The sequence below is a fragment of the Bufo gargarizans genome, chromosome 1, assembly GCF_014858855.1.
Source record: "Bufo gargarizans isolate SCDJY-AF-19 chromosome 1, ASM1485885v1, whole genome shotgun sequence".
Classification (NCBI taxonomy): Eukaryota; Metazoa; Chordata; class Amphibia; order Anura; family Bufonidae; genus Bufo; species Bufo gargarizans.
The window spans coordinates 741,713,882-741,785,970 of NC_058080.1; the positions used below are offsets into that span (position 1 = coordinate 741,713,882).

A 72,089-nucleotide genomic window follows, 5' to 3' on the forward strand; every position below is an offset into this window, starting at 1 on the left:
CTGGTGTGCATGGGGTAAAGGTGTGAGCTTAGTGGAGCTGGGTGTGGTCTCTTGACTCTTTATATATCTTTGCTTTGAGACTGAGATCAGTTGGATACCTGCCTTTGTTGGGGTAGGAGCTTGCTCCTATCTCTGTTATCTGAAGGCCATCCTAGTTGTCATCTATGTCATCTGCAATGTCATTTCCTTATGTTCCCTATCCTCATTTGTTGTCTGAGAGTTTGGCGTGTTATGTTCAGGGTGATTGTTGTATGTCATTTGGTGTTCCATGTCTGGTCTATATTGTGTTGGTAGTCCAGCATGGTTGTTTGACATTTCCCCTGTTTGTCTGTCTCCTATAAAGGAGGTCTCAGGGTTCCCCGGAGGTGGAATCACATTTCAAGTATGTGCAGTTGCTGGAGTGCTGGTTCCTGTGTGTCAGTACGTACTCCGTCCGGATAGTGTTTGGATTGCAATGCGTTTGTATGGGTTCCAGTTTATTTTGGTGTTTTCTTCCTTGGTGCCTTCCAGCTGCTGCAGCAGGTAAGATACCAAGTATTCTGTTGCTCTTGGTTCAGTGGTTTCTTGCCACTGGTTACTTACCTGCCGTTGCACTTGGCTTCCTCTCCTTGCTATTAGGCCTGCAGAGACACCTGCTCTTCCATGTCTTAGAAGAGCAAGTCATCTCTGGCCCTGACCTTACTCTTCCAGAGATCGCTAGGGTCAGTAGGGCCCAGGTTCTGGAGTATGAGCCCTCCTACCACAGAGGCCGGCTCATACAGTTAGGAGGTCAGGGATAGGATGAGGGATGTGCTAGGAGGTTTCCCGCTCCCTTATACATGGTTTCTGGCCTGGTGGTATCCTTGACATTGCATGGTGGGGGGTTTCCCCCACTCCCCACCGTGGGAGTATGACAACTAAGGCTCCTCTGTTTCCTAACCTTCGTAAGAGGGTGCAGCATGTATCGCCATCCGTTTCGGCGTACATGCTTGTCCTCCGGAGGTAGGGCGAGAGAGGCATCACCGTTTATGGCGCGGTTTGTGGGTTTTTGTGTAGCCATTTGTTGAACCGTGGCTTGTGCTGGTGCATCCCCTTGTCCTTCTCTGTGGTTCCTATCTCTGGTCGTGCTGCTGGCAGCATTCCTTTGGTGTACTGGCTGTGTGCTGGTTGGGAATGTTTGCTGGCATCGGTCTGGAGTGGGAACCGTGTCTGAGATGGACGCAGTGTTCGGTTTGGTCTCTCCTGACTGTTTGTTTGCTAGCTGCCTTGTTGGTGGTCTGGGCGTGCTGGCGGCAGTTTTGAAGGACGTGCTGACACCTATCCTGCACTTTATATTTTTTTACACATTATTTTTAGGGAGGGAATGTCACGGAATGGAGTTGTTGCCGTGACACTGTCTTCGCGTATTCTGGTTGCCGATGACGTGTTGTTGTATTGCATGCGTGTGTGTTTTCCCTTTAAGACTGTTTTCCTTCCCTCCTGGTGTGCACAGGGTTAAGGTGTGAGCTTGGTGGAGCTGGGTGTGGTCTCTTGTCTCTTTATATATCGTTGCTGTGAGACTGAGATCAGTTGGATGCCTGACTTTGTTGGAGTAGAGGCTTGTTCCTATCTCTGTTATCTGAGTGCCATCCTAGTTGTCATCTGCGATGTCATTCCCTTGTCTTCTTTGTCTTTATGCCTATCCTCACTTGCTGTCTGAGAGTTTGGTGTGTTATGTTCAGGGTGATTGTTGTATGTCATTTGGTGTTCCACGTCTGGTCTATATCGTATTGGTAGTCCAGCATGGTTGTTTGACGTTTCTCCTGTCTGTCTGTCTCCTCCGAAAGGAGGTCTCAAGGCTCCCCAAAGGGGGGATCACATTTTAAATATGTGCAGTTGCTGGAGTGCTGGTTCCCGTGTGTCAATACGTCCAGAGTCCGGATGGTGTTTGGATTGCAATGCGTTTGTATGGGTTCCAGTTTATTTTGGTGTTTTCTTCTTTGGTGCCTTCCAGCTGCTGCAGCAGGTAAGATACCAAGTATTCTGTTGCTCTTGATTCAGTGGTTTCTTGCCACTGGTTACTTACCTGCCGTTCCACTTGGCTTCCTCTCCTTGCTATTAGGCCTGCAGAGACACCTGCTCTTCCATGTCTTAGAAAAGCAAGTCATCTCTGGCCCTGACCTTACTCTTCCAGAGATCGCTAGGGTCAGTAGGGCCCAGGTTCTGGAGTATGAGCCCCCCTACCACAGAGGCCGGCTCATACAGTTAGGAGGTCAGGGATAGGATGAGGGATGTGCTAGGAGGTTTCCCGCTCCCTTATACATGGTTTCTGGCCTGGTGGTATCCTTGACATTGCATGGTGGGGGGTTTCCCCCACTCCCCACCGTGGCAGTATGACAACTAAGGCTCCTCGGTTTCCTAACCTTCGTAAGAGGGTGCAGCATGTATCGCCATCCGTTTCGGCGTACATGCTTGTCCTCCGGAGGTAGGGCGAGAGAGGCATCACCGTTTATGTTGCGGTTTGTGGGTTTTTGTGTAGCCATTTGTTGAACCGTGGCTTGTGCTGGTGCGTCCCCTTGTCCTTCTCTGTGGTTCCTATCTCTGGTCGTGCTGCTGGCAGCATTCCTTTGGTGTACTGGCTGTGTGCTGGTTGGGAATGTTTGCTGGCATCGGTCTGGAGTGGGAACCGTGTCTGAGATGGACGCAGTGTTCGGTTTGGTCTCTCCTGACTGTTTGCTAGCTGCCTTGTTGGTGGTCTGGGCATGCTGGCGGCAGTTTTGAAGGACGTGCTGACACCTATCCTGCACTTTATATTTTTTTACACATTATTTTTAGGGAGGGAATGTCACGGAATGGAGTTGTTGCCGTGACACTGTCTTCGCGTATTCTTTATATATATCGTTGCTGTGAGACTGAGATCAGTTGGGTGCCTGACTTTGTTGGAGTAGAAGCTTGCTCCTATCTCTGTTATCTGAGTGCCATCCTAGTTGTCATCTGCGATGTCATTCCCTTGTCTTCTTTGTCTTTATGCCTATCCTCACTTGCTGTCTGAGAGTTTGGTGTGTTATGTTCAGGGTGATTGTTGTATGTCATTTGGTGTTCCATGTCTGGTCTATATCGTATTGGTAGTCCAGCATGGTTGTTTGACGTTTCTCCTGTTTGTCTGTCTCCTCCGAAAGGAGGTCTCAGGGCTCCCCAAAGGGGGAATCACATTTTAAATATGTGCTGTTGCAGGAGTGCTGGTTCCTGTGTGTCAATACGTCTGGAGTCCGGATGGTGTTTGGATTGCAGTGCGTTTGTATGGGTTCCAGTTTATTTTGGTGTTTTATTCTTAGGTGCCTTCCAGCTGCTGCGGCAGGTAAGTTACCAAGTATTCAGTTGAACTTGGTTCAGTGGTTTCTTGCCACTGGTTACTTACCTGCCATTCCACTTGGCTTCCTCTCCTTGCTATTAGGTCTGCAGAGACTCCTGCTCTTCCATGTCTTAGTAGAGCAGGTTTTCTCTGGCCCTGACCTTACTCTTACAGGGATCGCTAGGGTCAGTAGTGCGCAGGTTACGGAGTATGATCCCCCTACCATTGATGCCGGCTCATACAGTTAGGAGGTCAGGGATAGGATGAGGGATGTGCTAGGAGGTTTCCCACTCCTTTATCCATGGTATCTGGCCTAGTGGTATCCTATTTATCCTTGACATTGCACGGTTTCCCCCACTCCCCACCATGACACCTGGCTTCTGAGCCCAGCTGCCTATTTAAGGACACCCAGATGCTGCCAAAACCCGGACCGGCATTTAAAATCCAGTACGGTATTTGACCTCACCTGGCTGTAAATCAGCCCGGCAGCACATGCTGGGAGTAAAATACCTGTTTTCCCAGACCAAACCTCTCACTGTGTCACATAACTTACATTCATTATTTAACAGATCAAAAGATGTTGGTGGACTCACTAGAAGAATCCATGTCATAATACATAACCTCCTCATGACCGTGCACCTCCTCCCCTGCTGCTGCTGCTGCTGAGATCTCACACTGCTCAGTACAGGCTGCAGTCTCGCTGGCTCTTTGGTGAGAGAGCGCCCGTCTCCAGGAGCAGTTTCAGTGCGGACTTCCATCTACTGCTTTATTTTACTGCACATTGTACTGAGCATGTGTGAGATATCAGCAGCAGCAGGAGAGGAGGTGCACTGAAAGGAGCTTGTCAGTTAGGCCATAGATGGTCAGAGAATGAGGAGAGGTCATGAATACAGGACTCAGGAGCGCTCTTACTTTCTAGATGGGGTCATAAATGCTCATTTTAAGATCAGCCATTCTGACACAGAATTTCAAAGTAAGTAAGTACACCGGCCTCATCAGGTCTAAGAGATCTCTTTAAAGGTAACCTGTCACCGGGATTTTGTGTATAGAGCTGAGGACATGGGTTGCTAGATGGCCACTAGCACATCCGCAATACCCAGTCCCCATAGCTCTGTGTGCTTTTATTGTGTAAAAAAACCTGATTTGATACATATGCAAATTAACCTGAGATAAGTCCTGTCCCTGAGATGAGTCAGGGACAGGACTCATCTCAGGTTAATTTGCATTTATGGTCAGGGCTAGGACAACGTCGGCGCACGCAGAGACACCTGCCCTGAACATAGTGGCTGAATTGTGCCGGGAGCCACGGCGCGGGTACACCAGTGAAAAAAGGGGGCATACCTGAAGGGAGTTTAGAGAAAAAGGGAGGGAGGGGCGTGAGGCTCGGGAGCCTGGCTGAGCGGCAGGTAGGGGAATAAATAGCCAGACGCCCCTCCCACAAATGCAGGCTGTTAACAGCCTTATTATTTATGGTCAGGGCTAGGACAACGTCGGCGCACGCAGAGACACCTGCCCTGAACATAGTGGCTGAATTGTGCCGGGAGCCACGGCGCGGGTACACCAGTGAAAAAAGGGGGCAAAAAACATCAGTTAGGTACAACACTTTTGCAAACTACAAAGCCAGTGATCGAAAGGCACGAGATATCTCTACTCGAGGATTGTGTATATACCTAGTGAAGCAGGAGGGCCGCCACCGCCCCATGGCCCGGATGACATGAGCTGGCACCTGATGCCGAGAAGCAGCGGAGACTGCCCCTAGCGACATGAGTGGCCCGAATTTACCTTGGGGTCCTAGCCTAGACCCTGGGCGAGGGCACGGATGAAAGATATTAACTGAGGGTGCTGAGAAGCTTGCCTGCGTGTGGCAGGAGCGGGCTATCTGGTGATGAACCTTGGATGCGGGCTAGCAGTTGATGCAGCACCTGAACTGGGCACCAATCATTCAGCGTGGGATGGAATTTACCTCAGAAGGGGGTCCCGTCTGAATGGTTTTGGTGGAAGGTAGCAGGGCAGTGTAATGGCCCTGGCCCCATAACAGATGCTGCTTCAGAGGGATGGTTATGGCGATTTGAACCCGCCAGAACCTCACCGGGCCGGGGGAATCCATGAAAGGTGAGATACATGGCCGCTTTCAAAATCAGGTTAGTGAAGGGCCCAAAAGGATTACCATCCAATGACGAAAAAAAGATCCCTGAACAATTTACCGGACACGGTTGCCTATGGCTCACGGACCCCTTCCCCTCCTTTTGAATACCCCGAAGGGTGGCTTTAGAAAACGAAAACAGAACCTGGGCGATCCGGGAACGCTGACCGCCTGGGCGATCCGGGAACGCTGACCACCTGGCCGATCCAGGGACGCTGACCACCTGGGCGATCCAGGGACGCTGACCACCTGGGCGATCCAGAGACGCTGACCACCTGGGCGATCCGGGAACGCTGACCACCTGGGCGATCCAGGGACGCTGACCACCTGGGCGATCCAGGGACGCTGACCACCTGGGCGATCCAGGGATGCTGACAACTTGGCCGATCCAGGGACACTGACAACCTGGGCGATCCAGGGACGCTGACCACCTGGGCGATCCAGGGACGCTGACAACCTGGGCGATCCAGGGACGCTGACAACCTGGGCGATCCAGGGACACTGACATTTAAACGAAGACAGAACCTGGGCGATCCAGGGACGCTGACCACCTGGGCTATCCAGGGACGCTGACAACCTGGGCAATCCAGGGACGCTGACAACCTGGGCGATCCAGGGACACTGACAACCTGGGCGATCCAGGGACACTGACAACCTGGGCGATCCAGGGACACTGACAACCTGGGCGATCCAGGGACACTGACATTTAAACGAAGACAGAACCTGGGCGATCCAGGGATGCTAACCACCTGGGCAACCCAGGGACGCTGACCACCCGGGCGATCCAGGGACCCTGACAACCTGGGCGATCCAGGGACCCTGACAACCCGGGCGATCCAGGGACGCTGACAACCCGGGCGATCCAGGGACACCGACCACCTGGGCGATCCAGGGACCCTGACAACCCGGGCGATCCAGGGACCCTGACAACCTGGGCGATCCAGGGACACTGACAACCTGGGCGATCCAGGGACACTGACAACCTGGGCGATCCAGGGACACTGACAACCTGGGCGATCCAGGGACACTGACAACCTGGGCGATCCAGGGACACTGACAACCTGGGCGATCCAGGGACACTGACAACCTGGGCGATCCAGAGACACTGACAACCTGGGCGATCCAGGGACACTGACAACCTGGGCGATCCAGAGACACTGACAACCTGGGCGATCCAGGGACACTGACAACCTGGGCGATCCAGGGACACTGACAACCTGGGCGATCCAGGGACACTGACAACCTGGGCGATCCAGGGACACTGACATTTAACCGAAGACAGAACCTGGGCGATCCAGGGATGCTAACCACCTGGGCAACCCAGGGACGCTGACCACCTGGGCGATCCAGGGACCCTGACAACCTGGGCGATCCAGGGACCCTGACAACCTGGGCGAACCAGGGACCCTGACAACCCGGGCGATCCATGGACCCTGACAACCTGGGCGAACCAGGGACCCTGACAACCCGGGCGATCCATGGACCCTGACAACCTGGGCGATCCAGGGACGCTGACAACCTGGGCGATCCAGGGACACTGACAACCTGGGCGATCCAGGGACACTGACAACCTGGGCGATCCAGGGACACTGACATTTAAACGAAGACAGAACCTGGGCGATCCAGGGATGCTAACTACCTGGGCGATCCAGGGACGCTGACCACCTGGGCGATCCAGGGACACTGACAACCTGGGCGATCCAGGGACACTGACATTTAACCGAAGACAGAACCTGGGCGATCCAGGGATGCTAACCACCTGGGCAACCCAGGGACGCTGACCACCTGGGCGATCCAGGGACGCTGACCACCTGGGCGATCCAGGGACCCTGACAACCTGGGCGATCCAGGGACCCTGACAACCTGGGCGATCCAGGGACGCTGACAACCTGGGCGATCCAGGGACCCTGACAACCTGGGCGATCCAGGGACCCTGACAACCTGGGTGACCCAGGGGCGCTGACCACCTGGGCGATCCAGAGAAGCTGACAACCTGGGCGATCCAGGGACCCTGACAACCTGGGCGATCCAGGGACCCCGACAACCTGAGCGATCCAGGGCCACTGATAACCTGAGCGATCCAGGGAACCTGACAACCCGGGCGAACCAGGGACCCCGACAACCTGGGTGATCCAGGAACATTGACAACCTGGGCGATCCGGGAGGTACTGAGATCCCGGGGGGGCCAGGGGACCCCGGCCATACGTAAAGACCAGGAGACAGAAGCAGATTTGAACCAGAAAACGATAAACCACTGATTTCTGAGACCGTAAAGTGAAAACACGTAAATCGCTAATTCTGGTATTGTGATGCAAGGCAGATAAACTTAAAATTAAACGTACAGAGCCCCAACTAATTTGGCAGGGGACCCAAAAACTGCGCCCCCCCCCCTGACAGCGGGAGGGCAACCTGCATCCCAAAACCAGAATTAATAGATATGCCAAGATAGCATGGTTATAAGTGAAATCAACCTATGACACCCTTTTTTTTTTTTTTTTTACAATAGGCTCTCCAGCCGAGCCGGCATGTGACCGGCAGTTCCCTGACTAGAACGCCGCTCCCCCAACCCCGCCGCCCGCACTCGTGCGAGCGCAACATGCTGGGGGGAGCGGCAATCAAGCGTGCACCAGCCGGGGGCAGGGAACCAGGTCGGGTGCGAGACGCAGCTAGCACGGAGCCAGCTGAGCCCCGATCACCCGGCAGGCTGGCGTGCTGCGATCCGGATGTCGGCGGAGCGTGAGGCCAATAAAGGTGAGTAAAATGCCCATCGGACCAACAACCTACCTGGTAGGACGCGAATGGATTTGGAAGCACGGCTCCAAAACCCCAAATGCTAAAGTTGGAGCTAATGAAAGGAAAATGACCCTGAGTAGAACCGAAGTTTGCCGCCCTGCCTTGCTAATCAACTATAAACTGACTTACCAGAGAGCGCCTCGGAATTGCCTGGCCGAAAACGTAGAGAACGTACAACTAAAAGCCAATCTAAAGGGAAGAACAACACAACGTCAGGATTAAAAGAATATATACGAACCCCCTGAAGAACCGGGAGACACAGACAACCTGGGCGAACCAGGGACGAAGAAAACCTGGGCGATCCAGGGACAGAGACAACCTGGGCGATCCAGGGACAGAGACAACCTGGGCGATCCAGGGACATTGACAACCTGGGCGATCCAGGGACATTGACAACCTGGGCGATCCAGGGACATTGACAACCTGGGCGATCCAGGGACATTGACAACCTGGGCGATCCAGGGACATTGACAACCTGGGCGATCCAGGGACATTGACAACCTGGGCGATCCAGGGACATTGACAACCTGGGCGATCCAGGGACATTGACAACCTGGGCGATCCAGGGACATTGACAACCTGGGCGATCCAGGGACATTGACACCCTGGGCGATCCAGGGACATAGACAACCGAGACAGACGCACAATGCGACTGAAACAAAACCGCTGACTCGAAACAGTAAAGTGAAAACTTGCCCTCAACTAGACCGCAAATTCTGGCATTATGATGCTGTAGGGTTTGAAAACTGTTAAATATGCAAGAATATTTATATGTATTTATATATTTATATATATTTTTTTTTTTTTATATTTAAACTCCCCCTCTCTTCTTCTTTTTTTTTTTTTTTTTAAAATAGCCAGCCTGCATCGCTGCTCTGAAAACGGGCACACGCATGGTGTGTTAAACCCGCCGGTAACCTGCTGGAGGGGTTTAGGGAGCATGAATGAAGCAATGCCCCCCCTGAACGCAGGAGTACCCCTGCACCATAACACCGGAATTTGACAACCCTTGCTGTGCTGGAAGCACTGCTTCAACAATCTCAAATATAGCCTCGGCCTGACTCTACCGCTGGCCCTTTAAATCCTTCATGACCCTTATCCGATAACTCTGAAGGATTTAAATGCAGCCTTATGGAAAAAAACAGATGACATACGGTGATACCACGGGATACTCATCACCGCTACATCTAGCTGGGTTAGGCACTCTCCAGAACCATCTACCTCCCCTGTACTCCCATCATATGCTTTCTCCCCTGGTAATCTGGTGTGGTAGCAGAGTGGCCCCCCTCCGGACCTGACTCCTGGACACCGATGAGACGGAAGAGCACAAGCTAGGACACCGCTCCCCCGACCCAGCCGCCTGTAACTGCGTGGGCGGAACGTACTGGGGGAGAGCGGCATCCCGACCGCGCCACCCCCGGAGCCAGATACCAGGCCGGACGTGGAGTAAAGCTGGAGCGGGGACGCTGTACCCCGATCACCTGACAGGCTGGCCGCGAAGCTGACGTCGGCGGCACGTGACCACGGTAACCCGGAAGTGACGACACTGAAGGAGGGAGCGTGAAGCCGTAGTGATGCGTGAGGCTCGGGCGCCTGGCTGAGCGGCAGGTAGGGGAATAAATAGCCAGATGCCCCTCCCACAAATGCAGGCTGTTAACAGCCTTATTATATGTATCAAATCATTGTTTTTTTTACACAATAAAAGCACACAGAGCTATGGGGACTGGATGTTGCGGATGTGCTAATGGCCATCTAGAAACCCATGTGCTCAGCTCTATACCCAAAATCCAGGTGACAGTTTCCCTTTAATACTACATGTCCCCTGCATTGAGAATTTAGTGAGAGATTCTCTATTGATAGAATTTTTTTTACATTACTTTTTTTAATTAAAGTTTTACATCCAACAAATATGTAGCAGCTTCACATTTGTTACAGCAGTAATAAGTAATAAAGATATAAGATCTTCCATTATCACCTGATTACATTTATATTACACATGTAAACTGCCTGATAGAGACATATAGGAAAAGAAACAAAAATAAAACAAAATGAAAGTAATAAACCTTTCAAGTATCGGATCTGGTCCGAGTCTGTAGGGAGAGTCTTATATCTCACCTAATTCCGACAACAGTCCGAGATCGAGAGTCAGAGGGAGTGTCTGAGATTTCCCCAAACCAAGACTGCTCTTCTATCTTCATCGTCCTCGTCCCTTTGGCAGAAATCCGTCTAGATATGCTGGAGCGGTTTTTGGGGGGTGCTTCCTCCATAGGTCCCACAAGGTCTTAAATGCCTCATATCTGTTTAGTCTGATTGCAGCCATTTCCTCCACAGAGATCCTCTATAATATTATGGACAATCTGGTCCTGACCACACAATCCTACATTTACTAAGATCATGCACCATGAGGTGAAGCGCACGTCTCAGGGAGAATCCACGGACATGACAATGCGGTCTGTAAGGTCTAATGGCCGCACAGTCACCAGATCTCAGCTTCATAGACATCTTTTGAGTTTTTTATCTCATGACTTGTATTTCTTGATGGCACCATTTTGGGGCCCATGTAATCGGTTTAGGTTTTATTTATTTTATTTGAAGGAACACATAAAGCCCCGCTATTCCTCCAATGTTCCTTGTGGGTTTTTTGCAGTTTATTGCGAAGAAATGCAACATGTAACCGTTACTCAATGGGACGGCACGAATGAAGTGACACCAGAGATGGAGATTATTTCTGATGTTTTGCTCAATACAAATATATTTTATGAACAAAAAAAGTGCTGTTTTGTTTTTTTTCCTTACAAGACACAACTATTTCCTGTTCCCGTCCATGGGCCGGTACGAGGCTCTCATTGTTTTACTGAGTTGTCATTTTTAATGGTTCCATTTTGGGGAACTTATAATGTATTGACTAATAAAAATAATTTTGAGGGGTGGAGAATGGAAAAATTTGTGAATCCAGCTTTTTGTTTTTTCACACACTGCTCTGTTCTATATGAATACGTTCTTTTTATTCTAGGGGTCGTTATAAATGTGTCTGAACCAAATATATAGAACAATTCTAAGGACGTTATTTTATAAAAGTTTTTCTTTTTGTTTTATTTGTGCGGAGGGGGAAGAATCCTACATGTCTTTCTTCCTAGGGCACTTGAAGCTGTGATCCTTTTATCACTTGTATAATGCTTTACAGTTCATAGTTTTCCATAGCATTACTGGCGGTAGTACACTGACCGGCGATCTATTAGGCTGCACCGCTGGGGTCTCCTATTACACAGCAGGTCTGGGGTCTTTGTGAGGCCTCTGGGCGCCATTGTACCTGATTGGAACCTAACAATGACATTTTGGGGTGTCTATGGCCAGACAGATGGAGACCCAGCCTCGTCTCAACCACTTAGATGTTGCTACACGTATGATGGACATTTCCTTTATGAGTCCAGTGTATTCATCAGATAAGAACTGATCAGTTTTATCCCCATGCATTCTGAATGGAGAGAAATCCGTTCAGGATGCATCAGGATGTCTTCAGTTCAGTCACTGAACGGCGTTTTGGACGGAGAAAATACCGTAGCATCTCCATCCAAAATTCCGGATCAGTTGCCGGATCAATTTACATCGAAATATATTAGTGCCGGATCCGTGTGATGACATCCGGAGAGACGGATCCATCTACAAATGCTGTTCGTTTGCATGCAGATTGCCTGATCACTCTGCCACAAGTGTGAAAGTAGCAGATTCCTTGTGTGTAATGGAGGAGAATCTCCAGAGGTGACATGTCTGAGCTCTCCACCACACTGTCTCCTCACAGCTCATCTTACCTGCAGGCTGGAGGAATGGCTGATACCAGAGAGAACAAGAGCCCTGACTACCGACCAGGACCTGCCCAGTATCTGCTGCACTGCCAGAGCTGAAGGACCTGCGGTGACGTCACTGTCATGTGATCAGTGCAAGGGGCGGGGCTCAGCAGTAGTGAGGAGAAGTGGTGGTGAAGGATCTGGAATGACGTCACCGTCATGTGATCAGTGGAGGGGGCGGGGCTAAATGTTTAAAAAAAAAAAAAGATCACATGATGATGACATCCCACCAGGTCCTAGAAATACCTGAAGCCTCCAGCTCCTCCAGTTCTCTCCTTTTCTCCTGAATGACCACCAAGGATGGACAGGAAGGAGATCAGAAGAAGAATATTAGACCTCACCTTGGAGATCATCTCCCTGCTGAGCGGAGAGGTAAACTTTTCTAGATTTCTCTCCTCTTTATTGTATTCTGTAACAAGTCAGACATCGGGAAGGAGAATCCATCATAGGAAGTGATAGGAAGAGTCCAGGGTCCTGGAGAACGGCCTCCAGACCTTCCAAGTGATGCAGAACCTGAAGATCAGCCCCCAATATGGTGAGTGATGTGTCATGTAACCAATAGTCATGTTGTAGGAGCCATGAGAAGGTAAGTAGGCACGTTGTACCAGGAGGAGAGGGCCGGAGGAGAGCACATGGCCCCTGAAGGGTTTATTCCCTAAGTGTCTCTCTCCATCCGCAGGAGTACACAATAGTGAAGAAGACATCGGGGGACTGTGTGACTCCCATCATCCATCTCCAGGAGTCAGGAGGGCGGAGCAGGACCCCTCACCCCATCACAGAGCCTCCCCCTCACCCCCTGATACATGAGCAGAAGATCCTAGAGCTCACCCACAAGATGATGGAGCTGCTGACTGGAGAGGTGACACTGCTGGGAATGCTGGGAAATTCTCCAGTAACAGCACTGGAGGGGTCTGGGTGATGACGGTGTCATTGTGTTGTCAGGTTCCTCTAAGGTGTCAGGACGTCACTGTCTATTTCTCCATGGAGGAGTGGGAGTATATAGAAGGACACAAGGACCTGTACAAGGAGGCCATGATGGAGGAGCACCAGCCTCTTATATCACAGGGTAAGAGCCGTCATGTGCAGTGTATACACGTGTGTGCAGTGACATGTAATGGAGGAGCACCAGCCTCTTATATCACAAGGTAAGAGCCGTCATGTGCAGTGTATACACGTGTGTGCAGTGACATGTAATGGAGGAGCACCAGCCTCTTATAGCACAGGGTAAGAGCCGTCATGTGCAGTGTATACACGTGTGTGCAGTGACATGTAATGGAGGAGCACCAGCCTCTTATATCACAGGGTAAGAGCCGTCATGTGCAGTGTATACACGTGTGTGCAGTGACATGTAATGGAGGAGCACCAGCCTCTTATATCACAAGGTAAGAGCCGTCATGTTCAGTGTATACACGTGTGTGCAGTGACATGTAATGGAGGAGCACCAGCCTCTTATATCACAAGGTAAGAGCCGTCATGTGCAGTGTATACACGTGTGTGCAGTGACATGTAATGGAGGAGCGCCAGCCTCTTATATCACAGGGTAAGACCCGTCATGTGCAGTGTATACACGTGTGTGCAGTGACATGTAATGGAGGAGCACCAGCCTCTTATATCACAAGGTAAGAGCCGTCATGTGCAGTGTATACACGTGTGTGCAGTGACATGTAATGGAGGAGCACCAGCCTCTTATATCACAGGGTAAGAGCCGTCATGTGCAGTGTATACACGTGTGTGCAGTGACATGTAATGGAGGAGCACCAGCCTCTTATATCACAGGGTAAGACCCGTCATGTGCAGTGTATACACGTGTGTGCAGTGACATGTAATGGAGGAGCACCAGCCTCTTATATCATAAGGTAAGAGCCGTCATGTGCAGTGTATACACGTGTGTGCAGTGACATGTAATGGAGGAGCACCAGCCTCTTATATCACAGGGTAAGACCCGTCATGTGCAGTGTATACACGTGTGTGCAGTGACATGTAATGGAGGAGCACCAGCCTCTTATATCATAAGGTAAGAGCCGTCATGTGCAGTGTATACACGTGTGTGCAGTGACATGTAATGGAGGAGCACCAGCCTCTTATATCACAGGGTAAGACCCGTCATGTGCAGTGTATACACGTGTGTGCAGTGACATGTAATAGAGGACCACCTGCCTCTTATATCACAAGGTAAGAGCCGTCATGTGCAGTGTATTCACGTGTGTGCAGTGACATGTAATGGAGGAGCACCAGCCTCTTATATCACAAGGTAAGACCCGTCATGTTCAGTGTATACACGTGTGTGCAGTGACATGTAATGGAGGATCACCAGCCTCTTATATCACAGGGTAAGACCCGTCATGTGCAGCGTATACACGTGTGTGCAGTGACATGTAATGGAGGAGCACCAGACTCTTATATCACAGGGTAAGAGCCGTCATGTGCAGTGTGTACACGTGTGTGCAGTGACATGTAATGGAGGAGCACCAGCCTCTTGTATCACAAGGTAAGAGCCGTCATGTGCAGTGTATACACATGTGTGCAGTGACATGTAATGGAGGAGCACCACAGTTTCTTCTCACATTACATCGGGCCGGTATAGGAGACTACACTGCTCTTTCACTTTGCAGCTTGTCTTCCTCACTTCCTCTCTTCTGAATAACCAACTCTTATTATGGGTGATTTTAATATCCCCATTGATGATCCCATCCCCCCATCAGCCGCTCACTTTCTTTCTGTAACCTCCTCTCTTGGCCTATCACTGACTTCCTCTGCCACGCATGAACAGGACAATACACTCGATCTAGTCTTCTTCCGTCACTGCTTAGTCTCAGACTTTAGTAACTTATCCTTCCCACTTTCTGACCACAATCTTCTTTCATTTCCTCCGACCTCTCACTCTTCTCATGACAATCCTACTTTTCACACTTACAGAAACCTTCACACCATTAACCCCCAGCAACTTATCAACCCCCTACAATTAACTTTTACCCCAATCTCTTCTCTCTCTTGTCCAGACTTGGCTGCCAATCATTACAACCAGACCCTCAAATCCACCCTAGATGAAGTTGCTCCAATATCGATCCGACCCTCTAGACACATAACACGACAACCCTGGCACACATCTGAAACACGTTTTCTCCAGCGCTGCTCCAGATGTGCAGAACGCTTGAGGAGAAAATCGCGAATATCAGCAGACTTCCTCCATTATAAATTTATGCTCAAAACATACAATTCGGCTCTCAACATTGCCGAACAAAAGTACTTCACCTCTCTCATCTCCTCACTCTCAAATAACCCAAAACGACTCTTTGACACTTTTCATTCCCTTCTAAGCCCTAAAGTTCCAGAACCTGTCACTGACCTCTGCGCTGATGGCATGGCCACCTACTTCAGAGACAAGATCGGCAGTATCCGGCAGGAAATAATCTCCCAGTCCCCAAATAATTTCAATCCTCCTCCCTCCCATTCCTCCACATGATCTCTCTCCTCTTTTGACCCTATAACAGAGTAAGAAGTCTCCAGGCTTCTCTCTTCTTCTCGACCCACAACCTGTAGCAGTGATCCTATTCCATCACACCTCCTCCAGTCCCTCTCCCCGGCTGTCATCACTCACCTAACTACAATTTTAAACCTCTCTCTCTCCCCTCTGGTGTCTTTCCCTCCTCTTTCAATCACTCTGTTATAACCCCACTACTAAAGAAACCATCTCTTGACCTGACCTGTGCTGCTAACTACCGGCCTGTTTGTAACCTCCCTTCATCTCTAAACTCCTTGAATGTCTTGTCTACTCTCACTTAATAAGCTATCTCTCTGCAAACTCTCTTCTTGACCCCTTACAATCTGCCTTTCGCCCTCTTCACTCTTCAGAAACTGCTCTTACTAATCTAACAGCAAAAATAAATGGTGACTATTCTCTACTGATTCTGCTGGATCTCTCTGCAGCGTTCAATACCATAGACCATAAACTCCTCGCTGGCTCTTCTTCTTTTCCTCTTCCTCTTCATGTTGGAGTTACTCAGGGCTCAGTACTAGGTCCTCTACTCTTCTCCCTCTATACAGCCCCCATCAGACAATCAGTAGATTTGGCTTTTCGATGCCATCTCTATGCTGACGACACCCAACTATACACTTCATCCCCTGACATCACCCCTGCTTTACTCCAAAACACCAGTAATTGTCTGGCAGCTGTCTCTAACATCATGTCCTCTCTGTATCTAAAACTGAACCTCTCAAAAACTGAACTTTCCCCCATCTACTAACCCACCTAAACTTGATATTTCAATTTTAGTCTGCAGCACTATCATAACTCCTGTGCAACATGCCCGCTGTCTTGGGGCCACATTTGACTCTGATCTTTCATTTCTTCCCCATATTCAGTCACTTACACGCTCTTGTTGTCTACACCTCAAGAATATCGCCAGAATCTGCCCTTTTCTTACAGTGGATATGGCAAAAACTCTTGTTGTTGCCTTGATTCATTCTCATCTTGACTACTGCAACGCATTGCTAATCCTTCTCCCTCTCACTAAACTCTCTCCCTTCAGTCTGTTCAAAATGCTGCAGCCGGGCTCATCTATCCATCCAACCGCTACACTGATGCTACTAGTCTGTGCCAGTCACTGGACTGGTTGCCCATCCACCACAGTTTACAGTTCACACTTCTCCCCCTCACGCACAAAGCTCTCCACAGTGCTGCACCTCCATACATCTCCTCCCTCATCTCCATCTACCACACTACTCCTGCTCTCCACAGTGCTGCACCTCCATACATCTCCTCCCTTATCTCCATCTACCACCCTACTCGTGCTCATTGTTCTGTTAGCGACATAAGATTAATAACCTCCATAATTCGTACCTCTCACTCCCGTCTTCAAGACTTTTCTCGAGCTGCACCTACTCTCTGTAATACTCTGCCCCGAAATACTAGGTCAATCCACAACTTCTCTACCTTCAAACGTGCCTTAAAAACACATCTTGTCAGGCAGGCTTATCAAGCTACCTAAAATGACTTTTCCCCGACTAAACCTTTCCACCACCAACTCCTCTGGCCTGAACTCGATCCTCTAACAGTCCCAAACCTGAAGCAGATCGGCCGGCACCGCTCCTGTCAGTTCAATAATGGCTCAAATCCTACTTATCACAATCAACTACCTTATGTGTCAGCCCCCAATTCCTCATAGATTGTAAGCTCTTGCGAGCAGCGCCCTGACTCCTAGTGTTTCAGTTGTATATTAGTCAGTTACTTTTCTTTTGTACATGAACCCTATGAATTTGTAAAGTGCTGCGTAATATGGTGGCGCTATATAAATTATTATTATGAGAGGCGTCCTGTGAAATCCGTGTTCCGCAGCGTATACATTGTAGATTATACATGGAGCTTCTGGGCAATGTCCGCCCCTGTGTGACTGTATAGAGCCTGACGTCGGAGCTTCTGTCAGAGGGAGATATTCGGAAATCCTCCGCACATACAGTCCTGATCAAAAGTTTAAGACCACTTGAAAAATGGCAAAAAAAACTATTTAGCATGGCTGGATCTTAACAAGGTTCCAAGTAGAGCTTCAACATGCAACAAGAAGAGATGGGAGTGAGACAAAACATTTTTTGAGCATTCAATTTAATGAAAACAACGAATAAACTGAAACAGGCTGTTTTTCAGCTGATCAAAAGTTTAGGACCACACCTCAAAAAAAAAAATATAAACCCCCCAAAAACAGAAATCCAACTTCCAAACATGAACTCAGTAATGAGTAGCTCTGCCGTTATTGTTTATCACTTCCAAAATTTGTTTCGGCATGCTTGATGCAAGCGTTTCCATGAGGTGAGTGGGAACATTTCTCCAAGTGGTGAAGACGGCCGCACGAAGGCCATCTACTGTCTGGAACTGTTGTCCATTTTTGTAAACTTCCCTTGCCATCCATCCCCAAAGGTTCTCAATTAGATTTAGATCAGGGGAACACACAGGATTGGCCAAAAGAGTAATGTTAATCTCCTGGAAGAAGTCCCTTGTCCTGCGGGCATTGTGTACTGTAGCGTTGTCCTGTTGAAAAACCCAGTCGTTACCACACAGACGAGGGCCCTCAGTCATGAGGAATGCTCTCTGCAACATCTGGACATAGCCAGCGGCCGTTTGACGCCCCTGCACTTCCTGAAGCTCCATTGTTCCACTGAAGGAAAAAAGCACCCCAGACTATTATGGCGCCCCCTCCACTGTGGCGCGTAGAAAACATCTCAGGTGGGATCTGCTTGTCATGCCAGTAACGTTGGAAACCATCAGGACCATCAAGGTTACATTTTTTTCTCATCCGAGAGTAAAACTTCCACCTTTGAATATCCCATGTTTGGTGCTCTCTTGCAAAGTCCAAATGAGCAGTTCTGTGGCATTCAAGGAGACGAGGTCTTTGAAGACGTTTTTTGTTTTTGAAGCCCTTCAGTCTTAGATGCCGTCTGTTGTTTATGGGGCTGCAGTCAGCACCAGTAAGGGCCTTAATTTGGGTCGAGGATCGTCCAGTGTCTTGACGGACAGCCAATTGGATCCTCCGGCTCAGTGCTGATTACATTTTTTTGGGGTCTTCCACTTTTTTTTGTTCCATAATCCTCAGGATCATTGAAGAAATTCCAAATGACTGTCTTACTGCGTCCCACCTCAGCAGCGATGGCGTGCTGTGAGAGACCCCGCTTATGCAGTTCAACAACCCGACCACGTTAAAAAATGGAGAGTTTTTTCGCCTTTGCCATCACAACGTGGGACTACCTGACAGAAAATGACAATGAATCCACATTTTTGCACAGATTTGGCCTTGGCATGTGGTCCTAAAATTTGGATCAGCTGAAAAACAGCCTGTTTCAGTTTAATAGTTATTTTCAATTAATTGAATGCTCAAAAAATGTTTTGTCTAACTCCCATTTCTTCTTGTTGCACGTTGAAGCTCTACTTGGAACCTTGTTAAGATCCAGCCATGCTAAATAGGATTTTGCCATTTTTCAAGTAGTCTTAAACTTTTGATCAGGACAGTATGTTCTGCTGGAGGCTTAGACGTGGTGTGAACAGGTCCTTACTTTTATAAGCAGAGTCCATCATAGTGATTTTCCAGTCGTTCTCCTGAACTTAATGTCTGGGATCCTCTAGTCACTCCACAAGCAGAGAAGATACAACCTGCTACACGTGACTGGAGGAGGAGGTCGGACCCCCCTGCAGCAGGTGCATGGATTATTACAAGCCACATTTAGAGGAGCCGGACAGTCACAGAAATGTCTGCAGCTGATCTGCTATGTGTGAACTGATCTGCTCTTAAAAACTGTCCAGATAAGGCTGAGTTCACTCTTCAGTATTTGATCCGTTATTTCCATCAGTTATTGTGAGCCAGCACCAGGTACAGGTCAAAAACACAGAACAGGAGCAGATCTTTCCGTTATACCTGATCTCTTTGGAGGCTTCTCTAATGGTTTTGGCTGACAATCTCTTATATTATAAAAATTAGTTTCTGTCTGTCTGTTCTTTATCTGCGACCAAACGACTGGACCGATCTTCACCAAATTTGGCACACGGGTACATCAGGTGTCCATGAAGGTTTTAGATGGGGTCTCAGCCCTCTAGGACTTACTGTCCCTGAGATATTTCCAAAAAATGACCTGCACTAGCCAATACAAGCCTGTAAGTCTTTCACTCATATCCCAAATGCCATACACACGGTCACATGTCCCTTACCAGTCAATAGAAGCTCGAATGCCCATAGTCTCCACATACACACAGTTTTACTCCAGGTTTCCATAACAACCCAGCCATTTTTCTTCACTGTTGTAGGTCAGATTTAGGCTAGTGCTACAGGACGACATGTGTCACGCGACAGTAAGTAGCACGACACCTAAGGCACAACTATGATGCCACATGCATCCATAGTCTATCATTATAAAAATTGTTGAGACAAAATGTTGCATGACACAGGTCGTCGTGTAGCGCTAGCATTAAAGAGGCAGGGCGCTGTGGAGGTCACATAAAGGGGCGGGTGGTGTGGAGGTCAGTGTTAAAGGGGCAGGTGCTGTGGAGGTCAGTGTTAAAGGAGCGGGTGCTGTGGAGGTCACTGTTAAGGGGGTGGGCCCCTGAGGTGGTCACTATCAAGGGAGTAGGATGCTGTGAAACTCACTGTTAAGGGGGCGGACTGCTGTGAAGTTCAAAATGAAGGGGATGGGCTGCTGTAGAGTTCCCATTTTAAGGAGATGGGGCACTGTGGGGGGGGTCAATGTTAAGGGGTGGGGGACTGGAGTTCACTGTTAAAGGGGTGGGGTGCTGTAGAGGTCACTGTTATGGGGGATACTGTCGATATCTTTTAACGACACACACAAACATTAAATAAAATGGATGAAATATACCCGAGCGAAGCCGGCTCCTTCTGCTAGTAACTGATAAAATAACTGACCAAATACTAAAGTGTGAACTCAGCCTTAGTGATGAAAAACAGATCCAACTAGGAATTGCAATTGGCATTGGGGCTCCAGCACACAACCATATACATTTTTGTGGTCAGCAAATCAAGGATCTGCCAAACACGGATACCAGACATGTGCATTTCACCAGAGCCTGGTGGAGAGGAGACTGGGAGTAGTTGTTTTGTCTGATCTACAGGAGGCCGTGTATTCAGTCACTGTGTGCTTGTCTCTCCACAGATGGATCCAGGAGGAGAAATCCACCAGAGAGATGTCCCCGTCCTCTGTATTCCCAGGACTGTCCAGAGGAGAAGGTCCCAGAGAACCCTCAGGTAGATGGAGCTGAGCCCTATACACATCTATATAGGGGGGTCCTGCAGTCATAGAGGGGTCATAGATTGTGGGGGTCTCTTCTGTGGATCTGTTAGATTTCCCACCTGTCTGCTGTATTGTCCTGAATTGTTACAGATGACAAATCAGGGGGAAGATCTGACTGATATTAAAGTGGAGGATGAAGAAGAGCGGATGATGGGCGATCCCCCGTGTAAGAGTGAGGTGGAGGAGGACATTCCAGGAGATGTCACCACAGGTATGGAATCATGAATGGAGAAAGTGACTTCAGATTCTGTCCTTGGTGCCTTCAGGGCAGGAGGAGAATCTGATCACCGGCTGCTGCTCTCTGATTGGAGATGTCCCCATCACATCATGGAGTGTTCCCCTTATCCAGCTGACGGTGATCTCTGATCAGATTCTTCTCTAATCCCGGCTGTTCCTGCAGGACATGACGGTCAGTCACATCCACACAACCACTGGGGATTATGAGGGCACATATTTTGTGCTATCATGATGAATGAATGTACCTCATAGTGCAGGAGAGAGTTATAGGGGTTGTCCCACTTCAGTAAGTGGCATTTATCATGTAGAGAAAGTTAATACAAGCCACTTACTAATATATTGTTATCCATATTGCCTCCTTTGCTGTCTTGATTCATTTTTCTATCACATTATACACTGCTTGTTTCCATGGTTATGACCACCCTGCAATCCATCAGTGGTGGTCATGCTTGCACACTATAGGAAAATGCGCTGCCCGGGACTGTGGGAGTGCACATAGACTGGAGCTTTTTCCACTACTGATGGATTGTAGGGTGGTCGTAACCATGAAAACCAGAAGTGTATAATGTGATAGAAAAATGAATCCAGCCAGCAAAGTAAGCCCTATGGAAAATCACAATACATTAGTAAGTGGCTTTTATTAACTTCCTCTACAGGTTAAATGCTGTTTGCTTTAGTGAAACGACCCTATTAAAAGTTATGCATGTCTTCGGGGACAATTTTTCATAATTGCAAATTACCCATTTTGGGCTTTTTTAATTTGGTCTTTATTAAATATATTCAGCCGTTCTGTCAGAAAGCGTTAACTTGTAGCTGTGTGAGTTGTACTTTTAGTTTGTGTTAGTTATCTAATAACCCTTATCTCTAAATTCCTAATAGCGCAAAACACTTGGGTAAGCCACATTCTTATCAGTAATATAAGAGCGGAGCTATAATAGTGTTTACAATGTCTGAGAAAAATAGCCGTCAGCTGAGCTGCCTGACGGGGAATAGCAGAAATACAGACCCTGCTACTAGAGAATCTCAAGTCTGTACAGAGAAAGGGACTCAACATTTTTAATAAAGATCAATTGTAAAAAAATATTTTTGTATCAAAATGAGTCCAATGCAATAATAAAAAAAAATTCCCGAAAGGTGTACTGTACATAGTCTTTAAACATCATTTTGGGCTCGTCAGCAGACAGAAGAAATCCAGGCATTTTTGTATTTTTCTTTGTAAACGGTTAAATCAAATAAATTAATGAAGAAATCCCCCAATATTACCAGCAGAGAAAAAAGCTCCTCATCTTCTATATTTCATATATGAGGCTTGGGATCAAGGACTGAGGAGCTATCTGACAACACATAAGGTCTCCTGAGAACTCTTTCCACTAGTCGCAGGGGGACATGTTGTCTTCAGGATATTCTTACAGAACAACCTTTGGCTGTGATATGAGCAGTCAGATGTCTATAATCTAGTGCCCACTATACAGCTCTCTGGAAACATGTCTTCTGGGGGTCTCTTATAAGGGTCTATGGAGGGAACCTTTCCCCCCTTATGCCCCCTTTCTGAGCCGTGACAGGCTGATGTCTCTGGTCTGTTACGTATGTGTGAATCATCAGTAGTTCTGGAGAAGTCACTGATTGTGGCAGTGCAGTGTGAGTGCTAGGAGTCCGGAGATGAGGCTCTTACTGCCCACCTGCCGCTGATTGACAGCTTTCTCCCTATTACTGTCAGTCAGTAGTATGAGGGCAGGAGAGTTGTCATGTGTAGCGACTACAACCTCTAAGTATGAATTGGAAAGCACTATACAAGCAATCAAAGAATTGCAGCTTTAAGTTCTCTAGGAGGGCAAAGAAAAATATTTTTGTGTTTCAAAGATTTCATAAAAAATCCTTTCCACAAAATAAAAATGCAATTTCTTTAAAATCATGCCAGATGTAATTATTGTACACACACAGATGTCTCAGTGAGGATTACCTGCACTCACAGGACACTTCATTAGCTCCACCCATTAGCTCCACCTTCATAATTCTTGATAGGACCCTCGTTTCCCTTAGAACATCCAGAATTTTTAGTATAATGGACCCAACAAGGTGCCGAAAAGCGTTAATTTCTAACGATAATTTGTTTTCCCTTAGTCCTAATAGCCGCACAGATGGGGTTAACTACCCCCCGTGGATTAATAGGACCGGCCGAAGTTTAATGAGCCCAAGTACCAATAATAAACTTTACTCCCCTACAAAAGGAGGGAACCGCCCCCCAGCCCACTGTGCTTATAGCAAGAATAACTTTACTAGGGTGGGATATTTGTGTGCTGCTATTAGGACTAAGGGAAAACAAATTATCGTTAGAAATTAACGATTCTCTTACGTCCTACCAGCAGCACAGATGGGGAGATAGCAAGAAGAACTTCTAGGGAGGGCACTCATGCCTGGCAGAACTAAGAATAGTCTGCCCAAAGGCCAAAAACTCAGCTACCTTGGCGTCCAGTCTGTAGTGGGAGATGAAGGTATGTTCAGAGCTCCAGGAGGCAGATTTACAGATTACATCCAGAGGAAGGAGACTTCTTTCAGCAAAAGAAGTAGAGATGGCCCTAGTGGAATGGGCCTTCACAAACTCTGGAGGATCCAATGCCTGGGAAACAAAGAAGTCTTGGACGCCTTACGGCGTTTAGAGTTACCGGCAAATAGGATAAAGAGGTTCTCATCTATCCTGAACTCCCTAGATCTATCCACATAGATCTGGCGGCATCTCGAGATATCCAACGGATGTTTGACTGGATCTCTGGAGGAGGTAGAAAGAGAATACAAAACTGGCAATTAAATAACTTGGTTGAGGTTTTGAAATGATGGAACCTTGGGCCTGAAGTATGGAAGAAATCTTAGGAGAACCCGGTCTTGTAGAAAAATGGTATAGGGTTCGTGGGCCGAGAAAGCTTGAAGCTCCGAGACCGTCCGAGGCTGTCCTGCAGGAATTGAGATATTGCAGAGAGGGGCGGATCTGCAAACGCCACCTGTTTAGAGGCACACCAAGACGAGAAGATCCTCATGATTCTGCAGTAGGCTTTATTGGTAGAGTCTGTTTTTGAATGTGACAATGTTCTCCGGACCGACTCTGAGAGCCCTTCTATTCTGGGAAGGGACTGATCAACCTCCAGGCTGTCAGGTTGAATCTGTGCAGATCTGAGCAGACATCAGTGTCCCACGACACCAGGATCTGCTGAGGGGGCAGCCTCCAATAATGCCCTCGACACATCTGAATGAGTTGAGTAAACCAGGATCTCTTGGGCCAAAACGGTATGATGGCTATCACCGAGGCCTAATCCTGACGGATTTTAATTAATACCCTCGATATCATGGAAAACGGAGGGAAGATGTAAGCCAGCCTGAACCTCCATGGTATTGACAGAGCATCTATCGCCAGGGGTTGTCCTCCATGTAGAGGAAGCAGAACCTCTCCACCTTGGCGTTGAACCTCGTTGCCATAAGATCTACCTCTGGCAAACCCCACTTGAGGACTATCTGCCTGAACATCTCCGGATGCAAGGACCACTCCATCGTTGGTAGACTCAGGCGATCTGTGATCATATTGGGGGAACCTCGAATGTGGATGGCAGACAGGTGGGAAAGGTTCGACTCTGCCCACCGAATCATCCCGATCTCCAAAAGGAGGGGTAGAGATCTTGTGCCACCCTGCTTGTTGATGGACAGAACCGCAGTCATATTGTCTGACTGTACTTTCACTGCCCTGCCCCAGATTCGGGGGGCGAAGTGAAGGAGGGCTAGCCGGATGGCTCAAATCTCACAGAGATTGGAAGAGAGTAGCTGCTCCTGAGGAGACCAAGTCCCCTGGACTGGGGAATTGTTTAGGTGTGCGCTCCAGCCTACTTGGGACTTCTGCCAGTTGATGATCCATCCTAGGCGGACCAGAAAGGAGATGGCAATATGAAGATGGTGGGAAAGGACTGGAACCGAAGAGGCCTTTAGGAGCCAATTGTCCAGATAAGGAATTATGGTCAGTCCCTGAAGTCTCAAAGCTGCTGTCACCGAAACCACTACCTTCACCACTACCTTGGTGAAGGTGAGAGGAGCAGAAGAGATCCCGAAGGGCAAGGCGACGAACTGGAGGTGCCTGCGGCCCCTTAAAACCTGGACCGCGATCCTGAGATACTTCCTGAAAGCAGGATGGATCAGGATGTGAAGATACGCATCCTTGAGATCCAAAGTTGCCATCACGTCTCCAGGATTGAGAACGTAAACCACTGACCTGATAGTTTCCATACAAAACTTTGCCTTCTTTATATATTGCTTGAAAAATCTCAAATCGATAATCATCTGGAGATCTCCAGATTTTTTGGGGGGCTAGAAAAACCTGAGAAGAAATCCCTAAGCCCCGTTCTCCAGCCGGAACCTCTTCCAGTGTGCCCTTGAGAATGTAGTCCTGAATGTAGGACTCCAGAATTGCCTGCTTGGCAGGTTGTAAGTGCTGGTTGGTGATGAATCTGTCTGGGGGAGGAGATTTGAGACTAATTAGTTAGCCCTCGGATATGACCTTTAGGACCCAAGGGTCCAAAACATCCTGGGCCCAAATTTATTTTTTATTGAAGTGGGCCAGGCGCACCCTGACCGGTACAAGGGGGAAAGGGATCTGAAATACTTCTGGAAGGATGACAGGAGTAGCGGGGGTTAACCAAGAGCCTCGGTGAGGCTAATAGTCAGGAGGGCTTTGCCTCCTTGGCTCCTCTGCTAGGGCGCTTTGAATTTCTTCGCTGCGCCCCCCAGTCTCTACGCGATCTTGCATGTTGGCCAGACATACCGCCACGGTCTTGCCTGCCCCGCCCCCGAAAGGGCTGCTGGGGGAGACTTTTGTCCTTATTGGAGAGGCCCTCCATGATTTTATCTAATTCTGAGCCGAACAAGCGGTCCGGCTTAAAGGGGAGACCGCACAGGTAAAATTTGGAAGCATTGTCAGCTACCCATGGTTTGAGCCATAATGGCCTGCGGGCTGCTGACACCAGGGCCATGGATTTGGCCGCCAATTTTAATTGTAATTGTGCGGTGTCGCACAGAAAATCCATCGCTAGATTAGCAGTCTTGAAAGCAGCCAAGATGTCATCATGCGAGAGTCTCTGATCGACATCCGTCTGGATCTGGTTTAGGCGGGCCCGGAGAAAGGAAGAAACCTCACTGGCCGCAATAGCGGTAGATGCGGAAGCTGCAGCTGCAGAATAGCTTCTTCTTAAAGTGCACTCTGCCCTCCTATCAATGGGGTCTTGCAGACTAGACCCATTGTCTGCTGGCACCAGAGTGCGCCTGGACAATTTGGCAATAGCCATGTCCACCTTGGGAACGGAACCCCACGATTCCATCAAGGATTTTGCCATTGGAAACATGGTCTTGAAATTTTTGGTCAAGACCGGACCCTTCTCAGGCCTTTTCCATTTCATCCGCATGAAGGAAAGAAGGGTCTCATCCGCCTTAAAGACACGCTGTGCCTGACCGGCGGGATTGGAGGACTCCCCAGCGTCAACATCATGGTCCCCCGATCTGATGGACTTTAACAACGTCTGTGTTTTTTCTGGGGGGAAAAAACACGAGGTTAACTCCTCTTCGTCCGAAGAGGAAGAGACCAATGAAATGGCTGCGGGTCTTTCGACGGGCACGGAGGTAACCATAGGTGCCTGGGTGGGCGCATGAAGCCTTTCGTCCAATAGGTTTACGACGCCCTTAATGGATTCATCCATGTATACTTTAACGCACGCATACATCTCTTGCATGGTGGATTCAGTATATGGTTGGGGCCTACGACAACCTTCGCATCTGGAATAGGGACAATTCTCGTCCAGGAGAGCGATGCAGTCGAAACAGGCCAGATGTTTCCTCTTCGAAACCGATTTCCGGGAATCCGGGTCTCTAGGTGAAGCCATAACTGTAAAGAATTAAGAATTAGTAAATTCTGCCAGTAAAAGAATACCAGAAAAAAACATAAGCAGAGGCCCACCGAGGGAAATGCCAGAAAGCAACCGCTAGTAGCAATGGAATCTGAGTACAATGTACTAGATAGGCTCTGGGAGTTAGCTTGGAGAGAAGCGTGTGCTGCCAGAGGATGAGCATGAGAACAGAGGCTCATTAAATAGGCGAGGATCCGCCCCCTTGGTCAGAGATCCCGCCCCTGGAAGGATCTACCCTGATCCTTATAAAATTAATATTTTAACTACTTAATACAGTAATCCCCCGGAGTCAGGGGGCCAAGTATGCGGGCGCAGTGAAAGCAAAAGCTTCCCAGAGCGGAGAAATGCCGCTGGCTGAGGACCGGAAGTGACGCCAGAGAGGTCGACGTCACTTCCGGAAGATGGCGGCACCCACGGAGATAAGGTGGAGCGCCGCACAGACAGAGGAGGGAGGTAAAGGAAAAAAACAGCCCCTGCAAAAAGATAGCCGGGCTTGAGCAAATATAAGAGAAATACTACCGAAGCCAGCAGTATAAAAGAATACATGCTTCCCCCAAAAAACAACAGAGAAAAGGGGGGAACCGCCAGTCCACCTGTCCGGAGGACAGCAAAAAACACAGTGGGCTGGGGGGCGGTTCCCTCCTTTTGTAGGGGAGTAAAGTTTATTATTGGTACTTGGGCTCATTAAACTTCCGCCGGTCCTACCAGTCCACGGGGGGTAGTTAACCCCATCTGTGCTGCTGGTAGGACGTAAGTGAACCTTTATTCCACATCGTTCCTCCCACATTCAGTTTGCATCGGCCTGTGTAATCAAGTCAGTGCAAATGAGCAGCAATTAATGAGTTCTCATCCATCGGGGAGTGTAATATAGCCTTAAAGGGGTTGTACGCTTTTTACTATTGATGACCTATTCTTAGGATAGTTAATAGTCACAGGGAATCAGGTCAGGGATTAAAGCTTCAGACAAATGCAGATTTCACTGAGACCTGTTTCTAGGGGCTCTAACACGTGATATATTGGGGCTAGAGCCTTGACTATGGTCTTGTTTTAAATCTGAGATTGTCAGCTGTTACCCAGCCTAAGATCTAGCCATCAGTACCAAAGATGTAGGAGGTATGTCATTGGCTACTGAATTGCCACCCTGCAAGGATGTATGCCATATGTCCTTGCCAGGCAAAGTATTGAATTGATGCCTAATTGGTGTTTAAATGCAAAATGTGTTGGCAGAAGACAGGCTTGATTCCAAGATTTCAAAGTTTGGAGTTTTATCCAATCATGATATGTAATAAAAGTAAAAAATCTTTAACTTTCAGAAAGTAATAAAAGTAAAAAATCTTTAACTTTCAGAAAGTTATCAAAAGCTTAATAAGCCGGAAATCACATGCACAGTTTTTGGTGTAGGTTTTTTATTTTTTTTAAGCCAAAGCCAAGATTGTTTTTTAAATGAATGGCTTTTATCTCTTCTTAATGCTGGATCAACTTCCAGCCTGATAGAAATGTTATACATTTGTCTATTATGTAATTTAGAAGAAACTCAAATTTAAATTTTTATCTTAACAGAAAATCCCAGTTTGAATTCGGATGGAAACTTCATATTATCACTGAATTATAAATCAGAAGATGAAGACATCATGCAGTGCTCTCCAGTAGAAAACCTTAATGTACATTCAGGACTTCACAGTACAGATCTATCATATAATCCCCCTAATTATGAGGAACCCTCTCCTAACCAATCACAGATTGTTATCACAAGTACAGGTCAGAAAGGGGTTGAAAGATTTCAATGCGGTGAAGAGTTCCCAAAAAGTTCAGGTCTTTCTTCAAACAGAAGAATTCACACTGGTGAGAAGCCATATTCCTGTTCAGAATGTGGGAAGTGCTTTACAGATAAATCAAATCTTGTTGCACATGTGAAAAGTCACATAGGACAGAAGCCAAATTCATGTTCAGAATGTGGGAAATGTTTTACACGGAAATCACATCTTTTTACACATAAGAAAATTCACACTGGAGAGAAACCATATTTATGTTTAGAATGTGGGAAGTATTTTACACAAAAATCAGATCTGGTTACCCATGAGAGACGTCACACAGGAGAGAAGCCATATTCATGTTCAGAATGTGGGAAATGTTGTACACAAAAATCAGGGCTCGTTAAACATCAGAGAATTCACACAGGAGAAAAGCCGTATTTATGTTCAGAATGTGGGAAGCGCTTTTCAGATAAAACAAGTCTTGTTACACATAAGAGACATCACACAGGGGAGAAACCATATTTATGTTCAGAGTGTGGGAAATGTTTTACCCAAAAATCAAATCTTGTTATACACAAGAGAATTCACACAGGAGAGAAGCTGTATTCATGTTTAGAATGTGAAAAATGTTTTACACGAAAATCACATCTTGTTAAACATAAGAAAAGTCATACAGGAGAGAAGCCGTATTCATGCTCAAAATGTGGGAAATTTTTTACACAAAAATCAGATCTTGGCAAACATGAAATAAGTCACATAGGAGAGAAGCCGTATTCATGTTCAGAATGTGGAAATTGTTTTACACACAAACTGAATCTTGTTAAACATCAGAGAATTCACACAGGGGAAAAGCCATATTCATGTTCAGAATGTGGGATATGTTTCATACAAAAATCTGATCTTGTTACACATGAGAGAAGTCACACAGGAGAGAAACCATATTCATGTTCAGAATGTGGGAAGGGCTTTTCTGAGAAATCAAATCTTGTTAGACATGAGAAAAGTCATACAGGAGAGAAACCATATTCATGTTCAGAATGTGGGAATTGTTTTACACAGAAATCAAATCTTGTTAAACATCAGCGAATTCACACAGGGGAGAAGATGTATTCATGTTCAGAATGTGGGAAATGTTTTACCCAAAAATCAAATCTTGTTACACACGAGAGAATTCACACAGGAGAGAAGCCGTATTCATGTTCTGAATGTGGGAAATGTTTTACACAAAAATCATATCTTGTTACACATGCAAGAATTCACAGAGGAGAGAAGCAGTATTCATGTTCAGTATGTGGGAAATGTTTTATAGAAAAATCACATCTTGTTGCACATGAGAGAACTCATTCAGGAGAGAAGCCATATTTGTGTTCAGAATGTGGGAAATGTTTTACACGGAAATCCCATCTTGTCGCACATGAGAGAATTCACGAAGAAAATAAACATTTTAACTAGAGATGAGCGAATCGAAGCTGTCGAAGTGGAATTCGTTGCGAATTTCAGGAAAAAATCAATTTGCACCGAATGCGAATTTCCTTGCGCTTCGTGGCAGCAGCCAGCCAGCCCTGTGATTTCACAGCCCTATAAATACGGCAGCCATCTTAGATTCTGCCATTTACCAGCGTACTTAGTGCAGAGAGAGACGTGCCTGCAGGCGCTAGGGACAGTGATAGAAAAAACATCATTGTGCTAAAGAAAAATGATTTACAGGTAAAGATTATTCAAGGTGTAGGGAAAGGATAGGGAGGAATCATTCCACAGCATTTCTGTTGAACAGGGTTCTTTCAGGAAAGGTGACAGCCTGGGTAATAGGAACATTACTCATAGTCCTTGCAACACTGACTGGGCACCCAAATTGCCATTATATAGCTCTGTAATTCCAGCAAACCGTTCTTATTGGGGCGCAAGTGCTGTTTGATACAGGCATTAACAGGGGTTATTACAAGGAAATATTTATAAGTGTTATTTGCCCTTGTGCGGTGCACTTATCTGTAGTAAAGGCTTTTGTGGGGTGTTTTAGCGGAAAAAGAAAAAATATATTTGCCGCTCAGCGGTGCAGTTATTTCTTGATAAGCCTTTTGTGACGTGTATTAGCGTAAAAAGATGAAATACATTTGCCGCTCTGCTGTGCCATAATCTGTTTAAAGGCTTTTGCGGGGTGTTTTAGCATAAAAAGAAAAAATACATTTGCCGCTCTGCGGTGCAGTTATTTCTTGTAAAGCCTTTTGTGATGTGTTAGCGCAAAAAGAAAAAATACATTTGCAGTGCTACAGTGCAGTTATTTCTTGTTAATCTTTTTGTAACGTGTATTAGCGCAAAAAGAAAAAATATATTTGCGGTGCAGTTGTCTCTAGTAAAGGCTTTTGTGGGGTGTTTTATTTTCCTTTTTTATTTATTTGATCTAACAGTATGTCAGGCAGAGAAGTGCCAGGCCCTGCACAGGGGAGTGGCAGAAGCCTAAATGTTTTTAACTTAGGCAGAGGTCGCAACAGAGTAAGGGTCTGTGGCAGCAGGGGTTACTTCGAGGAGCCTAAGCTCCCAGTCTCAGCTAGTGGTCGTGTTGTGACCAGAGGTTCTTGAGTGGTTGACTCGATCTTCGACTTCGTCACAAGTGACATCAGACACCCCCAGCCAAGAGTCAGTGGGTTTGTCAGACACAACCTTTAGTTGGCATGGCCCTGTGCCCTCACCTGTCCTCAACCTGCCTCTGTCCCTTCCTGCCACTATGCGGGCAAGTAGTGATGAGGGGAGTGGCGTGGGAGCTGGTGTTGCGAGCGGTCAGGCTCCTGACCCAGAGACGGTTGAGGAGGACATCAGTGACGTGCATACAGTACTCGATGATGATGTAGCTGATTGCACTTGGGAGCTGGGTGACAAAGGGGCTTCACAGTATTAATACATAGAATAAAAACTTCTATTTGCTCCATGACCGAGCCACCATTGTTCTTGACAGACATTGTCTTTTTGGCTCATATTATACTTTCTACTAGCTCTGTGACATTAATTGGTCCTACAAACTAACACTTCTGTGTGGAGACAGTGATATCGGTAACATGATTTCTTTCACCATGTCTGGGCATCAGAGCTTCTTTCCAGGACTGTGTATACTGTATCGAGCACTTCCTGTTTTCTTCAAGGTGTGTTCACCCCTGTCAACCTTTTCTGAAGACCCCATTGCGTGGCCAGGCCCACCGTGAGAATTACACTTACCTGATCCCTACCTCTAGGTTCCAGCTCCATTGTTTCCATTTTGGCGCCGTAGGTGTCAGGTCTCCCTGCATCAACATCCAGTTTAACATGGGTCACATGGCCACTGCAGCCAACGAATGGCTGCAGGGGTGACTTGTCTTCCATGCTTCACTTGATCCATAAACATGATGCCAGATGACATTACCACATTAATGTCTATTGAGCTTTATCTAATTGTCATTCGCAATACTGTCTGCTGAGCCTATAACATCGCCAGTCATGTATGATATTGTCTGCTAAGGTGTGAATCTAAGTCTATACTGTGTGATACAGTCTACCATACAGCTTGTCATGTTTTTTTTTCAATTTTAGAAAATTGTGACTACTGCAGGTGAAAGGGTGCATATATAAATTGAAGTACTCGAAAATAGAAAAATATATATATTTGAATAAAGCCTTCACTAGCCGTGTGGTCTCTGGCTCCTATTCTTTTCATTGGGAGGCCACGGTGCCGTTCATATAAAAGGCTCTGTATAGCTGCAACCATGCCAAAAATGGACATGTCTGTTCGGCATGGTTGCAGCTACAAACCTCCAGCCGTATGAATGACTGCGAGACCACATGTCAAGAGTAATCAGAGAGGAGTCACTGGAGGCGTTTTTTGGATAAATATGTATATATATTTCAATATTTTGGAGAGTTCCTGATTTTTCAGTGTTCCCTTCGGGGCAACAGGGTATGGCGTTGTCAGCTATGACAGCCAATTCAGTTCAGAGATCTGATATACGCGCTTCATACTCAGGCTTTAAAGGGGTTTTCGCATCTCAGACAATGGGGGCATATCATTAGGATATGCCCCCATTGTCTCTGGGACCTGCATCTACACAGAGAACAGACCCCTGAACGTTATGGAGGGCACACTGTGCATGCTGGCTCGGCTATTTCGGTCGGCCCCATAGAAATGTATGGGAGCGGGGGCCGCACAAGTGCGGTGCGCTCCCATTCACTAGTATGGGGAAACCTGGGGTCCTCTGGCCACCACCTTCCCCACTCCGTTCTTGGGGACCCGCACCTATCAGACAATGTGGGCATATCCTAGCGATATGCCCCATTGTCTCAGATGGGAATAACCTTTTAAAGTGAACAGTGATATCAGGAACGACATTCACTTAAGTAATCTCGGTACATGTGCAGTGAATTTATCCTACTGCCCAAGTATTGAGAAGAAAGGCCAGCCCTACCCAGTTCTTTCTGGCTGCAGTTGATGGTGATGTCAGGCAGGGGCATCACTAAGTCAAAGTATTCAGAACATGGGCCCCGAATGCTTTGTCCCAGATCTCAAATGTACTGCCTGACGGACATATACAACTGTATGAACGTCCTTGGGACAGCAATACAATTGAATCACTGCAGATGAACATGGGAGCCAATTGCTTTCTGCCCTGCCGTTCTCTCTGTTAGGCTGCAGGCAACTAGGCCTGGGGCCTATGAATAGGATGGCAGATGGATTTTAGGCTACTTTCTTAGGCTACATGCTGTGGTTTGTGTCTGGACAATTCCTGGGATTCTCTGCCGGATCTCTGTGCCGCAGGTGTAAAAGTACCCTTAGGCGGTGTGCGAGCGCTTGAGAAGCTGGGAATCCTTGCTGATGGTATTTTTTTATGGGCAGCATGGGGACATTATAAGGTCTGGGTGCACTACAGGGGGCCAGATTAAGGACTGGGAGCCCCTTCAAGGTCTGGGGGCACTACAGCGTGGCTCTATAAAGACTGGGGGCAGTACAGGGGGGGACTATAAAGACTGTTGGAACTAAAGCATATATAAGGAGCTGCACTACAGGGGGGATACTATAAGGACTGGGGCACTACAGGGGGGCACTATAAAGAGGCACTTTTAGGACTGTGGGTGCTATAAGGGCTGTTGGCACTACAAGGGGGCACTATAAGAACTGTTGGCACTACAGGAGTCACTATAAGAACCGTTGGCACTACAGGAGGCACTATAAGAACTGTTAGCACTACAGGAGGCACTATAAGGACTGTTGCACTACAAGAGGACATTATAAGGACTGTGGGCACTACAGGGGGCACTTTAAGGACTGTGGGCACTACAGGAGGGATTGTGAAGACTATTATATCACATGTAATAGTCGAGGTGTCATTTACTCATTAACCTGTCCATGTAAGAAGATATACATAGGACATACAAAAAGGTCATTAAATAAAAGAATGGGGGGACATATTTATAATATCCATAGAAAATATGATAGCCATCCATTATCCCGACACTATAAGGAGAAACAAGGGGGTGTAAATGGGGTTAACTCAATTTAGTGGATGTTAAGGGAAATATTAATTATTGATATATTGGATAATACCAATAATTAATATTCATAAATAGGCGTCAGTTGTCTAGTGATGACTCCACCTATTTATACCTATAATTAAAAGCTAACTATGTTAAATAGCTAATTGATTAGCTATCTAACTAACTCTGTTGCCTATACATTCCACTAAACTACGACTTATTACAACTACTACGCTATACTACAGCGGCGACTACTAAAAAACACTATACGCTGTATTATGAACAATAAAGAATATTTATTACACAATACAATTATACAAGTCTAATAATACGCTATATCTATATATATTTATAGATCAATGGATATAAATATATAGACGTACACACCGCAGTAAAGTAACAGTACTACAATAAACGCAATACAATCCTAACTACACTACACAATACACAATTTCCATTTCACCCCACACACTAACTATACATTACACTAACATACACATAAATACCAGCAACCCACCCGCCTGGCTACTCACTGTCCCCACGGGGAACAAGGAGTAAAACACAAATGGTGGCACTGCAAGGGTTAATACTTGCAGGCCAGGGATATAGATAGGAATGTAGCTGGTAAGCAAGGGTTATACAAGGCAGCAGCAGTGAAGGGGTTACTGCTGAATACAGCCCAGCAAGGGAGGTGATCAGCCCAGCAAGGGTTCAGGGGTTAATGCTGGGCTACAAGGCAGCAGGGGTTAATGCTGGGGCTGCACACAGGGAACTGGGGTGCAGGGAATTGCAGGGGTTAATGCTCTGCAAGGCAGGGAATGCTCTGCAGGGCAGGTAATGCAGGGGTTAAGGATATGGGCAGAAGGGGTTAAAGGGGAAGTGCTACTTAGCCATCCAGGGTTCAGGACCCAGCACGCTGCTCAATCTCTGCCTCCCTCCTCCTCCCTTCTTCCTGCGCTCTTCACTGGAGCAGCTCGGTCTTCCCCTCCTGCTCTCCTTTGGGCTGGTGGAGATCCTGCTTCTAATGCAGTGCAGCCTGGCAGTGCTGTCTGCGATCTTCCTCTGGTCGGAGTTTGCGGGGGTAGACTCTTCCTTCCCCCCAGCGCAGCGCTGCCTGCGCTTTCAAAGGGGGGAATCTTCTCTGCTCAGCGTCGGATTTACTGGGGGCGGGGATGGGGCCGGTCTTCTCCTCTCGCTGCCTGCGTTCTCTTCTGTGGGGGCGGTAGGGGTTCTCTCTTCAGCGCCGCACGGCCGGGGTATTTAAACCCGGCCGTGCTCGCTCCTGCATTCCCGCGCCCAGCCCAGTCCACGTGGGCTGGCACTGTGATATGACGTCATTGCGCCAGTCTGCGCATCCTGGAGCGCGCTTCCAGGCAGGGGGATCCTTTGATCCTCCCGCCTGTGAAGATAATGCATACCTCTGGTGCTGTAATTACAGCGCCGAAGGTAAGCGGCACACAGGGGCATGGGAACTCTTTGTTCCTGTCACTGTTATGCATAACATCTCCGGCGCTGCTGGAGATGTTAACAAAGGGCAGAGGATCTTTATTGACTCTCTGTCCTTTAAAGGGGCCAAAACTGGACATGATTGTCCAGTTGTCGGTCTTTCCCTCCTGCAGGCACATTCCAGAGGGGGGGCATCCAGGGGGGATATTCTGGCCATATTTTAACTATCTATATATATATATATATATATATATATATATATATATATATACTTATAAATGCTTGGGGCACATCCATAAATATATATATATATATATACAAGTTGCAAGAAAAAGTATGTGAACCCTTTGGAATGATATGGATTTCTGCACAAATTGGTCATAAAATGTGATCTGATCTTCATCTAAGTCACAACAATAGACAATCACAGTCTTCTTAAACTAATAACACACAAAGAATTAAATGTTACCATGTTTTTATTGAACACACCATGTAAACATTCACAGTGCAGGTGGAAAAGTATGTGAACCCCTAGACTAATGACATCTCCAAGAGCTAATTGGAGTGAGGTGTCGGCCACCTGGAGTCCAATCAATGAGATTAGATTGTCGGTGCCGTGCCCTATAAAAAACACACACCAGTTCTGGGTTTGCTTTTCACAAGAAGCATTGCCGGATGTGAATGATGCATCGCACAAAAGAGCTCTCAGAAGACCTATGATTAAGAATTGTTGACTTGCATAAAAGGGTTATAAAAGTATTTCCAAAAGCCTTGCTGTTCATCAGTCCATGGTAAGACAAATTGTCTATAAATGGAGAAAGTTCAGCACTGCTGCTACTCTCCCTAGGAGTGGCCGTCCTGTAAAGATGACTGCAAGAGCACAGCGCAGACTGCTCAATGGGGTGAAGAAGAATCCTAGAGTGTCAGCTAAAGACTTACAAAAGTCTCTGGCATATGCTAACATCCCTGTTAGCGAATCTATGATACGTAAAAAACTAAAACAAGAATGGATTTCATGGGAGGATACCACAGAGGAAGCCACTGCTGTCCAAAAAAACATTGCTGCACGTTTACAGTTTGCTCAAGAGCACCTGGATGTTCCACAGCAGTACTGGCAAAATATTCTGTGGACAGATGAAACCAAAGTGGAGTTTGGAAGAAACACACAACACTATGTGTGGAGAAAAAGAGGCACAGCACACCAACATCAAAACCTCATCCCAACTGTAAAGTATGGTGGTGGGGGCATCATGGTTTGGGGCTGCTTTGCTGCGTCAGGGCCTGGACGGATTGCTATCATCAAAGGAAAAATTAATTCCCAAGTTTATCAAGACATTTTGCAGGAGAACTTAAGGCCATCTGTTCACCAGCTGAAGCTCAACAGAAGATGGGTGTTGAAACAGGACAACGACCCAAAGCATAGAAGTAAATCGACAACAGAATAGCTTAAAAAGAAGAAAATACGCCTTCTGGAGTGGCCCAGTCAGAGTCCTGACCTCAACCCAATTGAGATGCTGTGGCATGACCTCAAGAAAGCGATTCACACCAGACATCCCAAGAATATTGCTGAACTGAAACAGTTCTGTAAAGAGGAATGGTCAAGAATTACTCCTGACCGTTGTGCACGTCTGATCTGCAACTACAGGAAATGTTTGGTTGAAGTTATTGCTGCCAAAGGAGGTTCAACCAGTTATTAAATCCAAGGGTTCACATACTTTTTCCACCTGCACTGTGAATGTTTACATGGTGTGTTCAATAAAAACATGGTAACATTTAACTCTTTGTGTGTTATTAGTTTAAGCAGACTGTGATTGTCTATTGTTGTGACTTAGATGAAGATCAGATCACATTTTATGGCCAATTTGTGCAGAAATCCATATCATTCCAAAGGGTTCACATTCTTTTTCTTGCAACTGTATATACACATATATAGAAAACTGGGGGTCTGAATGGGCAGCAATAAGCCCACCTATTATATACATAGAGATCTATGCTGACAAGGGGGCATGCATACATCTCTATGCATACACATACTTGGGCCCATACAGAGCCAATATATATGTATATATTAAAATGCACATATGCATATATTATCATAATACTCCTTCCCTCTACAGTGGAATAGAAATAGTTAAGGGAGACAAAAGAGGAGGAGATATTATTTAAAAAAGTCTAAAGTGGAGACACATTGGATTTTTAATATAAACACATTAGCACCAATAGGGTTAAATTCAGAGATTGAACTATTTGCATACGAATAAAGGAAAAAAGCAGGCTGAAACATCAGAGTATGATGAGAGAGAACTAAGGGTTAAAAATTGGAGGGGAGGAGAATCCTATATAAGGAACACTAGGAAGGCCAGTCGATATCCCTGACGAAGGATAACGATTATTCGAAACTCGTTGGAGCTTTTTTGACACTCCTAGATACCCGTATCTCAGTTCAGTGACGTCACAAAGCACTCTGATTTGAGCACGAGTTAGCGAGTTTAATACTGAGTGGTGCCACCGGCCGGGCCAAGCTCATCTTCATAAGATTATATAGGGCTCCCTAACCCACCCTGAATACAAGTAGCAGCATACAAAGGAGGATTGGCACGTGCAGCAAGGTTCAATCAGGTACATATATACATATTTGGATTGATGCTGTGAAGGCACGTTTACCTTTGCTTACAGTATTGTAGGAAGTGTAGGGAATTGTCGCGTGAAACCATTCTATTGATATTCGTTTTCCTGTTTTTTGCAGTAGGGGTGGTACTACTGTGGTACCGCAGCATCAGCTATAAATTCACAGAGGATAAAAGCGCCAGTGTAATATAGTTTTCAAGTATGGTATTCAAGTAAATCTGAAAGGTCAACAGTCTCCAAACACCTCCTACAACTCTCTTCTTTATTGCTCCAAAGTGTAAGCCTGGGGATCGATGGTATCCAGGTAGGAGCACCGTGACACACACAGAAATCATTAAGGCTGCTCCACACCACTCGGCATTCCTAAAAAAGCTGGGACATGGTCGGCCCTGGGGGCAGCATGTTACAGATGCTGACCCATTCATTTCAATGTTGGCGTAAAAAATGTGGCTCTATTGAAATATGTATGTCTGCATTGAAAACAACATCCTTGTGCCCATTCTGCAGTCCTGCAAAAAAGATGTCCTACACAATACAGAGTAGTATGTAAATGTCCTAACCAGTTGGGCTACGCAGTACCAAATGAGAGACAAAGAATGGTTTGAAGACAAGCCAAGATCAGAACCAGATGGACTACGCAATACCAAATGAGAGACAGAGAGTAGTCAGAAGACAAGCCAGGATCAGAAGCACGATGTCGCAGCAATTTAGGACAAGTCCCGAACTAGGGGACTACACTTTGCTTGTCCATGGGATTCAAATTGGTTAATAAGATCTCCCCATGTGCCATGGGATGCTGTTGACCTAAGAATTAAAGACCCAGACACTTTGCTGGTTAAAGGATTTTCTGCCGGGCAGCACCCATAGTTCAATTCTATTAGCTGTACATTGGGGGTCTAACCACCCCTTCTTTAGCCTTCAATTTTAATATGTCCAATCGCAAGCATTTATTAAAGCAAAGAATCAGCAGCATAAAGGTATAATGGAACAGTACATGTACACATAGACATGATTCAAAATACTGAAAAAGTCTGTTTCTATATTTCAGAACGTGTCTACATTCCTTATAAATGTCACAAATCAGAACCAAAGGAAACAGACCATATTTCTTAATTCAACTTAAAAATTCATGCTCTTCGTTGATGTTATATTATCCCAAGAGAACAATTATCACAATTAAGTACAATTAGCACAATTTATGTTCATTAACCACTTAAAGGGGTTATCCAACCCCTATAATGACCCCCCCCTCCAATGCTCGGGCCCCATTATATACTTATCAGCTCCCCGTCATCCATGTCGCTCTGGATCCCTGCACGACGGCTGCTGCATCTCCCAAGCATTGTGAGTGACGCTAGGGAGGTTGGTCATTGTCATGGCCTGCTATTGACTGCTCCCAAAATGAAATGCAGTGGCAGCTGTGCAGGGATCCAGAGCTACGCGGGTGGCAGCCATCAGGCAAGTATATTGTATACCATGGGCCCAGGCATTAAGGTGTCATTATAAAGGTTGGATATACCCTTTAATTTCTTTTACACACACAAGCAATCCAAAAAAGCATAGCAACAAGAACTAGGAACACAGCTAGTGAGTCAGAGACTATCACCGGCACTGGTGTATGGCCAGGAAAGGATTGAAATAGAGCGCCGAGTCCCTGGATCAGAACCTGATAGGTCCATGATTCGGCGCTCCATTAGTCAGAAACTCTAGCACACATTAATAAAGCAGCTGAGCCCACTGCTACGCTCTCCTAGTACGCGCCTGCTGCGGGGAAGCAGAGCGCTGCATCCTGTTGTTAAGGGGGAGTGGCTCAGCAGCAAGTCTTTCCCAGCGCGGCCGTGCCGGGGCTGAGGATAGCACCGCTGGAGCCCAGACAGATAAGTTTGTTATATTCCGCCCCCCTCTTACATCACCACTGGACCCTCAACATAGGAAGTAGGTTTCAATGGGAACTCAAGATGAAACTTCATAATCAGACGAGGAGCATGAACCTCCTGAGCCGCAACCCATGTTCTCTCCTCAGCACCAAATCCCTTGCAATGGATAAAGTATTGCAGAGAGCCGTGAACTCTCCGGGAGTCAAACATTTTCTCTACCTCGTACTCCAGTTCACCTTGGATAACAACTGGATCATGAGGTTTAGATAGAGGAATCAGTGATTCATGGAAAACATTCCAGGGGTCATTTTTGAAACAGAATTAAGCCTAAATTAGGCGAGGAAGGGCCAACAGGCCTACGTCTCTTCATAACTCTAGCGGTTCCACCGCCAGTGCAGGACTGAAACATGCCCAGGGCAGGCATGGCGGGGCAATTGCCCAGGGCCCCCATCCCTAAATGGGGCCCCCTGCTGAGCAGCCCAGACACATGTGGAAAAGGACTGGTGGCCACACCTGAGAAGAGCACAGACAGCACAGCATGGAGCACTGGTTCCTGGTCTCCCGCTGACTGTAGCCCGCAGGGTCCTTATGCTGTAGTGAGGAGCTGGGTGCTGCATCCATAGCCACGGCTCCACAGCAGTCAGGTCCTTGGCCCCGCCCCTTACTCTCTTTCTCACTGGAGGCCCTGCACTGGGAATGTAATGGCCCCTTCTAGCCTGCTCCTGAGGTTTATAGTGTTTCTGGTGAGTTCAGAATATCACCCTCTATTGACCTGTCATATTTGCTGCGGGCCCCGCTCTCCTCTCTGAGCTGCAATAAATGACAGCTGGACAGTCCAGTCTCTGGACTAACAGAAGGGGAGGCAGTCTGCATTTTTTTTAACTATTTGCTGCCTGGAACACAGTTGTCTAAATATAATGTAATATTTATAATTGCATTGAAGTGCCTTTTGCGCTGTGGCATTAGAAGAATTTTGATATCTCTGACTTTTAGTCCAACCAGACTGTCTATTACTCTGCAATTCCTCTAGCGCCGTTCTATGGAAACAGGTTTAAAGAGCACACCAAATGCTTCAAATAACTTCTTTATTAACTTCTACTTTTCTTTAGCAGCAGATAGTCCATGTACATAACATGTGTTGAAAAGATATCACAAAATGGCGGTATGCATAAGATGGTGGTTCAACTGTTCAATCTTGTCATTCAACATAAAATGGTGGATATATTTCTCTCTTGAGTATCTGTACTCTCACTTTAAGTTATTTAATCACTTTACGATCTCTCTGAGAGGTATATCTGAGGTCTAACTAACTGTTCACTTGCTGTATGCAGTTAGCAGTGACTATTTGCAGATTGGTTGAGTATGATCTGCTACGGTTGTATGCAATTTGGATTGAAATATGGAATCTGAATGCTTGCAATTGAATTTGTATGCAATTGTATGGCTCAGTATGCTTGCAATATGGTGGAACTGTAAGTAAACACATATATAACTGGTTCAGTATACAGTTCTAATCACAATATTAACAACATGAACATTATATAACCTAATAAATACCTATATTAGCCTCTTGTTTCCATAAAGCTCAGCTCCTAGTGGAGTGAATGTTTCTTCAGCTCCTGTCTCTGGTGAATAATAATTCTAGCAGCAGGAGCTGGGGGAATTCCCAGACAGGCTGTCTGTGATTGGTCTAGACTTCTGCCCAGCAACAACAGAACATTAAACAATAGGAACTGTATTAAGGTTATTGGCATGTTTAGCTGTATACACATATAAGGCTATACTAGCAACCTAGGACAGATCTTAGCTGGCCAGCTACAGGGCGCCATTTGCTAGGAGAGGGACCCTGCGACAAAACTGCTCCGACTCCCACTTTTGACGTGTCAACCTCCACAATGAAGGGTTGAGAGAACTTGAGACACCCCGGGTTGCATCAGAATGGGAGCGGAGGCAAAACATTCTTTTATAGCAGAAAAATCCTGTAATGCTTCTTCCGACCAGAATGAGAAGTCCACACCCTTCCTAATCATATCAGTCAAAGGCTTAACAATAGTGGAATAATTCAGGATACATTTTCTATAGTAATTAGTAAAACCCAAAAACTGCATCAGAGCTTTCTGATTCTCCGGCCGATCCCATTCCAGTACTGCACGGACCTTTTCAGGATCCATGCGAAAACCTGAGGCAGAAAGTAAGTAACCCAGAAACTGCAGATCCTGGACAGCAAACACACATTTCTCCAACTTAGCATACAATTTATTCTCCCGAAGGATCGATAATACTTGTCTTAAATGATCCTGATGAGTCTCCATATCGGGTGAGTAAATTAGTATGTCATCGAGGTATATAACAACAAACCTCCCTACCAAATTATGAGAAATGTCATTCATAAAGTGCTAGAAGACTGCCGGGGCATTAGTCAAACCAACGGACATGACCAGGCTCTCGAAGTTGCCCTCAGGGGTATTGAAGGCCGTCTTCCATTCATCCCCTTCCTTGATTCTTATCAGATTATAAGCCCCTCTCAAATCCAACTTAGAAAACACCTTGGCTCCGACAATCTGATCAAATAAATCCAGGATCAAGGGAAGAGGATAAGGATCACGGACAGTAATGAGATTCAGTTCCCGGAAATCTAGACATGGTCTAAGGGTCCTGTCTTTTTTTTTTTAACAAAAAAGAAGCCAGATGCGATAGGTGACTTAGATGGCCTAATATGCCCTTTTGTCAAATTCTCGGCAATATACTCCTGCATAGCTACTCTTTCGGATTGGGAAAGATTAAATAGCCGAGATTTGGGCAATTTAGCTCCGGGAATAAAATTAATCGGACAATCATACTCTCGGTGAGGGGGCAACTACTGATCTCCACCCTCGTCAGCAAAATCTGAAAGAAACAAAGTTAACCCCTTAGTGGAAACCACAGAAATAGATGCGCCGAGACAGTTCTCCATACAAAAATCACTCCAATTACTGATTTGTCTAGTTTGCCAATCAATGGTAGGATTATGTTTCATCAACCATGGTAAACCCAGTACCAGAGGAGCAGGCAAACCCTTCAGTACAAAACAAGAAATTGACTCAACATGGGAATCACCCACCATCTAATGAATATCCTGCACAATATGAGTTAAATACTTTTGCGAGAGAGGCGCGGAATCAATAGCAAATACTGATATCCCTTTGCTTAATGCGCTTGTTATAAAACCATGACTCTGAACGAATTGATAATCAACAAGGTTAACCCCTGCATCACTGTCCACAAATACATCTAACTCAATATTTTCAGAGTCATGGCAGGCAGGAGAAATCGTGTACTGCAGGTAGAATACAAATATACCTTTTCTGACTCCCCATTCACACTACCAAGGGTGATGGAACTCGTTTTATTGGAAAGAACTTCCCCTTTTTTTTTGTTCTACTTTGAAGCTTCCTAAAAGGACACACGTTAATGAAATGTCCTTCTTTACCACAGAAGAAACAGAATCTTCTCTGATCTCTAGAGTTCCTATTACCAGGGCAAGAAGAGACCTGACCTAACTGCATAGGTTTATCCTCAGGCACTGGTTCAAGTGTCACTGTGCCCCGAGGGACAGGAGGAACAGTTTTCCCACATGATAGTTCATCCTGGTTGAGGGGAACCTTGCACCTCTCCCTCAGGCGTCTATCAATCTGTATGGCTAGGGACATGGCAGTCTCCAAAGACTCGGGGTTTTCATGAAATGCAGGGGCATCTTTTAGTCTCTCAGACAGCCCCTGACAGAAATGACTATGGATAGCTGGGTCATGCCACTCCAAGTCAGTCGCCCATCTTCTAAATTCAGCACAATATGACTCAGCAGAATGTTCTCCCTAACTCAAGCTACGCAGCTTAGATTCAGCCAGAGACACCTGGTCTGGATCATCATAAATGAAACCAAGGGCTCTGAAAAATTCATCCACCGATCAGAGGGACTGAGAACCGATCGGCAGATAAAAGGCCCAGGACTGAGCATCACCCTTTAGCAGAGAAATGATAATCCCCACTCTTTGATTTTCGTCTCCAGAAGAGATCAGACGTAGACGAAAACACAATCTATAATATTCCCTGAACCGAACAAAGTTATCACTTCCCCTAGAAAACCTATCTGGGAGAGCGACCTTAGGTTCAAGGCTAGGCTGGCTCCCACCAGTGGAGCCAGATGGATGCCAGGAACACAGTATAACAGAATTACAAAGGTCAGCTACCTCCCAAGATAATTCCTGCATGCGATCCACCAGTGCATCAACAGCTTCCATTTTGCACAGAGCTAGGTAAAAAAATGACGGTATGGGCAGTTTATAATGTCACGGTAGGTGAGGGAAGGGATGCAAACCAAATACAACAAAAGCAACAAATCACCAGGCTAGGCCCTAAAGCTAGGGAACAGGGAAAGGTCACCACCTGAAAATAGATGGGTTCCTAGTGCTAGGTGCAGGAACCAGCGTTTTTCTGAGGCCTAGCCAGAACACACAACAAAAGGGAAGGAGCAGGACTTAGCGTAAGACGGACGGGGAGCAGGAGATCCACCAAACACCAGCTGAGAACTCCAGAAGCAAATATAAACCACAAGGGCTATAGAGAGAGGCGGGTATAAATAGCATCACTAAATAGCTAATGAGCAGAACCGGTGGAAAGGTGGGATCCTGCCCAAAACCACAACAAATAGAAACAGAACAATCTGTCAGATAGACTCAAGTGTAGCAAGTCTGTCAGATCTTCTCAGGCCTCTCACAGGACAGGGCGTGACATTCTGACATGTCTTGTGTCTCCTCTCTTCCATGTTTCCCACACTTCTGCTGTCCTTATTCTGACATGTCTTGTGCCTCCTCTCTTCCATGTTTCCCACACTTCTGGTGTCCTTATTCTGACATGTTTTCTCTCCTCCACATTGGGGTCTTTTCTCCTGATGATGTCCTTGTGTCTTGTGTCTCCTCTCTTCCATGTTTTCCACACTTCTGCTGTCCTTATTCTGACATGTCTTGTGTCTCCTCTCTTCCATGTTTCCCACACTTCTGCTGTCCTTATTCTGACATGTCTTGTGTCTCCTCTCTTCCATGTTCCCCACACTTCTGCTGTCCTTATTCTGACATGTCTTGTGCCTCCTCTCTTCCATGTTCCCCACACTTCTGGTGTCCTTATTCTGACATGTCTTGTGTCTCCTCTCTTCCATGTTCCCCACACTTCTGCTGTCCTTATTCTGACATGTCTTGTGCCTCCTCTCTTCCATGTTCCCCACACTTCTGCTGTCCTTATTCTGACATGTCTTGTGTCTCCTCTCTTCCATGTTTCCCACACTTCTGCTGTCCTTATTCTGACATGTCTTGTGCCTCCTCTCTTCCATGTTTCCCACACTTCTGCTGTTCTTATTCTGACATGTCTTGTGCCTCCTCTCTTCCATGTTTCCCACACAGTTCCGGTGTCCTTATTCTGACATGTTTTCTCTCCTCCACATTGGGGTCTTTTCTCCTGATGATGGGGCCTCTGACACTTTTATTCCTTCTCTGGTATCAAAGCTATAATAGATGATGTTACACTGATAACACAGACAAGGAGCTGTTCTCTACTAGAGGCACAAGTTGTCCCCAAGATGCTGGACCTATGGACTACTGAATCCACCACAGGTCCCAGCATGCCAAGCCTGTTATTATAGGATACAAGAGGAGAGAACTATAATGCCCTGCATGCCCAAGCTGTTATTATAGGGTATTATAGGAGAAATCTACAACTTTTAGCATGTCCAGGCCGTTATTCAATGATATCAGAGGAGAGAACTACAGCTCCCAGCATGTGCAGGCTGTTATTATACTATTTTAAAATAGAAAACTACAACTCACATAATCTCTGAGCGAGTAATATAGAATATTAGAGAACTACAACTCCCATCATGTCTAGGTTATCATACAATATCAGAAATAGCTACAACTCTCAGCATGTCCAGGATGTTATTGTAGAGTTTTAAAAATAACTATAACTGCCAGGATTTCTTTGGCTCTGTAAAAAAAGAAGAATGAGTGAATTATGAATTCGTAAGTTTTCCAGCTTCTTCTCCTCCATTCAAAACCCCTCTCACTGCACTGATCACCACCAGACATCATACTCTCCATTGCTGAGCCCTGCCCCATCATACACTGATCACATGACAGTGACATCATCACAGGTCCTTCACCACCTCTATTCTTCTCCACTGCTGAGCCCCGCCCCCTGCACAGATCACATGACGGTGACGTCACCCCAGTTCCTTCAGCTCTGGCAGTGCAGCAGATACTGGGCAGGTCCTGGTCGGTAGTCAGGGCTCTTGTTCTCTCTGGTATCAGCCATTCCTCCAGCCTGCAGGTAAGATGAGCTGTGAGGAGACAGTGTGGTGGAGAGCTCAGACATGTCACCTCTGGAGATTCTCCTCCATTACACACAGGAATCCTTCTCTGCTCCTCAGCTTAGTATGATGGGGGAGGAGTGGGGAGAGTGGTGGTTGTCATCATTCGCTGGCCCCTGACTGTCTTGGTGAGGGGCCCCTGCCTCCAGCAGGAGAATGAAAGGAGCGGGGCCCGGCCTGAGCTCAGCTCTCTCCAGTCTCTTCTCTAGGAGTTCTGGACACAGCTGAGCACAGCCCAGAGGTGGGACCTGCATCTATCAGACATTTATCTCCTGTGGAGCCACCAGAGATCTCCATGTTGGGGCCCCTGGAATCCATGTGGTGGGGGCTCTGAGAAGCGGGGCCCCTCCAGGCTCAGGAAGTGCGGTTCTGGAGGTGACATCTGGTCTTGTCCCCTGGATGATTTCCTCTCCTCTTCTCATAAAGGCGCCTGCAGTACTAGAAGCCTCCAGCTCCCCCAGGTCTCTCCTCTCCTCCTGAATGACCACCAAGGATGGACAGGAAGGAGATCAGCAGAAGAATATTAGACCTCACCTTGGAGATCATCTCCCTGCTGAGCGGAGAGGTAAATTTTTCTAGATTTCTCTCCTCTTTATTGTATTCTGTAACAAGTCAGACATCGGGGAGGAGAATCCATCATAGGAAGTGATAGGAAGAGTCCAGGGTCCTGGAGAACGGCCTCCAGACCTTCCAAGTGATGGAGAACCTGAAGATAATCCCCCAGTATGGTGAGTGATGTGTCATGTGACCAGTGGCCAATAGTCATGTTGTAGGAGCCATGAGGAGGTAAGTAGGCACGTTGTACCCAGGAGGAGAGGGCCGGAGGAGAGCACATGGCCCCTGAAGGGTTTATTCCCTAAGTGTCTCTCTCCATCCACAGGAGTACACAATAGTGAAGAAGACGTCGGGGGACTGTGTGACTCCCATCATCCATCTCCAGGAGTCAGGAGGGTGGAGCAGGACCCCTCACCCCATCACAAAGCCTCCCCCTCACCCCCTGATACATGAGCAGAAGATCCTAGAACTCATCCACAAGATAATGGAGCTGCTGACTGGAGAGGTGACACTGCTGGGAATGCTGGGAAATTCTCCAGTAACAGCACTGGAGGGGTCTGGGTGATGACGGTGTCATTGTGTTGTCAGGTTCCTATAAGGTGTCAGGACGTCACTGTCTATTTCTCCATGGAGGAGTGGGAGTATATAGAAGGACACAAGGATCTGTACAAGGAGGCCATGATGGAGGAGCACCAGCCTCTTATATCACAGGGTAAGAGCCGTCATGTGCAGTGTGTACATGTGTGTGCAGTGACATGTAATGGAGGAGCACCAACCTCTTATATCACAAGGTAAGAGCCGTCATGTGCAGTGTATACACGTGTGTGCAGTGACATGTAATGGAGGAGCACCAGCCTCTTATATCACAGGGTAAGAGCCGTCATGTGCAGTGTGTACATGTGTGTGCAGTGACATGTAATGGAGGAGCACCAGCCTCTTATATCACAAGGTAAGAGCCGTCATGTGCAGTGTATACACGTGTGTGCAGTGACATGTAATGGAGGAGCTCCACAGTTTCTTCTCACATTACATTAGAGGCTACGTGTGCTTTATATGTCGGTCATATCCATAGGGCTCCAGTGACATGATGGGAGCGTGTCCTTCTGGCCTCCATCGGGCCGGTATAGTTGACTACACTGCTCTATCAGAGGCGTCCTGTGAAATCCGTCTTCCGCAGTGTATACATTGTAGATTATACATGGAGCTTCTGGGCAATGTCCGCCCCTGTGTGACTGTATAGAGCCTGATGTCGGAGCTTCTGTCAGATATAGGTATTAGGAAAACCTCTGCACATATATTCCTTAATACTGAAATGACAAGACCAAGGTAGACAATCCATATGGTTCTGTAAAATAGAGGAAGTAGCAGGTGTTAAGATCTGTACTTGATCAAATTTTCCAGCACCTAGCTCCAGTCAGTGGCATCGGGGAGTGGTGTAAAAGGCAGATTAAAAGTTTTTTTATCCAGCCTTAGAAATTGGATGAAGTTGTGTGGGATGATTGTGCGACGCCTCCTGTTCATCAACGTCCAAGGTATCGCCACTTGTTGCAAACTTAGACAGAATTCTGGAACTGAGAGAACTTGGCAGAAAGAGGTGCAGAGAGGACAACCTCTGCCCAGACGAATTGTGTGACTACAAGACTGTCACGTAGTGATCCATTCTGTGCTGGAAGTGAAATTAGACGTCACATTTCAGGTCTAGAGCGCTGCTCTCTGATTGGAGATGTCCCCATCACATCATGGAGTGTTCCCCTCATCCAGATGACGGCGATCTCTGATCAGATTCTTCTCTGATCCCGGCTGTTCCTGCAGGACATGACGGTCAGTCACATCCACACACCCACTGGGGACTATGTGGGCACAGATTTTGTGTCTACACCACCATGATGAACTACATGTACGGCATTGTGCAGGAATTACATGACATCAGTGACCTACATGTACCTCTGTGCAGGAAAGGGTTAAGCATCGTTTTGGGCTCGTCAGCAGATATTACAATAAATCCTGACATTTTGGTGATTTCAGTTAAATCAAATAAATTAGTGAAGAAATCCCCCAATAATAACAGCGGAGAAGAAAGCTCCTCATCTTACTTCTATATTTCATATATGAGGCTGGGGGCAAGAACTGAGGAGACATCTGACAACACACGAGATCTCCTGACAACTCTGCACACAAGTCACAGGGGGACATGTTGTCTTCAGGATATTCCTATAGAACAACCTTAGGCTGTGCTATCAGCAGTCAGATGTCTATAATCTAGTGCCCACTATACAGCTCTCCGGGAACATGTCTTCTGGGGGTCTGCTATAAGGGTCTATGAGGGAACCTTTCCCCCCTTATGCCCCCTCTCTGAGCGGTGACCGGCTGATGTCTATAATCTAGTGCCCACTATACAGCTCTCCGGGAACATGTCTTCTGGGGGTCTCCTATAAGGGTCTATGAGGGAACCTTTTCCCCCTTATGCCCCCTCTCTGAGCGGTGACCGGCTGATGTCTATAATCTAGTGCCCACTATACAGCTCTCCGGGAACATGTCTTCTGGGGGTCTCCTATAAGGGTCTATGGAGGGAACCTTTCCCCCCTTATGCCCCCTCTCTGAGCGGTGACAGGCTGATGTCTATAATCTAGTGCCCACTATACAGCTCTCCGGGAACATGTCTTCTGGGGGTCTCCTATAAGGGTCTATGAGGGAACCTTTCCCCCCTTATGCCCCCTCTCTGAGCGGTGACCGGCTGATGTCTATAATCTAGTGCCCACTATACAGCTCTCCGGGAACATGTCTTCTGGGGGTCTCCTATAAGGGTCTATGAGAGAACCTTTCCCCCCTTATGCCCCCTCTCTGAGCGGTGACCAGCTGATGTCTATAATCTAGTGCCCACTATACAGCTCTCCGGGAACATGTCTTCTGGGGGTCTCCTATAAGGGTCTATGAGGGAACCTTTTCCCCCTTATGCCCCCTCTCTGAGCGGTGACCGGCTGATGTCTATAATCTAGTGCCCACTATACAGCTCTCCGGGAACATGTCTTCTGGGGGTCTCCTATAAGGGTCTATGAGGGAACCTTTTCCCCCTTATGCCCCCTCTCTGAGCGGTGACCGGCTGATGTCTATAATCTAGTGCCCACTATACAGCTCTCCGGGAACATGTCTTCTGGGGGTCTCCTATAAGGGTCTATGAGGGAACCTTTCCCCCCTTATGCCCCCTCTCTGAGCAGTGACCGGCTGAGGTCTATAATCTAGTGCCCACTATACAGCTCTCCGGGAACATGTCTCCTGGGGGTCTCCTATAAGGGTCTATGGAGGGAACCTTTCCCCCTTTATGCCCCCTCTCTGAGCGGTGACCGGCTGATGTCTATAATCTAGTGCCCACTATACAGCTCTCCGGGGACATGTCTTCTGGGGGTCTCCTATAAGGGTCTATGAGGGAACCTTTCCCCCCTTATGCCCCCTCTCTGAGCGGTGACAGGCTGATGTCTATAATCTAGTGCCCACTATACAGCTCTCCGGGAATATGTCTTCTGGGGGTCTCCTATAAGGGTCTATGAGGGAACCTTTCCCCCCCTTATGCCCCCTCTCTGAGCGGTGACCGGCTGATGTCTATAATCTAGTGCCCACTATACAGCTCTCCAGGAACATGTCTTCTGGGGGGTCTCCTATAAGGGTCTATGGAGGGAACCTTTCCCCCCTTATGCCCCCTCTCTGAGCGGTGACAGGCTGATGTCTATAATCTAGTGCCCACTATACAGCTCTCCGGGATCATGTCTTCTGGGGTCTCCTATAAGGGTCTATGGAGGGAACCTTTCCCCCCCTTATGCCCCCTCTCTGAGCGGTGACCGGCTGATGTCTATAATCTAGTGCCCACTATACAGCTCTCCAGGAACATGTCTTCTGGGGGTCTCCTATATGGGTTACGGAGGCTCAGATCTATGGACAACCTATAAAAAAAAAATCTTGGGATATTTGGAGAATCCTCATTCTTTTGTTGTCCACACCATGAAGCAATTATTTTTCCATATTTAAGGTAAATTTTGGAGGTGGTAGACTTTCTACTACATAGTATGTTCTGCACCACTCTCAGATATGACATTTTGTAACAGGATGGATTTCTCAAACTCCAGGCTGAAAACTGCAGAATTTCTAAGTGTTTGGTGGCGGACTGGACCCTGGGTCAACAACCCTGGAGATAAGGGGAGTGTGATGGGTTTTCTAGGCTGAGTGTTCATTAGTCCGAACCATCTCCTCCTGGGTCAGTATGGCATGATGAGAATTAGAGAGCAGTTCTCCTTCATGAACTTCTGAAAGTCTCAGGGAATCAAAGGAATGCGGGAAATTCTGGGTTTTTGCTTTACAGTGGAGAGAAGTATCATCCCTATCACATGTGGGCACAAATTGTACTGATGTCAGGCTAGTCACAACAGTCTGAGCTGTAGAGGGCTCTGATACTGAGCCTTGTGTGGCTGGGACGCTCGTGCTGAAGCTCCAAAAATTACCCGTCCAGAAGGGAGGATGGCTGGATTGTAGGTGACAGTCCCAGCGCCATTACAAAAGATCATGTGCTTTAAGGCTGTGAAGACTGGAAAGGACACGTTCTGACCCCTGAGTCTGATGTGATCACCAAGGCCTTGCTTCGGTCCCATGCTGCCTCTCTGCATTAAGCCCCCTGGGCCACCACTGGAGGGAATTTCATTAGGGCTACAGTCCCTGCAGAGACGGGGACCAGGCCGCAACATGAGGAGGGAATGCCTCTGCCCGTCGTATCTGACCTCGGCCTAGACAGAGTAAAATGTCTTCAACTAGGAACCCCAGAGGAGCTCCCCGCACCTCACTGATCTGCCTGCCTTTGACAGGACAGGAAAGAACCATGGAAGGGGGGGGGGGGTTAAACCTTTGTTTTTTCCTGTCCTATCAGGAGAAGGCAGTCTCAGATAAATAAATCCTCATACGGGTATGTCGAGGAAAAAAGTTAGGAGTTTTGAAATTAAAAAAAATAATTACTTTTTGATGCATAAAATAAGATTTTTTGCGTAAAAGTACTAAAACATCATAAATATTACAACATATTTTAAATCACCACATAGTTTCCTAAAAAAAAATGAATAAAACCTAAACAATAAATTACATATACCCCAAAATGGTGCCATTAAGAAAACACAACTCTTCGCACAAAAAATAAATAAAATAAGCCCTCCTACAGCTATATCGAAAAAATGTATAAAAGTTGTGGGTCTTATAATGTAAAGTAAAAAGTGCTCCATAACAAAATTAGATTTCACAATACAGATTACATTATATTGGTTTCTTACATCTGATGAGGCCGGTGTACTGACTTTGAAACACTGCTAGAATGGCTGATATAAAAATAACCATGTTATGAGTCCATCTAGGGGATTGCCGTTATCTGCGGACCGCATGCGGAGGAATTGCTCCCCCGGTTATAGACACGCTACAGTGTCTGGGTTTGGAGCATTTTCACCCGTTTAGGCTTTTGTCTTTATGTGTATGGAATGTGACACTTCATTGTGGTGGTAACGTTCTTTTGCACCTGGTAGCTTCTGTGTCACATGGTCTGTTGTGGGTGCGGCTTCTGTGTCACATGGTCTGTTGTGGGTGCGGCTTCTGTGTCACATGGTCTGTTGTGGGTGCGGCTTCTGTGTCACATGGTCTGTTGTGGGTGCAGCTCACAGCTTTATCCTACCTCACAGTGCATCGGTGATACCACTATGGAGGCCTGTGAGAGTCTGGCTGTGAGTGGGTTTCTAGCCCTGTTCAGACCCTGTTCACACACCACGGGCAGTTGAGTGGTAGGACCCCGTGCCTGCTGAGACACCGTGACGTGGTGCATGAGGGGCTCCGATATGTTCCTGACTGGAAGATATTGGCAAAGTTCTCAGCTTTTAACATCGGCTTGAGGAATTAGCTAGTATTGTCAGTTGCGTATCATTTTGGTGCATTTTTTGCAGTGATTTGTGTCCATCTACAATATTTGCGTTCTCATGAGTCCTGTGTGTCCACCTATAATATAATTGACAGGCTCCTTTACCTTTTCAATGTACCTCCTCCTCTGCAGCTGAGGAAAAGTCACACATGTTTATTCTGCAGTAAAAAGAAAATGGTAATTTTATTCTATGGGTTTGTAGAAATATTTATTGCGTTTATTTGTCTTGCACGAGCTCAGTACAAGCTGCAGAACAATAAAGCAGTAGATGGAATTAGAAGCTGTGATTTCCCATGCCCCTAGAAGATGGGTGCCCTCTCACTAAAGAGCCAGGGAGACTGCAGCCTGTACTGAGCATATCAGGGGAGGAGGTGCACTAACAATAAAAATGGGCATTATGACATGAATTCTAATGAGTACACCAGTGTCATCAGGTTTAATAGCTGTTTAATAATAGATGCAGTTTGTGTTGAATGGTGATCATTGATCCTTGTTGTGAGAAATATGTGGAGTTATGATTTAATTGCTGCCATTTGCTCCAGTAGTGGGCAGAGGAAATCGGGCTCCACAGGTCACAGCAGGGCCACGTGTTCACATTTCACACCCCACTCTGCCACACTGGCAGCTCAGCAGGTCAATAACAACAAAGAAATTCTGTAGCCATCATGGAACCGGCAGTTCATAAGAAATTATAAACTATCCGTACATTGCATACATACACCAATCATGTCTTTGCGACCCTGGGTCTTCTCTTGTGTGTGGGATGCAGAGAAGGGGAGATACGGAGAAATCCTAGTAGGAGCCAAATAATGGTGCCATGTTTGGTTTCAAATTGTACCCAGAATCCAAGCGGATCCGTTGGTACCAGAACCATCTCCCCACGACCTTCCGGTGTGGAGCTATGAGCCATAATGGGTTTTGTGGAGTTTTGGCTACCAGGACCAGTAAGGGGAAGTGGAATCCTCCCCGGTGGAGGAAGGGGCATGACTGATATAAGGTTTAAAGTGCCCGTGCAGGGCACAGGCCATTGTCTTTTCTCTGAAGGAGGTCATGTTGTGTAACATGTTTGGAGGAACCTTGGAAAACCTGCTCATGTCACTACCTCCATGTGACAACAATCCAAGAATAAAGCTAAGTAACTATAGTTTTCAAGAACCACCTACATATTTGGTAACTGACTTTCATTTGCTAACTGATTATACCACCATCTGTATTTGCACATCTGAACATTGTATATACCTGTGTGTATATAGTGTTGTGTGTGTATATAGTGTTGTGTCTGGTGCACCCTTAAGACAATTAAATATATAAATGAATCTTGCGTTGTTCAGTATCTCAATCCACGAATCCCCACATCCGTCTTTCGGCATAACGTTATATGCTACCTGTGGGTTGGATTCTAACCCGATATAATCCCATTAATGGACCGGGCATATATGTTATGAGAAACTGGTGGCAGTCTACTGGACAGGCAGAGCTCTTTTGCACTGGGGCAGGGTTTGCTGTCAGGGTTTTGAGCGAGTGTTGTGTCATGCCTGAAGGTAGCATGAACCACCCTCTGGTGTTGGGGAGCAAAAAGTACTGTGGCAGAGAGCAGGACTGGGTGCCAGACATGGTCGGGCATTTCACATTTTTGAGTTTTAGCATGTCATAATTTACTGTATGTAATAAAAGTCATGACCTGGTGTAAAACAGAATCCTGGACTTTGTCAGGAAGTTATAGAAGCTTTGTAAGATTGAAATAACAAGTGTAGTTTTTATTTTTGTTAGCCAAAGCCAGGAGTGGATTCAAAGTAAATGGCCTATAGTTCTTCCTGTTCGATCAACCTTCAGCCTAATGGTAATGTTATGTTTGTCTACTCTGTAGTTTGTAAAAATAAAATAAATTTTCAATTCTTATTTTAACAGAAATCCCCAGTAACAATTCTGAGGAAAACTTCATGTTATCTCTAGAAGATGAAGATATCATGGAGAACTTTACAGAACAAAACCCCATTACCCCTAATGTTTATCCAGGACGTCACAGTACAAATCTTTCATATAATGCCCCTAATTATGAAGAACCATCTTCTGATCAATCACAGATTGTAACCACAAGTACAGCTCAGAAAGGAGGTGAAAGGATTCATTGTGATAAAGAGTCCACAAAAAGCTCAGGTCTTTCTACACACAGAGGAATTCACACAGGAGAGAAGCCATACTCCTGCTCAGAATGTGGGAAATGTTTTAAACTGAAATCACATCTTGTTATACATGAAAGACGCCACACAGAAGAGAAGCCATATTTATGTTCAAAATGTTGGAAATGCTTTACACAGAAATCGCATCTTGTTAAACATGAGAGAATTCACACAAGGGAGAAGCCATATTCATGTTCAGAATGTGGGAAATGTTTTACATATAATTCACAACTAGTCAAACATGAAAGAAACCACACAGGAGAAAAGCCTTATTCATGTTCAGAATGTGGGAAATGCTTTACAGAGAAATCAAATCTTGTTACACATGAGAGAATTCACACAGGAGAGAAGCCATATTCATGTTCAGAATGTGGGAAATGTTTTGCATATAATTCACAACTAGTCAAACATGAAAGAAACCACACAGGAGAAAAGCCTTTTTCATGTTCAGAATGTGGGAAATGCTTTACAGAGAAATCATATCTTGTTAAACATGAGAGAATTCACGCAGAAGAGAAGCCATATTCATGTTCAGAATGTGGGAAATGTTTTACATATAATTCACAACTAGTCAAACATGAAAGAAACCACACAGGAGAAAAGCCTTATTCATGTTCAGAATGTGGGAAATGCTTTACAGAGAAATCAAATCTTGTTACACATAAGAGAATTCACACAGGAGAGAAGCCATATTCATGTTCAGAATGTGGGAAATGTTTTACATATAATTCACAACTAGTCAAACATGAAATAAACCACACAGGAGAAAAGCCTTTTTCATGTTCAGAATGTGGGAAATGCTTTACAGAGAAATCACATCTTGTTAAACATGAGAGAAGTCACACGGGAGAGAAGCCATATTCATGCCCAAAATGTGGGAAATGTTTTGCACAAAAATCAGCTCTTGTTAGACATGAGAAAAGTCACACAGGAGAGAAGCCGTTTCCATGTTCAGAATGTGGAAAATGTTTTACACGGAAATCACATCTTGTTAGACATGAGAAAAGTCACACAGGAGAGAAGTCATATTCATGTTCAGAATGTGGGAAATCTTTTACACAAAAATCAGATCTACTTAAACATGAGAAAATACACACCGGGGCAAAGCCGTTTTCATGTTTAGAATGTGGGAAATGTTTTACACAGAAATCACATCTTGTTACACATGAAAGAATTCACACGGGAGAGAAAGCATATTCATGTTCAGTATGTGGGAAATGTTTTAGACAAAAATCAGATCTACTTAAACATGAGAAAAAACACACTGGGGCAAAGTCGTTTTCATGTTCAGAATGTGGGAAATGTTTTACACAAAAATCAAATCTTGTTATACATGAATTCACATATCAGATAAGTCACAAAGGAGAGAAGCTGTTTTCATGCTCAAAATGCAAGAAGCGCCTTTCAGATAAATAAAATCTTGTTATACATATCACACAAGGACCATTTTCATATATATTTAACATACTAGGCAATTCATTGTCTTTAAAGGGGTTGTCCACCTTTAACATGTTATATCAGACCCCACATAGTGGCCAGACCCGTGGTAGTGATCATACTAACCTGGTCCCCGCTGCTGGGTTCTGGCTAATCTGTGTTCATATCTGGGCATGTAACTGCTGTAGCCAATGAATGGCAGCGAAGTATTACCCATTTGGCATGTGACCCTGTGACATGCCACACAGGTGATATGTCACCGCTGCCGGCATTCATTGGCTGCTATGTTCATGTTCTCAGGGTCCCGTGGAGTCGACTGGGCAGGAGAGGGAGCCCAATGACGAGGACCAGGTAACTATAATCAGCATTGCATATCTGGCCACTCTGTGGAGTCTGATATAACAACCCCTGTACAACCCCTTAATCTTCTTTAATAGGCCGGTGAGCAACATGGCCTCTTCGTAGGCCAGTAAAGTACTGTTCATGGGTCACATGGCTTATTTGTAGCTCACTCCTATTAAAGAGAATGGGGCTGAGCTGCAATACCAAGCACAGCCATTATACAATATACGGCACTGTGCTTTGTAAGCTGCGTGGAGGCCGCGGTGGTGCTGGGAGTCAGACTTCTAATATTTCCTTGTTGTCCTACAGCAGCAGCACAAATGGGGATTTCTAATTCTCCTGAAACATAGGACAGGAGATGTCAATTAATTAAATGCAGATCCTATAAGACTGCCTAACTTAGACCCTCCTATTTTTTTTTCTGTCCTTCCTGGAGACCTCTTTCTGTGAAGGAGGTGGAGATGTTGGGAAGTATTTATTTGTTATATTCCATCCTTTAGATTGTGGCAATAGGCTGGAGTTAGCAGCTTTAGACAGGCTAAATGAACACAGTCAGGATTCATGTGCGGAGAATAGGCACTGAAATCCGCAGGTGCTCGCAGGCAAATCTGTTTGGTCAATCCGCATGCGGATTTTACTAAGTGAATGAAGTAAATCCAATCAGGAAAAATAAAATAAATTGACATGCTGCGGATTTTAAATTCTGCACCACAGTTAAAAATTCGTGCAGAAAAAAAATCTGCATCAAGTGCATTGAGAATTTCAAATTCTCATAGAATACAATTGCGGTCCCCAATGCACGGGCAACATTGGGCCAGGATGGATCCAGACCCATTCAACTTGAATGGATCTGTGATCCGTCCGCATCGCAAAAAAATAGAATATGTTCTATTTTTTTGCGGTGCAGAGGCACAGACAGAAACACCATGGAAGCACTCCATAGTGGGGACCCGATGGCATGGAAGGCAGCGCCATGTCTAAGGAAGGCATACCTGAGACAATCACCTAAAAAATAAAAAATCTATAGCTCAGAATATGGAGACACTAAAACATCATTTTAAAGCTGTTATTGTGTAAAACTTACATATGGGCGACACATTGTGGCCTCTGTAGGGTCAATACTATCACCCCTGGCAATTGTATTGGAAAAGGCATTGACTCCTTTAATTAAGGACACTAGATCCTTTTTGTCCGACACACAACATTTTCTCAATACAATTGCCAGTCTAAAACCTGTTCCCCCTGATAGTCTTGGTAACCATTGATGTGGTTAGTTTATATACCTCTATTGACCATGTAACGGGTATTAAAGCGGTTAGATCACTGTTAGGTAGAAGTAAGTACATTAAGGAAGAACAGGAATTTTTTCTACACCTTTTAAAACTTGTGTTATATGAAAATTACTTCATGTTTGAGGATGACTTCTACCTGTTTTAGATTTTGAGGACTTGCATGTATATAATACCAGTTGGTACCAGAATAATGTCCTTGTTTGGAAAATATTTATTGATGACATTTTTTGCATATGGGCGGGGCCACATGAGACCCTATTGTCCTGCCTTGATCACTTGAACCATGCACATGAAGGGTTACAATTTACACTAGTCTGTGACAATCATTAAGTGAGATTTCTTGATACCATGGTGAATAAGGACCAATGTGGTATTCTATCTACTGATCTTTTTAGAAAGGATACTGATAGGAACAGTATTCTTCATTTTTCAAGCGCTCATCTACCAGCACTTAAGAGGGCTATTCCCAAATCCCAATATCAGCGTGTGCAAAGAATTGTGTCCGATCCAGATATGCAACTTACCAGGATTAACGAGATGACTAATAGATTTGAACAAAGGGGTTACCCTCTTTCGATTTTGAGTAAAACAAGAAGGGAACTTGATAATCCTGATAAATTAGGGACAATTAAATCGCCTAGAGTGGCACTTGTGCACAAGTTTCATCCCTACAACCAGAAACTGGATAATATCATACGTAGACATTGGCATCTGTTGGAGAAGGCATATCCCATGATTGAAGAGTTCAAGAATCCTCCTTTGATATGTAACAAAAGGAATTCCAGTTATAGGGACAAACTTGTGTACTCTGACATTGGGAGTACAAAAAAGACATTAAAACAAATGGTGTTAGCTACTCAACGTAAGGGCACCTTCCAATGTTTGCACTGTTCTCAATGTTCCCATATAATTAGAGGTTCTACATTTTATCACCCACATAGTGGGCGACCTTTTTCAATCGAAGGCTTTTTTATGTGTGAATCCACTAATGTGATCTATTTGATAAAATGTCCCTGTGGTCTATTATATATTGGAGAGACTACACAAATGATTAGGGATCACATTGGGAAACATAAAGCTACTATTAGAACAAAGAATTTGATGTAACCTATTCCATTCCATTTTGATCAGTGCAAACATGGGATAGCCCAACTGAGGTTCCAGGTATTGGAACAGGTTAAAAGACCAAGAAGAGGAGGGGACATGAAGAAACTGTTATTACGTAGAGAGGCCTATTGGATTCATATATTGGATACTTTGCATCCGAGGGGCCTTAACAGGGATTATGAGATTATGCATATTTGACATGTGATTTATCTATATTTTTATTATTTTTCAGACATCAATTATCCATTGAGGGATCACATACACCTGAAAATATGGTCTGTTATACAGTACAGACCAAAGGTTTGGTCACACCTTCTCATTCAAAGAGTTTTCTTTATTTTTATGACTATGGAAATTGTAGATTCACACTGAAGGCATCAAAACTATGAATTAACACATGTGGAATTATATACATAACAAAAAAGTGTGAAACAACTGAAAATGTCATATTCTAGGTTCTTCAAAGTAGCCACTTTTTGCTTTGATTACTGCTTTGCACACTCTTGGTATTCTCTTGATGAGCTTCAAGAGGTAGTCACCTGAAATGGTCTTCCAACAGTCTTGAAGGAGTTCCCAGAGATGCTTAGCACTTGTTGGCCCTTTTGCCTTCACTCTGCGTCCAGCTCACCCCAAACCATCTCGATTGAGTTCAGGTCCGGTGGCTGTGGAGGCCAGGTCATCTGGTGCAGCACCCCATCACTCTCCTTCATGGTCAAATAGCCCTTACACAGCCTGGAGGTGTTTGGGGTAATTGTCCTGTTAAAAAATAAATGATGGTCCAACTAAACGCAAACCGGATGGAATAGCATGCCGCTGCAAGATGCTGTGGTAGCCATGCTGGTTCAGTATACCTTCAATTTTGAATAAATCCCCAACAGTGTCACCAGCAAAGCACCCCCACACCATCACACCTCCTCCTCCATGCTTCACGGTGGGAACCAGGCATGTAGAGTCCATCCGTTCACCTTTTCTGCGTCGCACAAAGACATGGTGGTTGGAACCAAAGATCTCAAATTTGGACTCATCAGACCAAAGCACAGATTTCCACTGGCCTTATGTCCATTCCTTGTGTTCTTTAGCCCAAACAAGTCTCTTCTGCTTGTTGCCTGTCCTTAGCAGTGGTTTCCTAGCAGATATTCTACCATGAAGGCCTGATTCACACAGTCTCCTCTTAACAGTTGTTCTAGAGATGTGTCTGCTGCTAGAACTCTGTGTGGCATTGACCTGGTCTCTAATCTGAGCTGCTGTTAACCTGCAATTTCTGAGGCTGGTGACTCTTGGTCTTCCTTTCCTGGGGCGGTCCGCATGTGAGCCAGTTTCTTTGTAGCGCTTGATGGTTTTTGTGACTGCACTTGGGGACACTTTCAAAGTTTTCCCAATTTTTCGGACTGACTGACCTTCATTTCTGAAAGTAATGATGGCCACTTGTTTTTCTTTACTTAGCTGCTTTTTTCTTGCCTTAATACACATTTTAACAGTCTATTCAGTAGGACTATCAGCTGTGTATCCACTTGACTTCTCCACAACGCAACTGATGGTCCGAACCCCATTTATAAGGCAAGAAATCCCACTTATTAAACCTGACAGGGCACACCTTTAAAGTGAAAACCATTTCAGGTGACTACCTCTTGAAGCTCATCAAGAGAATGCCAAGAGTGTGCAAAGCAGTAATCAAAGCAAAAGGTGGCTACTTTGAAGAACCTAGAATATGACATATTTTCAGTTCTTTCACAGTTTTTTGTTATGTATATAATTCCTGATGTTTTAATTCATAGTTTTGATGCCTTCAGTGGGAATCTACAATTTTCATAGTCATGAAAATAAAGAAAACTCTTTGAATGAGAAGGTGTGTCCAAACTCTTGGTCTGTACTGTGTATGTGTATGTATATATATATATATATATATATATATATATATATATAATATATATTTCTGATGTACTTTGAAACATATTTTGAGACATGTACTTTGTCTGTCAGCTTCTGAAACATGGATTGATACTTTGTTCGTTTGCTCACCCCTCCCACCACCTGTTGAGTGGATGGGAGGTGGTCATGACGTCATAAGGGGGAGGAGTTATCCTATTATATATACCTGGTTATTTTAGTATACCTGTATCTGTTGATAAAGGCATGCTTGCCGAAACGCGTCCTGGATTGAGGACATCTTTGATTTGATGCAATAAAACATCACGAATATTCAAGACACGACTGCTGGGATTTTTCCTTGATTTTAGTCTAACCAGACTGTCTATTACTCTGTAATTCCGCTAGCGCCGTTCTATGGAAACAGTAGGTTTAAAGAGCACACCAAATGCTTCAAATAACTTCTTTATTAACTTCAACTTTTCTTCATATATATAGCACTGCCACCTCTGTAGCAGATACTCCATGTACATAACACGTGTTGAAAAGATATCACAAAATGGCGGTATGCATAAGATGGTGGTTCAACTGTTCAATCTTGTCATTCAACATAAAATGGTGGATATATTTCAATTATATGGAATCTGAATGCTTGCAATGGTATGCTTGCAATTGTAGCTTGCAATATGAAACTTGCAATTGAATTTGTATGCAATTGTATGGCTCAGTGTGCTTGCAATTTGGTGGAACTGTAAGTAAACACATATAACTGGTTCAGTATACATTTCTAATCAAAATACTAACAACATGAACATTATATAACTGTTTTAAATACCTATATTGGCCTCTTGTTCCCATAAAGCTCAGCTCTCAGTGGAGTGAATGTTTCTTCAGCTCCGGTCTCTGGTGAATAATAATTCTAGCAGCAGGAGCTGGGGGAATTCCCAGACAGGCTGTCTGTGATTGGTCTAGACTTCTGCCCAGCAACAACAGATTGACACTATGCATTCTGTTGTTTCTTCTGTGTCACTGCCCAGCCCATACCACAAAATGAATTCCAAAGGCACATTATCTTTTTCTGCCTCTGTGAACACAAAACACAACAGCTATATGACATCCAAAACATGATGTCACAGTAAATAACTCTGCTTTTATCTTTAACTCATAAACATAGGAACTGTTTTAAGGTTATTGGCAGGTTTAGCTGTATACACATATAAGGCTATACTAGCAACCTAGGACAAGTCTTAGCTGGCCAGCTACAGGGCGCCATTTGCTAGGAGAGGGACCCTGCGACAAAACTGCTCCGACTCCCACTTTTGATGCGTCAACCTCCACAATAAAGGGTTGAGAGAACTTGAGACACCTCGGGTTGCAACAGAATGGGAGCAGAAGCAAAACATTCTTTTATAGCATAAAAATCCTGTAATGCTTCTTCCGACCAGACTGAGAAGTCTACACCCTTCCTAGTCATATCAGTCAAAGGCTTAACAATAGTGGAATAATTCAGGATACATTTTCTATAGTAATTAGTAAAACCCAAAAACCGCATCAGAGCTTTCTGATTCTCCGGCCGATCCCATTCCAGTACCGCACGGACCTTTTCAGGATCCATGCGAAAACCTGAGGCAGAAAGTAAGTAACCCAGAAACTGCAGATCCTGGACAGCAAACACACATTTCTCCAACTTAGCATACAATTTATTCTCCCGAAGGATCGATAATACTTGTCTTAAATGATCCTGATGAGTCTCCATATCTGGTGAGTAAATTAGTATGTCATCGAGGTAAATAACAACAAACCTCCCCACTAAATTATGAAAAATGCCATTGATAAAGTGCTGGAAGACTGCCGGGGCATTAGTCAAACCAAAGGACATGACCAGGCTCTCGAAGTTGCCCTCAGGGGTAATCCAACTTAGAAAACACCTTGGCTCCGAAAATCTGATCAAATAAATCCAGGATCAAGGGAAGAGGATAAGGATCACGGACAGTGATGAGATTCAGTTCCCGGAAATCTAGACATGGTCTAAGGGTCCCGTCTTTTTTTTTAACAAAAAAGAAGCCACCTGCGATAGGTGACTTAGATGGCCTAATATGCCCTTTTGTCAAATTCTCGGCAATATACTCCTGCATAGCTACTTTTTCGGATTGGGAAAGATTAAATAGCCGAGATTTGGGCAATTTAGCTCCGGGAATAAAATTAATCGGACAATCATACTCTCGGTGAGGGGACAACTACTGATCTCCACCCTTGTCAGCAAAATCTGAAAGAAACAAAGTTAACGCCTTAGTGGAAACCACAGAAATAGATGCGCCGAGACAGTTCTCCATACAAAAATCACTCCAATTACTGATTTGTCTAGATTGCCAATCAATGGTAGGATTATGTTTCCTCAACCATGGTAAACCCAGTACCAGAGGAGCAGGCAAACCCTTCAGTACAAAACAAGAAATTGACTCAACATGGGAATCACCCACCATCTAATGAATATCCTGCACAATATGAGTTCGATACTTTTGTGAGAGAGGCGCGGAATCAATAGCAAATACTGATATCCCTTTGCTTAATGCGCTTGTTATAAAACCATGACTCTGAACAAATTGATAATCAACAAGGTTAACCCCTGCACCACTGTCCACAAATACTTCTAACTCAATATTTTCAGAGTCATGGCAGGCAGGAGAAATCGGGTACTGTAGGTAGAATACAAATATACCTTTTCTGACTCCCCATTCACACTACCATGGGTGATGGAACTCGTTTTATTGGAAAGAACCCCTTTTTTTTTTTTTTCTACTTTAAGGCTTCCTAAAAGGACACACATTAATGAAATGTCCTTCTTTACCACAGAAGAAACATAATCTTCTCTGACCTCTAGAGTTCCTATTACCAGGGCAAGAAGAGACCTGACCTAATGGCATAGGTTCATCCTCAGGCACTGGTTCAAGTGTCACTGTGCCCCGAGGGACAGGAGGAACAGTTTCCCCACATGATAGTTCATCCTGGTTGAGGGGAACCTTGCACCTCTCCCTCAGGCGTCTAACAATCTGTACGGATAGGGACATGGCCGTCTCCAAAGACTCGGGGGTTTTCATGAAATGCAGGGGCATCTTTTAGTCTCTCAGACAGCCCCTGACAGAAATGACTATGGATAGCTGGGTCATGTGCATAAATTCAGCAAAATATGACTCAGCAGAACGTTCTCCCTAACTCAAGCTACGCAGCTTAGATTCAGCCAGTGAGACCCGATCTGGATCATCATAAATGAAACCAAGGACTCTGAAAAATTCATCCACCGATCGGAGGGACTGAGAACCGATCGGCAGAGAAAAGGCCCAGGACTGAGCATCACCTTTTAGCAGAGAAATGATAATCCCCACTCTTTGATTTTCGTCTCCAGATGAGATCAGACGTAGACGAAAAAACAATCTACAAGATTCCCTGAACAAACAAAGTTATCACTTCGCCCAGAAAACCTATGTGGTAGAGCGACCTTAGGTTCTGTAACAGGATTCCGAAGGTGCACTCGGTCTCCCATTAGCCGCAGACCTGCTGCTTAGCTCCGGGAGCGAGGATCTGTGTTTGACCTCGTTCCCAGGGCGGCTTTGCTAGCTGGGAGGTCCCCTGCTCCTAAGTCTGCCTTGAGCGCCGAGCTGATCACTCGGTGCTCGACTGGTTGGTCTGTCGGTCATGTGACGCTGGCCACATCACATGACCCTCACTCCCCACTATAAATACAGGCAGCCTTTTGGCCACAGGTTGCCTGTTAATTTAGGTTCCACCTGTGATTTTGTCTTTCCTGGCGTACTTACCTCCTGCTGAATTCCTGACGATCCTCTGCCTGCTCCTTGTGTACTTTGCTGCTCTCCTGGTATTCTGACCCCGGCCTCCTCCTGACGATCCTCTGCTGACTCCTTTGGTACTTCACGACTCTCCTGTTATTTATGACCCCGGCTTCTCCTGACTATTCTCTGCTTGCTCCATTTGTACTTTGTAGCTTTCCTGGTATTGACTCGGTCCATTCACGTTCTGTTGTTTGTCTGTCTGTCATCCCTGCACTTAGTTCAAGCTAGGGATTGCCGTCCAGTTGTCCCCTGTCATTAGGACTCGCGAGGCAAGTAGGCAGGGCCAGGGGTAAGGGTGGAGCGCAGTGGTCACTTCCCTTCCCCCTGGGTGTGTGTGTACGCGACCGTTACAGATTAACAGGCCTAATAACCACTGTATAATGAATCCTCGGGTGACCCTGACTGACCATGTCTCTAATCTGACGCAGATGGTGCAGGAGTTAGGGGAAAAACTCAGTTCTTTTGAGTTAGGGCAAGGTTCTTCCACTCCTCAGGCCTCCACTCCGCATTTTGAGCCCCAGAGTCAACGCGTGGGCATTATCATTTCACGACTACAGGGTGATCCCCAGGACTGGGCGTTCTCTTTACCTGCTGGCGCCAGTTGTTTATATTCTGTGGAGGTTTTTTTTCAGGCCCTGGGTACCCTCTATGATGAACCAGACAGGGCTCTAGTAGCCGAGACGGCTCTAAAGGCACTGGTTCAGGGCAATCTACCTGCGGAGGATTATTGCACCCAATTCAGAAGGTGGTGTGTCCCCTCAGGATGGAACGAACCAGCCCTGAAGAGTCAGTTCAGGTCAGGTCTGTCTGATAATTTAAAGGATCTTCTGGTCAGTTATCAACCTCCAGAGACCTTAGAGGAGATGATGACCCTTGTTGTCCGACTTGACCGACGGGTTAGAGAGAGACGACAGGAACAACAGTTCTCTTCCCAGATGGTGGTCCAGCCAGAGGCCTATCCCAGAGACAATGCTGAGGTCTCCACCGAGGAACCCATGCAGGTTGGCATGACCCGAGGGAATCTTCGCCGCAGACGTGGAGAATGCTTTTACTGTGGAGATGCTTTTACTGGATCAACCAGTGCCCTAAGAAGGTCCTCTCTGTCAAGTCTCCTAAGGCAAGGCAACCTAAAGACCAGGTACACCCTGATTTTTCTAAATGTAAGCTTTTGGTACCCATTACGATTTCTCTGGGAGTAGCTAAATGGCCGGGTAAGGCCTTTATTGATTCTGGCTCAGCAGCCAGCTTTATTGACTCGGAGTATGCTGTAAGATTGGGTATTCCAATGTTTGCTTTACTCCTATCCATGTCATGGCTATTGATGCTACTCCTCTTATTGGTGGTAAGGTGAGCTCATGTACCTCAAAGATTTCTCTAACCGTGGGTGTGTGCCACTCAGAGAGATGTTCCCTTTTTGTCCTGGAGAACCTACCGGCTGAGGTGGTACTAAGGTTGCCTTGGCTCCGACTACATAACCCCACTATAGATTGGTCCAATGGGGAGTTGGGGAGTTGGTGAGATGGGGGCCTAAGTGTGACTCGTGCTTGTCCGTGGAACAGGCTGGGGTCTCAGTAAAGTCTGATACTTTACCCACTTTTGTTAGGGAATATTCTGATGTATTCTCATCACCAACCCCGGAGGTTCTACCCCCCATAGACCTTATGATTGTACTATAGAGCTAGTAGGGGGTGCCAAGTTTCCTAAGGGGCGAATTTATAATCTTTCTAAGCCCGAACGCAAGGCCATGGAAGATTATATTAAGGAGAGCCTTGGTAAAGGGCTTATTAGACCTTCTGTATCTCCTATGGGGGCGGGGGTTTTCTTCGTTAAGAAAAAAGATGGTGGTCTTAGGCCACGTATCGATTACCGGAGATTAAATAAAATCACTGTCCAGAATAGATACTCCTTCCCATTGATTCCGGATTTTTTTAACCAGGTTCTGGGGGCAACCTGGTTTTCCAAAATTGACCTGAAAGGGGCATACAATCTAATCCGAATCAAGGAGGGAGACGAATGGAAGACGGTGTTCAATACTCCGGTAGGACACTTTGAATATCAGGTGATGCCTTTTGGACTCAGCAATGCCCCAGCTGTGTTCCAAAACTTCATGAATGACATTCTTAGGGAGTTCTTAGGTAAATTTGTTATTGTCTATCTTGACGACATTTTGATATTCTCTCCTGACTTCGAATCCCATGTGTCTCATGTAAAACAAGTATTAGAGGTGTTGAGGGAGAATCAGCTATCCGCTAAGCAAAAGAAATGTGTCTTTGGTGTACAGGAGATTCTGTTTCTAGGGCATATTCTGACTCCTCACGCCTTCAAGATGGATCCTGGTAAGGAACTAGCAATTAAGGAATGGGTAAGACCTTCATCCTTAAAGGCCTTACAACGATTCTTAGGTTTCGCCAATTACTATCGTAAATTTAATATGAATTTTTCCGTAATTGCTAAACCGTTGACCGACCTTACTAAGAAAGGGGCGGATTTGGAGAATTGGTCTACTGAGGCCATTTCTTCATTTGAAAAATTAAGAAAGGCATTCAGTAGCGCTCCCATTCTGATCCAGCCTGATCAGGAGAAACCTTTTATTGTGGAGGTGGATGCATCCGAGGACGGTGCAGGAGCAGTCCTTTCACAAGGTCCTGCTAGCCTCACTAACCTGAGACCGTGTGCCTTCTTCTCCAGGAAATTCTCTCCCACGGAGAGAAACTACGACATAGGGAATAGGGAGCTGCTGGCCATTAAATGGGCATTTGAGGAGTGGAGGCATTTTCTGGAGGGGGCAAGGCATTGTGTAACTGTTGTCACTGACCATAAGAACCTTATGTTTCTCGAGTCTGCTAAGAGGGTGAATCCCCGTCAAGCCAGGTGGGCTCTGTTTTTTACTCGTTTAGATTTTTCCATTACGTTCAGGCCGGGAAGTAAAAATGTGAAGGCGGACACATTATCTCGGAGCTTCCATGCTTTTCAACCTACTCAGGTACCACCTGAATCCATCCTACCAGCAAAAATCTTCATAGCAGCTCTAACCCAGAATATCTCAGCTCGCATTAGGTCTGAACAACATCTGGCACCGGTATCCACCCCAAGAGATAAGTTGCTTGTTCCCGTACAATTTCGTCTCCAGCTGTTGGGTGAGTGTCACGATTCTGCCTTTTGTGGACATCCGGGTGTTGAGGGCACTAAGGATCTGGTTTCTAGAACTTATTGGTGGCCCACTCTAACTAGGGATGTCAAGTCCTACGTGTCAGCCTGTGAGGTTTGTGCCAGGTCCAAGACACCTAGGACTCGCCCTGCTGGTAACCTACGACCCCCACCCATTCCCAGTAGACCCTGGTCCCATATCTCGATGGACTTCATAACGGACCTACCACCGGCGGAGGGTAAGACTGTAGTTTGGGTAGTGGTCGATAGGTTTAGCAAGATGGTCCATTTCATTCCCCTGGCTATACTCCCGAATGCCAAAACCCTGGCGTCTATTTTTGTGAAAGAAATTGTTCGATTGCATGGTATCCCAGAAAATATTGTTTCTGACAGGGGTGTGCAGTTTGTGTTCAAATTCTGGAGGGCCTTCTGTCAAAGATGTCAAATTTCATTGTCTTTTTCTTCTGCCTACCACCCTGAGAGTAATGGGCAGACTGAACGCCTTAATCAGTCTGTGGAACAATTCTTGAGGTTGTATGTTGCTGATGACCAGCAATTATGGGTGAAATTTCTTCCATTGGCTGAATTTGCTTTGAATAACCGTGTCAATTCTTCTGCTGGGGTTTCACCTTTCTTTTGTAACCATGGTTTCCATCCCCGTTTTCATTCTGGGTCATCAGTCTCCTCCTCTAAACCTGAGGCGGATAGGCTATCCTCTGAACTGTGCACAATTTGGGCCCGAGTTCAATCGAACTTAGAAAAGGCTCAAAGTTCTCAGAAACTCAAGGCCGATAGGAGACGTTCAAGGGGGGTGAATTTTCAGATTGGGGATAAGGTATGGTTGTCCTCCAAGAATCTCTCTCTTAAGGTAGATTCCCAAAAGTTTGCTCCTCCTTTTATTGGACCATATAAGATCACGGAGATCACGGAGGTTGGAGCTGCCCGAGTCATTCCACATTCATAATGTGTTCCATAAATCCCTACTTAAAAAATATTTTGAACCGGTAGTACCATCGAAAATCCTCGCCTCCACCGGTTCTTGTTAATGATGCTGTTGAGTATGTGGTGTCTAAAATAGTGGATGTCAGGAAGGTGAGTAATTCCTTGCAGCACCTGATTCACTGGAAGGGGTATGGACCTGAAGAGAGATCTTGGGTACCTGCCAGGGAGGTTCATGCTCCTAGACTTGTTCGAAAATTTCGTTTAGAACACCCTGAAAGGCCATCGCCTGAAGTCTAGGGTCCAGTGGCCCCTCACAAAAGGGGGGGTACTGTAATGGGATTCCGAAGGTGCACTCGGTCTCCCATTAGCCGCAGACCTGCTGCTTAGCTTCGGGAGTGAGGATCTGTGTTTGACTTCGTTCCCAGGGTGGCTTTGCTAGCTGGGAGGTCCCCTGCTCCTAAGTCTGCCTTGAGCGCCGAGCTGATCACGCTCGACTGGTTGGTCTGTCGGTCATGTGACGCTGGCCACGTCACATGACCCTCACTCCCCACTATAAATACAGGCAGCCTGTTGGCCACAGGTTGCCTGTTAATTTAGGTTCCACCTGTGATTTTGTCTTTCCTGGTGTACTTACCTCCTGCTGAATTCCTGACGATCCTCTGCCTGCTCCTTGTGTACTTTGCTGCTCTCCTGGTATTCTGACCCCGGCCTCCTCCTGACGATCCTCTGCTGACTCCTTTGGTACTTCACGACTCTCCTGGTATTTATGACCCCGGCTTCTCCTGACTATTCTCTGCTTGCTCCATTTGTACTTTGTAGCTTTCCTGGTATTGACTCGGTCCGTTCTGTTGTTTGTCTGTCTGTCATCCCTGCACTTAGTTCAAGCTAGGGATTGCCGTCCAGTTGTCCCCTATCATTAGGACTCGCGAGGCAAGTAGGCAGGGCCAGGGGTAAGGGTGGAGCGCAGTGGTCACTTCCCTTCCCCCTGGGTGTGTGTGTACGCGACCGTTACAGGTTCAAGGCTGGCCTGGTTCCCACCAGTGGAGCCAGATGGATGCCAGGAACACAGTATAACAGAATTACAGAGGTCAGCTACCTCCCAAGATAATTCCTGCATGCGATCCACCAGTGCATCAACAGCTTCCATTTTGCACAGAGCAAGGGAAAAAAAATGACGGTATGGGCGGTTTATAATGTCACGGTAGGCAGGCATGGGATCCAGCCGGTTCTCTCCGGTTCTGCCGAACCGTTTGTTAAAATTACAGGCGGTTCGCAGGACCGGTGAGAAGCAGGGATCCCGACCCGGTCCTGCAGCTGCGCCTGCACCAGTGGCGTAGCTATAGGGGTGGGGGCGGAGCGGAAGCCGAGAGGAGAGGCCCTGTGTGACGCGCACTGTGCAGGGCAGCTGGGCAGGCGAAGTGAGGAGGGGCCGGGGGAGCGGCTTCAGTTGAGGTGCGACGCAGGACTTAGTCACGTACCTCACTGTGACCTCCTGCGGCGGATCTCGCGAGATGACGCGATGACGCGGCGCGGGAAGGCACAGTGAGCGAGGCATTGGTGACCGCCTGTACCAGGATGCCACAAGCTGTGAAGGAGAGAGAGGTAAGTATTAATTATTTCTCCTAAGCAGGTGCCTACTCCACCTTCCCCTCATCCTGACCCAATGTTTAGATTCTTTTAGCCAAACAAGAGTTATGGATGGGGTTGATGACAATATTTAAGGTGGCCACACACAGGGAAACACATCTATTTTGCCCACAGAGTAAGAGCAGCTTTTTTAAGCGGTACTCCACTATGTAATGGCCCCCTCTTTATTATTAATATAATGGCCCCCTCTTTATTATTAATATAATGGCCCCCTCTTTATTATTAATGTAATGGCCCCCTCTTTGTTATTAATGTAATGGCCCCCTCTTTGTTATTAATGTAATGGCCCCCTCTTTGTTATTAAAGTGGGGGCCATTATATTAATAATAAAGAGGGGGCCATTATATTAATAATAAAGAGGGGGCCATTATATTAATAATAAAGTGGGGGCCATTATATTAATAATAAAGTGGGGGCCATTATATTAATAATAAAGAGGGGGCCATTATATTAATAATAAAGAGGGGGCCATTATATTAATAATAAAGTGGGGGCCATTATATTAATAATAAAGAGGGGGCCATTATAATAATAATAATAATAATAAAGAGGGGGCCGTTACAGTAATAACAAAGAGGGGGCCGTTACAGTAATAACAAAGAGGGGGCCGTTACAGTAATAATAAAGAGGGGGCCATTATAATAATAATAATAAAGAGGGGGCCATTACAGTAATAACAAAGAGGGGGCCATTATAATAATAATAATAAAGAGGGGGCCATTACAGTAATAACAAAGAGGGGGCCATTATATTAATAATAAAGAGGGGACCATTATACTAATAATAAAGTGGGGGCCATTAAATTAATAACAAAGAGGGGGCCATTATATTAATAATAAAATGGGGGCCATTATAATATACAGGGGGAATAATATTTACAAAGGGGAGTGTCTTGAGAGTGAGCAGAGGCGCGAAGCTGCCAGCCCAGAACAGAGAAGGAGAGAGGAGTCCTCTCACTGTCTGCAGAGTGCCCTAGTTGCTGACAGTCCACACCCCACACACAGCCATGAAAGATTGAAGAGCCGGCCCCTAGCCTAACAGAAAAGAAGTCTGAACAGGTCAGGACAGCCTGGTTGGTTGAGTGTGATTTGTGTGACATTAACCACCGACCAGGGGCTGAAATTGAAATGTGACAACATAACAAAAATGGAGGG

At 46.0% G+C, this 72,089-nt stretch overlaps 1 protein-coding gene across 2 annotated transcripts; it reads left to right on the forward strand.

The window, feature by feature from the left end:
• The first annotated feature begins 21,033 nt into the window (after window positions 1-21,033).
• Window positions 21,034-57,275, forward strand: LOC122924962 (zinc finger protein OZF-like). Of its 2 annotated transcripts, XM_044276507.1 has the most exons (3): window positions 21,034-21,086; window positions 28,606-30,038; window positions 55,446-57,275. In XM_044276507.1, the coding sequence occupies exons 2-3, from the start codon at window positions 28,677-28,679 to the stop codon at window positions 56,721-56,723; spliced, it is 2,640 nt and encodes an 879-aa protein (XP_044132442.1). In that variant the 5' UTR covers window positions 21,034-21,086; window positions 28,606-28,676; the 3' UTR covers window positions 56,724-57,275. The 2 variants fall into 2 exon arrangements, with proteins under 2 accessions (XP_044132442.1, XP_044132441.1); XM_044276506.1 differs by lacking the exons at window positions 21,034-21,086; window positions 28,606-30,038 and adding an exon at window positions 47,844-47,904 and having other exon boundaries at window positions 55,036-57,275.
• Window positions 57,276-72,089: the final 14,814 nt, after the last annotated feature.

Excerpts from the sequence above, each read along its gene's own strand:
- LOC122924962 (XM_044276507.1), top strand. The coding sequence starts at position 28,677 with ATGCAGTGCTCTCCAGTAGAAAACCTTAATGTACATTCAGGACTTCAC. Across the intron at positions 30,039-55,445 it reads TTACACAAAAATCATATCTT|AAATCGCATCTTGTTAAACA; the intron begins GTTACACATGCA and ends TGCTTTACACAG.